At 38.0% G+C, this 59,939-nt stretch overlaps 1 protein-coding gene across 1 annotated transcript; it reads left to right on the top strand.

The window, feature by feature from the left end:
• Nucleotides 1-26,910: 26,910 nt before the first annotated feature.
• LOC140233780 (uncharacterized) lies at nt 26,911-49,205 on the top strand. The gene is made up of 6 exons (XM_072313874.1): nt 26,911-26,944; nt 28,333-28,604; nt 37,117-37,219; nt 42,970-43,065; nt 46,917-47,025; nt 48,403-49,205. Exons 1-6 carry the CDS (start codon nt 26,911-26,913, stop codon nt 48,923-48,925), a joined length of 1,137 nt encoding a protein of 378 aa, XP_072169975.1. The 3' UTR covers nt 48,926-49,205.
• The last annotated feature ends 10,734 nt before the right edge of the window (nt 49,206-59,939 follow it).

The raw sequence follows: 59,939 nt of genomic DNA, 5'->3' as shown, positions 1-59,939 counted from the left end.
TGCCAAAAGTGCACCTCCACCTGCACCTCCCTTGAGATGGTCCGCGATGCATGATGGGAAGGCGAAGTTGCGATGATTAGTGAGTAAGCAAACTAGGAATGTCTCCCTCATCCCCCTCTTTCATTACGGTAACCATGACAACGGGGCAACTGACAGATAATGCATTGGATAATGATGATGAGCTATCAATCACCGCTCTGATCGATAAGATTTTGGCTGCCATAAGATATGTTGATGTCGGCCCTTGGGTATAGGGGACGGGGCCATCGAATAAAATGGCAGATAATGAAAATGATTGGAGGAAGGTATAAACCATCAATCACCGTTCTCGTTCAAGAGATTTTAGCCGCCGTGTTGATGTGAGCATATAGCATGGGAAAGGGGGGGGGGGGGGGAGGAAGGGAGGCAATCTTTGTGCTAACGTGCGTTGATGATTTTCCTTCCCATAACTCTCTGTATGCTGAAGTCAACTGAAATATCAATCTCTGAGAAAATTAATATCATGTAATCAGATATAATTGTTCTTGATACAAAGAAATTACAAGGCAATAGGAGTCTATAATCGTACACAGTTACATTATGCAAGTATATGCAGATAGATAAATGTACTGTTAAATAAAAAAAAAGTTCCTCTCAACCATAGGGGTGATTGAGAATAATATAAACGACTTCCGTAAATAACCTAAATCTATTTCAGTCCTTTAAAGTTACATGAATATAATAGCTATAGTATGATACTCACTGAGATTCTATAAAAACCAATCTTTCGTGTGTGCGCGTATGTGTATGTGTGTGTTGAATTAGAGGAGAAAAGGGGAAAAAATGATTGGATTGTCTTGCTCATTAAAACCTAGCTGGAACGTGTTCAGTTCCCTTGAGATGGTTCCAGTCCTTTAAGGTCTGCACTGAGAGTGTCCCTCCAAGGGCTCTTCCAGTTCCATCTTTTTAGGAGACAGAACACTTACTATTGCTTACCCTAAGATTTTGGTCTTCATTGGTTCGCGCCCCTTATATACCTTCATCCTCCCCCTCCTTCCACCCCCTCCCCACTTCCCTCTTCCCCGTCTTCAGGCGCGTCTTGATTTACACTGGCGGCTTGCTTCCTTCGTGGTAATGACAGACGACATTCCCTATCGAGTCAGCTGGGAGCCGGTAATGTGAGGTTAATCGTTTCGGAGGCATCGTCCCCCGCTGTTGTCTATCTCATGTTTAGTTCATTTTGCTGTCTTTAACCGAGGGGGTACTTGCTTTAACCCCTACGACAGTTTGCCATTTTTGTTACTGTTGACTTCTGAAAACTACCGCCACCATTGCCAATTATAAAAAAATGAAAAGGTAGATGATGAAGTTTTGTTTGCATGTACAAACAATTTTGAGAAAAAAGGGAAGCGCAGAAAAGATAAATACGAACTTTTTCTGACAATTCATATCTGTCATGAAAAATTATACCCTGAGGAATTCTTTGAATTTCAGTATGAAATTCTTCGTTCGTTTTTTTTTTTCATGTTCATATTTTAGCTCTTTAGCACATTTTGATATACAGAAAAATCAAATGGAGTAAATACTTTCAGAATTGATGACCTTTTTGGTCAACAATTGAAACAAAGCTAAGATTCTTTTGAAATAGGTTCGTGACACAAACGAATGGGGCTGCTGAGGAGGTCATTGCACTCACACTTGTTTTATATGAGTAGAGATGATTCATTTTTTCATTTGCTTAATAAGCGATGGATCTGCTTCTATGTTTGGCACTAAAGGGACAATACTGCAATTAGTCGTTTTCAGTAGATGTGTCGAAATGTTATCTAGTAGTATATCCCTCCTGTTAATTTCACACTTCCCGTGACGTCATATCCAAAAAGAAAGGCTTTAAGCTTCATGGATGAAAGTGAATGACAGAAATGCCCATGAAAAACAACAACAATAACAACAACAACAAATGGAAGTGGTTGAAGCGGAAAATGGGTATTTATTTACAGATTACCAAAATCAAAATGCAATGCAACGCTGCAAAATGTTATGAAAGATTGTCAGTCACAATCTCCTCGTTATTAGAAACGATTTGGTATTTATATTGGGAGAATCTTTGACGAATGATGTCAACATTGTGGTTCTGTAGGGAGAGTTTGACATTAGAATGTGAAAGGAGGTTGTGGAACAATGGCATCATCACTGGACTCGCATCTACTTTCTGGGTGTGAACGTCTCGCATCTATACTTTCTGTGTGTGAACGTCCCGCATACTAGGTGTTGGAGTAAACGGCTGGTACATCTATATAAATATTATGTGTGATGTGAAATATACGGAAATACAATAATAGATTATGCTGTTACCTATTCTTGTATTAGTTAGTGGAGATAATTACGCAACTACAGAAAAAAAAAATCTATATTGCTGCTGTAATCAATGAATGAAAAAAAAAAACCCAATTCAAATGAAATACATTACATTATGGCGTTTAGAAACTACTCTTGGTAACAGGGCAACCGTCATTTACTCGTTAGTTATTAATTTATCGAGACCTCAACTTTCTAATTCTGCACCATACTTAAGACCATCCCTTGTAAACATGCCTTGAAGTATTGTTTACACTTGACAGCCATAACAGTAATCATGGTGATAGAATCAGCAAAACCTCTCTGACCCCAAAATGAATAATAATATCACGGGAAAAATGATCATAAACTCGCGGTTAGAAAGTGTCTTTCCGCTTGCAGAATGCACCATGCAACGAGCTACATTATTAACGAGTTTGGAGAAACAATGCTGAAAAGATCGTATCAATGGCATATGGTTAGCTTAAAGGACTGTACAGTTTCGGTTGAGATGAAGCTAAAGGTTTCCAACATTTTTTTTAGTGATTTTTTGAGACAATGAGAAACCTCTTATGAAATGTGAAGAGCATAAAATTCTGAGAGGAACTTAATGTTTTATTGATTAAAAATTGGTTTTGAAATGGCTTAGATGAATTAAGCAAACCCAATAATAGGCAGGACCCTCCTTTTATTAGGATCCCTTTGTTTTACTTTGTGTGTGTGTGTGTGTGTTTTTTTTTTTTTTTTTGATATCTCAGCCATTTCAAAACCGATTTCATCAAATAGAATTTAGGCTCCTCTTAGAATATATGCTTTAAAAATTTTATAAAGTGTTTTCTAAATATCTCGCAACAAAAAGTCAAGAGCTGAATCCTCACCTTAAAGGGAAGGTAAACCCAAAGAGCAATGTGGACTGAGTGAAAGCAGCAATATTAGTAGAGCACATCAGTGAAAGTTCGAGGAAAATCAGATAATCGATACAAAAGTTATGAATTTTTAAAGTTTTGTTGTTGTAACCTCTGGATGAGGAGACTACTAGAGGTTATGACGTATGAGTGGACAACAATACAAAGAAAATATAAAGGAAATTCAACAAAAATTCATTTTTTCTAGCATTATGAAAAGGCACTTGACTAACCGCTTTCAGAAAGCGGGAGAATAATTGCTACCCTTAACATATGTCAGTATCAAGTTGATGGAATTTGTAATTTTCATAAAAACTGCATTTTTGTGGAATTTTCTTTATATTTTCTTTATACTGTTGTCCTCTCATACGTCATAACCGCGAGTAGTCTCCTCATCCAGCGGTTCCAACACCAAAACTTAAAAGATTCATAACTTTTGCATGGATCGTCCGATTTTCGTCAAACTTTCACAGATGTGTTTTAATAATTTTGCTGCTTTCACTCAATCCACATTACTTTTTGGGTTTGCCTTCCCTTTAACCAATGCTATTCTCCCTTTAAGGGGTATACAGGCTAGCCAACTAAATGCAGTCCAATTGTTATCCTAACATGTGCTTACTGGATGGAGACCGCATTCTTATAGGGGTCACTATATATTTCTTTCTGTCCTCTCTTTTTTTTTTTCGAGCATCCTCCTTTTTCGGTCACTTTCTAAAAATAGAAGGAAAATGAGTGAAAGCAGCGAAAATGGTGAATCATTTGTGCGAAATTAGGAAAAAAAAGCATGAATGGTCAGGGACATGCCATCCAAAAGGAAATGATGATAATAATGCTTGCGTAACGCTCATCAGAGGGATTGGTTAAGTCACCGGCTGACCTCCTCCTCCACTTTTTGGCAACATCACTCGGCTATCTATTGTCTTTGTTTACCGGGCATCTCATCTGTCTTTGTTATAACTTCTCGACCTTCTCCTTTGCCCCTCTTTCTTTTTTCCTCAGCATTTCTCCTCAGTTCTCCCCCTTTTTTTTTTGGGGGGGGGGGGGGAGGTGGGGAACAAAGACAATGATGGCACCAATGACAAAATTAAGACGAAGAGATGAAATATTTTGTGCTAGGAAGAGAGAATAAAAGAAAAAGTATACAACTATTGATGAAAAAAAAAAAAACAACAAGAAGAAGAAGAACGAATGAAGAAGTTAGTGTGCATGTGAACAAAGTATAGTACAGCTGATACACAACACATGATATTTTATGATTAATATTCACGAAGCTGTTTATCAGATATGAAATTTGGGATGATTATAAAAGATTTTGATTTGCAGAAAGACATTGACAGAAGGTATACAGCATCAAACTGATATCACGTTCTGCAATTGCCGCATAGGGATTAACTTGATTAAGCGTTGGATAAGCCAGCTAGGTCACCTCAGATTTTCGTTAAGCTCTTCACGCTTTAAAAACTGCTGTATACTACACGGTCCGGTGTAGCTAGTGCTAGCTACCGTTTGCGGGCATTAATCCACGAATAGTTGGATGGCTGCATTTCTCAATCGACACATCGTACAAATCAAATTGTGCAATACACATTTCAAAAAGTTTGTATATGTGCCTGGTACTATACCAGGCACTTCCAGTAGATGCAGAATGCTATTACAATCTGTTTTTGTGCGGTCAATATAAAATTGTAGTTTGGATGGGATTGTTTTTCTTTCTGAAAGCGTCCACACTATATCGCAGTATAATGAGAGTAGATATAGAGATCCTCCGAATAATACACATTCATATAGCAATAGGAATGATTATGATAGGAAAAAATGAAAACAATTTCTGTTGCCCTGATATTGATTGTAGCGAGAATCATGATCATGTTTATTGGTAATAAAATAATGCCCATATTATTGTAGTTTGGTGATGGTATTAATATCGGTATATAATATAATGATGCATAATGCTGATTAGAGAAATGACGATGATTTTGACACAATCACTGATTACATTCATATTCTGTAATGAGGGTAAAAATAATAAAAGCAATATTTCTAATAGCCTATAATGACACTGATAGTAATGTTCATGAATGATTTGTCTTACTTGTTTATATGCCGTTTAAACGGGATCGAAGATGCAGACTCTCTCGAAAAGTGTAATCACAGAATGGGCCAAGCGCCATCTTTTTGCATTTTTAAAGTAAATCCATCATCAGATAGAACAAAATAAAACCTTTTCAGTGATACCTGACCTGTAACATAATAAGAAATATTCTGGAAGTTACGATTTAAAATACCTCGTATTTTTTTTTAAAGCAGAGAGGAGTTCGCTCGTTTTGCGATAAAACTTTTCAGACAAAATAATGCTTAGACCGAACGAATTTTATACTCATTAACATTATTCATCGATGTCCATGTTACTTATTGTTGGGAATAGTCCATAAAAACAAGCGACTACGTATCATGACAATGAAGAATGAAGAATTTATTTTCGATTTCATGGCTATAATAATCACAATCTCATGCTCGTTTGTTATGATAGCGACATCACTCTGAACAGTGCTCTCTTTCGATGATGTTGCACAATAATTGCCATTGTCTATTCTCCGGAGAGTTATTCCCGAACCGTTATACATGACTTCAGACTTCCACAATCCCGAATAAGACAATAATAATTAGTAAAATTAAGACTTAAAATGTCCACAGTCGCAAATACAACGACTAACGAAAGTCAAGGCTGCTTTGTCACTCGTCGACAATATTTTCTGAACGATGATTCAATGAGCTGGTGCTGTGTAGACATAATATTATGCTTCATAATGTATATATTTCATATAGCATTATTGGCACGGAATTTGAAAATTACGCATTCTCGTCTATTTGAGCGATATGGCTCATTGCCCGTATTTTGTGTGAAGGTCAATAGAATCGCGATTAATGGAAAAAGCTGATTTTTATTTATAGTTCTCAGGCTGTAAATGTTAATGTTTAAGTGATCCCTTGTGGCTAAAGTTTGGTCAGCTTTCAATGGCCAGAGCTTGGCATGATGCCGACTGTGATTTCATATTTTAGTCAACCTTCCGAGGATTGTACAGAATCCAGGCCAGTTTGGCAATGTTTTTGTTGTTTTCTGAATTTGGCTCACTCAATAAGAAGAAACTGGACGTGCAACTATGTCAATAGTCAATAAACATTGTTTGTTTCAAATATTAGAATCACTTTGTATTCAATCAAGTTCGTTTTTGATGTTCGTTTTTAATCTGTTGATAAGAAAATTTCAAAATTTTCAGCACGCAAGACGATTGTTTATGAAAGACAATGATAATTATAAAAGGAAAGATCGGTCGTTATTATTCTGTGGTCCTACCGCTGAATGAGAAGAAAGGTGACCACGGTTCTATTTGACGATTATTGTGTATATCATTTTTTTTAATACAAAATATCTAATGTCGGAAAAGTGATAATTACGGTATGGATGGTATTGTATGATCATCGCGCATAACATAAAATGCCTTTATAGATGACGCTCGTGTGTTTGTGTTAATATTCTGTAAATCATTACTTTGTATCTCAATAAGCTACCCCCTTACACACATTGTAAGTGTATCCATGGCAATGTAAAACAACATAATGCCACACACAGCTCAGGGTCGTTATGCTGCACAGGAAAGCACACGTAAATGTTTCCTTTCTAAGACATCTTTAATGCGAAGCATGCCGATGATGAAAGATTATTTCGATGTGTAGTTACTACCTCTTTGGGATGAAACCTTTCAATGTCATTAAAAGGTCACTAGTAGATACTTAAATGTCATTTGTTATTAATCCACTCGGAACCAAATTGACAGATATTACAATCAAATACGAGGATGTTGCCAATGACGAATAGAGAGTTAAGAGATGAAGAGTTAATAAGTTAACTTATGTCAACCTTGTTCTTTTGAATTGAACTATACCTCGTGACGACTGTACATTTATTTCAGGAGATCTCCTTTCCGTTTTCTTTAGTACAGGTTTATTTTAAGCACATAGAGTATCTCTTCATAATTATAGTCATTAGAGGTAAACGCTTACCTGGTACTTTCCTCTTGATATAATAGGTGGCAAGGTTGAAGCGTGAATGTAGGCCTATATCTTACACATGCATGTTTACCTAATTGTGTGTGTGTCATGCGATGGTATGCTGGGAGACTTCACGTGCTAATGTCTATTTCACTGTGTTTTAGTTAAACGTTTACTATTAATACAACAACAACAACAACAACAACAACAACAACAACAACAGCAACAACAACAACGAAAACAATTACAAAAAACCGTAATCGATTAATGACAATTTAGCTATATAACATGACGAAATCAATGACAACTAAACTTAATAATTATGCATAACACACATAGATATAATATAGACATAAAAAAAATTAACACATTGTATCCTGCATTGTATGCCCATGTGAACATTCATTTTTTCAAGGTATAGGCCTACCAGTGGAGACCATCATCAACATAAGCATGATTTTGTGCTTTACCATAATGTTTACTGGGATGACGGCCTCAGAGTAACATTTTTTTTTTTTAATGTATACTTACAAAATGAAAAAAAAAATAGTTGTGTACTGCATGCTTTGTATTTTGTTTTGTTTTTTTTTTCTCTTGGAATGATGGAAAATAAATGCAGTTGAACTGAACTGAACTGAAATAAAATGAAATGAAATGAACTGAACATAGTGTATGTAAAATAGATACACCATTCTGGAACTTAATGAGCAATGACATACAAAAACAACAACATCAACAACAACAACAAACTTCAGCCTCCAGTTATACATGTCAAATAATTTTAACGCACCAAGGTTAATATTAGACTATAACGAGACAAGGTATAGGAGGTACAGATAAGGGGATACTGTATAGTATCTGAAATAGAGAAAAATGAAGAGAGGAAGGCGCATTAACCATTTCAGTGCATGCCGATGTGTCAAATGTGCACAAATTTCACACACAAACAAATGGAAAAGAAATAAACGAAGAAGTAATGTTACGTAGGAATTCTATTTTCAGTCTATAACAACGTGAATGATAAAAACAGGCAACAATCGTTGAGTTGTGATTAAGATGCAAAGTGAATTATTGAGTGGGATTTTTTAAATCAGAATTATCATTATAATTATTTGGAAAACTCGGAGAGGTCTCCTCAAGTAACGACATCTTGCTTTACCCTTCTAGTTGAAAAAAAAAACACACTTTTTTGGCTTGATGTTGTATTTTCGATTATATTACAGCTGTACAATATTTAGCAGTCAGTACTAATAGACATATTGTTGAAATTTCTTGCAAGTGCGCTATTGTTTATTCGCGAACCGTTGTTTGTTTCAGCAGGATTACCTAAAGCCCGTAAATCGTTACCCTGGTAACGCGTTTTCAGGAAATTATAGTTAATAATTTTGCCACACATTTGCATTTTTTTTTTGGGGGGGGGGGGGTGGTGCAGATTTAAATTATATCGTCAGTGCTGTCTAATTGTTTTCCAATAATATATGAAATACGTACCAAATTCAAAGCAGCCAATTTGATGAGAAGAAAAATGATAACGACAACAACCATGCGCCACAATTCATTTCGTAAGATTTAATGGGTAGGGCCTACCATGGTCATTTCAAATAAAGATTCTTGCAAAACAGCTATGATGATGACCTGGTCAGACAAAAAGTATGACCGACATTTTTTTTCTATCCTCGGGCACGGAAGACTTGTGGCTGAGGTATAGGACGAAGATAATTGAAGCTTTGATGTCATTGATGTTCCAATCATAGAGCAAACAGTCTGGGGATGGCCTTATATGTATATATATATATATATATATATATATATATATACATACATCTATATATAAATTCAATCTATTTATGCAACTTTTTTTTTCAAAGACTCATTAATAAACGAAAATACAAAAATAATATAAAGGTTTATGCAGATTAGGTTTTTAAAGAAATTTTAATTTGTCGAACATATTCAATGAATTATCTATATTTTATCATTTCTTCCATAGCATAGTTTGAAATTTGTTGTTCATCTCGTTTGTTCTGCTAGAACAGGATATAATTCTTCTTTGCAAATCCAAATATTTTTCACTGGTCATACAAAGTGGATTAAGACAAGTTCCGGACTAGAATGTCCTTTATTCAACATTGTTCAAATGTTCTCAAGATTGAAGAGTTAACAATATTTAAGTAACTGAAAATATGAGGTGGGTTAGTAAAGAAATCTGTGTTCTAGAATGCCCTTTTTAAAAATTCAACACTGTTTTCAAATCTTCTCAAGACTGAAGAATGTGCAGTACTTGCCACTGAAAATATGAAGTGGGTTAGCACAGAAATTTGTATTCTATGATGTCCTTTTTTATTCCATATTGTTTTCAAATCTTCAAATTGAAGAGTTTACAACATCTTTTTGTCACTGAAAATAAATGTAGTGAGTTAGCACTGAAATTTGTATTCTGGAATGACTTTTATTCAGCAATGTTTTCAAATCTTCTCAAGAATGAAGAGTTTACAACAACCTTTTTGTCACTAAAAATAAATGTAGTGAGTTAGCACTGAAATTTGTATTCTGGAATGTCTTTGATTTAACACTGTTTTCAAATCTTCTCAAGACTTAAGAGCTTACAATATTGTTTTGTCGCTGAAAAAGTGAAGTCTTTAGCACAGGAATAACCGAAGAATTTGAATTAAAAAATATCCCTTGTTCAGCACTGTTTTTAAAATCTTCTCAAGAATAATATCTTTTATTCAGCACTGTTTTTAAATCTTCTCAAGAATAATGGTTCACAACATTCATCACTGAAAATATGAAGTGGGTAAGCACAGATGTTTGTATTTATAGAATGTTCCTTATTTAACACTGTTTTCAAATCTTCTCAAGATTAAAGAGTTAACATTTCTCCGGTTAAGTCTATAAAACACTGCTGACTGGTATGAAACGATGTAGATTAAATTCTTACACGCCGAGAAGGTAGCTGCCGGTTTTTTTTTTTCTTAAAGATAATTACCATTGTACTTTAATTTCCAATTGGTGAGTATAAGACTGAAGCAGAATCAAGGTATCCATGCAGTCAAGGAAAACATGCATCCTTATGTGAAGATGCTACATAATGTCATCATACTTGATTGTTCATTGTGATTTGTTATGAAATTCATAGACATTCTCATTCCTCATCCTAATTACTATAAATTCTGAAACTCTGTACCCAGTATAACCAATCTGATATAGATGTTCAAATGTTTCTTTATCACCATTGCTCAGGAAGTACTATACAGTATGTCCCCAAAAAATTACAATCGGATTTCTGACTTTTAATATAATCAAACTGTCTAAATGCTATCTTAGGGTCTAAAAATATCACATCTTACCTACATTTTGCAGAAAACCCCCTCCAGTTCGGTTCAGTGATCACAGACAAATGTGGATCGTTGTAAAGCATGTCATGGGTCTGTTTCTTCCAAGTTTATAGCACTTGAATGCTATTGGAGGCTCTTGGAACTGCATATCAATGTGTGAACACATTGAACATAACTTAGCAGGAAGGGATTCCCGACATGCTTACAAAGATTTTCTCTTTGACCACTGAAGCAATCGGACGGGATCTTCTGTCATGATATTATGTGGGTAGTGAATTAGTTTCATACCCTGAAATTGTGTTTGGAATGATTCACAATGATTAGATTATCGTTGCAGAGGGTCCCGTTGTATTCTTCTTCTTTTTTTCCCTCTTTTTTTTTTGGGGGGGGGGGGGTGGGGGACATACGGTACATATTTAAAAACCGTTTGGCCGATGGATGTTTGCTATCCTCAATTGCTTCCTTAGTGGTTATATAGCAAGATAAATCCAAACTAAACGTCAAACATGAACCCTGCGTAGAGTGCGCCGCAGGTGATGCTGCGTGCCAATGGCGATACCAATGAATCAGATAACGCCAGACATACTGCGGTATTGAAAACCTCACCGCTGAGACACCATCGATGAGGGGGGGGGGGGGGGGGGGGGAAGAGATGTGTATCTACCTGTAGACCGCAGGCATGCAATGATCAACAGGATGACACAGCTCCGACTTATCCCCCGATCCCAGAACACTCGTGGTAATGACTCTGGACCTATGCGATGTTCGAGGAGATAGTGAATGCTCATTCAAAATACTCTAGATTGTGTGACCCTATATGACACTCTAAGAAAAAAAGATGTTTGTACTTTGCACCCTTTGTCGCACTATAGAAACACCTTTACCAGTTTCACACTACAACTTTGCACCTTTCAGACCAGAAAGGTGCAAAGATGCACCTTTAAAAGATGCTAACTGGTCTGAAAGGTGCAAAGTTTCACCAGTAAAGGTGCTCCCAGCGCAAAGTTGAACCTTTTTTTTCTTAATGGAGCGTACATTCAGCAATCCGGAAGTACGATCAGTGAAATAAAACAAGAACAGAAGTGATAACAAAAACAACAAATCATAAAGATAAAAGCAATCAACCAAGCACACAGACAGACGCAAGTATGTATACATATCCATATTAATTCAAAAACGTAACGTTGTTGGAAGCCAGAACAGTTGATAAATTAAAGGGGAGATGGGTTCCCTTCTCTAATCTCCTACGAACCATTTTAGCTGCGACCACAGCTGAGCATTTTACCCACGGTCAAAGGGTATTTCTCTCATTGTCAGAAATCCAATATCCGGGTTGATGAAGATGATGTTAAGAGACGAAGATGGAGGAGGACCGTATAAATAGGAGTTAGAGGGATTGTAACAGCGAGGAAAATAGCGACATTTATTTTAATTTGAAAATAATTCATCAAGTTAAGGACATACTGTGACCGTAGAACCAATAATGAAGAAATAGATGGACAGCGGGAAATGAAGAAAACAACTTGAGAGTAACATGAAATACATCTCTGCATCCAGTATCCCGCTATAAAACGCGGGATTAAACGAGATTTCCTGTTTAATGAGGTTTCATCTCCATTCTGTTGCTGAAGCATTGTCTTTATGTCATCGTGATTTATACAGTGCGGTTTAATCTTTCAGTCCTGATCTGTAACTTTTCCCTTCTGCCATGCTGAGTTTGTACGTGTCTTCACTTTTGAGAAAATAATCTAAAACATTGGAGTACCTTTTTTTAACAATCCTCAACAACATCTTCATGTCGTATTCACGTTTTCTCAAACGAAAGGTTATCCGCATTGATTATTGTTATTAATCTGTTCCCGAGTCAGAGTGCGATATCATGAAACGCTGTTTCTCTCAAAAAATTATGTCTTGAACTAACTAATGTCTTGATGTCATGCAATGTTTTGCCACCATTTAAATACTTGTTATAGGACAGGTGATTCTATACCAGTAATGCACCTTATTACATACACTGTATGGGCGTGAGTTGCAGTTATCCACAACACCCAATACTAATAGTAAGTTCAACTGTAAATTTTTCATGAGCTCCGTAGGGGAGATACTTTTACTATTCAGTGCCCAATCAAGAAAGGAGCATTATTTGTTGTATAGAATTGGGACAAATTTTGAATTCCGGGCAGTCATCTTGGCAAGATTCGCAGGTCTGCACAAATTCCAAGCTGACTGACGCGCAAATAGTAAGCGATTAGAATGCATTTGCAATACACTTTGCAATGAGCGCAGACGTCATTGTTTAGCTGTGATGTCATTCAATTATTATTATTATTATTATTTTTTTTTTTTTGATAGAGGTTAGGATGGTATCGAAGGTCGTTTCATTAATCCTTTCTCATTCACGGGGGAGAATTAGCGGTCAAATTCTGACATCATCAGATAATATGCAACTCTGTTTCACCATAGAATACTGGTTCTGTGGTGTGTGTGCGTGTGTGTTTGTCTATCTGTTTGTGTGCGTTTGCTATCAACTACATACGAGATCTCACTTTGCCACTGTATGCTCTTGTGTAATACAGGGAGATATACCTCCTAATAAATCCGGCTTGAGCTGAGCTTTAACTGGCCCCATCTATAGTCCTATAGTATTTAGTAATTAAAGTAATCTGGCTTACTCACTTTGGTTAACACTAGTCATGGATGAGTATATGTACAGCTAGAAAATAAGTCACGAACCTGATAGTCTCTCTTCCATCCTGTGTTTACCTTTTTTAACGATAATTAAACTTGATTGTGGTTCTTTTGAGGTTGATATCACCGACCATTTACCTATATTCTTACTTACTAGCATGCCATTATCAAAAAATAAGCAAAACATGACAAAAATTTCACGTGAGATATCAACTGAAAGTGTTAATATCCTTAATTATGAATTGTATAATGTAGATTGGTCTTCTGTTTATACATCCAATGATGCAAATGAGGCTTATAACAATTTTTTAACTTTGTTTATAAGTTTGTTAGATAAGTATATACCAATTAAGAAAATTGACTTCTGTAAGAAAAAGATAAGGAAGCCATGGATTACTCCAAAACTTTTGAAATATATTAAGCGTAAGAATAAATTGTATAAAATGTTTCTTAATGAAAAAACTCTTTTGAGTGAAATGAAATATAAAAGGTATCGGAATAAAGTGAATAATTATTTGCGTCATGCTAAGAAAACATATTATTTGAATAAAATAAATCAAAATAGAAGTAATATTAAAGGTACATGGTCAGTTATAAATGACATTCTTAAAAAATCAAAGAAAAGTATTCCAGAATATTTTGTTTGTGATGAAAAAGAAGAAGGTGATCCACAAACTATTGCTGATGAATTTAATTCTTATTTTGAGAATTGTTGCTCAACTTTATTAGAATCAATGACTCCTGTCAACAACAATCATAATGTAACCATTCAAACTTATCTTTCCGATAGTTGTCAAAAGTCAATTTTTTTAAAGCCCATAACAGAATTTGAAATATTAGAAGTTTGTAAATCATTAAAGAATAGTTATTCATTTGATTTTAATTATATAAATGTGAATATTATGAAGCAAGTTATAAATTTTATAGTTAAACCATTGGTTTTTATTTTTAATAAATCATTAGAAACTGGTAATGTTCCAACCAAATTTAAAGTTGCAAAATTAATTCCTGTTTTGAAGAAAGGGGATTGTCATCTCCTCAAGAATTATCGTCCAATTTCTATTCTCCCATGTTTCTCAAAGCTGATCGAAAAATGTTTATTTAATCGAGTGTATACTTTTTTGTGTAATAATGATATTATTTGTAATAGTCAATATGGTTTCAGAAAACATCATTCCACTGCTCATGCAATTATGGATTTACAGGACAAAATAATCTCATCTATTAATAAGAACAATTTTGGATTAGGAATATTTATGGATTTGCCAAAAGCATTTGATATTGTTGATCATCAGATTTTGTTGCATAAATTGAGTCATTATGGTATTCGAGGAATTACTTTAGAGTGGTTTGTTAGTTATCTAGATAATCGCTCTCAATATACATTTTTTGCTAATTGCCACTCATATTACAGTCAAATCAAGCGTGGTGTACCGCAAGGATCGATTTTGGGACCCCTTTTGTTTTTGTTATATATCAATGATTTAACTAGATGTACTCAAAATTTGGAATTTGTATTATATGCGGATGATACAACTTTATTTTACACTCAGTCAGACACTTTAAGTTTAAAAGAAAATTTAGAATGTGAACTGAATAAAGTTGTGACATGGTTTAAACTGAATAAACTGATTGTTAATTTTGAGAAAACATATTATGTTCCTTTTTATAATAGATCAAATGAAGTGAGTAATATAGTAGAAAATATTACTCTTATTATTGATTCGCACAGTATATGTAAATCTGATAGTGTTAATTTTTTGGGTATGTATATTGATAGGCATTTACAGTGGAATGCACATGTAGAATATATAGATAATAAAGTTTCAAAGAGTATAGGTATTTTATACAGACTTAAATATTATTTACCTTTATCTACCCTTCTTATTTTGTATAATTCTTTGGTATTACCATATCTTACGTATTGTATCCCAGTTTGGGGCATCTGTAATCAGTCAAAGATGAATTCGTTACTAAAATTACAAAAGAAAGGAGTACGTATATGTACAGGTAGTCATTATCTTGCTCACTCTGCACCATTATTTAAAAAACTGTGTATTTTGAAGATTCATGACTTATATATTATTCATACTGCAAAACTTGGGTTTTCTTACTTCCAAAATTTATTACCTGTTAATATATCAGAGATGTTTAGTATGAACAGTAGTATTCATAATTATAACACCCGCATATGTAATGATTTTCATTTGTTCAAAGTTGATTCGGCTTGACACAAAAAGATCTCTTCGCTTTAGCTTTCCCATTGTTTGGAATTCCATACCAAGTGAGATACGTTCATGCTCAAATTTACGATTATTCAAAAAGTCTCTTAAAAAAAATTCTCCTGCTTAAATACTGATTATTTAATGTCTCCACCATTTCCTCCAGTTGTTTGTGATATGATGTGTGTTCTGTATTGTGCATGTGTTAATGTAATTTGTTGATTTTGCCTACATTATGTTGTATAGAGGACTTTTCCCCCACAAGGCCTCTGAGCCTTCTTTCAAGTTCTCTGTTTATTTCACATTTCACTTCAACTTTAATCGATGGCATAATTTCAAATTGTAAGAAAGATTTGATTACAGTAAGTGTATTGTATGCATTGTATTTGTTGTATTTTTATTTGAAATGGAAATGAATAAACGAAACGAAACGAAACGAAATAATTTCTGCTCTTCTGGAAAAAAAAAGCCAACAAACATGAAGGAGCAGTGGTGAGAGGGCAGTCAACATAATGTCTTTCTGTCGAGCAATTTTCCACGAAGTTTTGAGAAAGGGATGGAGCAGGGTTTGTTAATTTTTGTTAGTTGATAGTCTTTGTTCCATAAACTTCAAAACATTCGAAGACACACATCACAATAAATATGCTGGAAAGTGAAATCATGATCGACAGGTGACCGGGTAAAGAATGACAAGGCTTAAAGTTAGAGTTAGAGTTAGTTAGAGTTAGTGATTTATAGAGGACGTTCGGTACACAATATGAATGAAGTTCATTAGTGAATAAGTTTGACAGTATACGCACCTGTGCGATATAACTATATGTTGTTGCAAGAAACAAGTTGTACGAGCAAATGCAGATTGAATCTATATTCAGTGAAGAACACTACGATATCATTTCTCCTATTAGCCATGGTGCCACTATTAAACATCACATAAGTTTGCGTACGTGCTTTCAGGAGTGTGTATTTGTAATTGGTATACTATGGGAGTGTTGCTTAGTTACAAGAAGAATTAAAGGAGAATGAAAAATTAAAAACGTATAGAATGAATAAATGCGGATATTTCTGGAGAGCACATCATTGTTCAGCAAATTTGAGAAGAATTGGATAATGCGTTTCAATTTCTTTAAACTTCAAAATGATATCGCTTTTGCTTACTTGCTGATTTATCGAAATATGAAGATGAAATTACTATGACTGTATGATTATTGAAATTTGTGTGATTTGAAATTCTTTACTCTTGGAAGCGTTATGCGTAGGGCCTACCCTGTATTGCTTTATGTGGAAATAAAATCATTTGACTTGGATTGAATTGAATTGGATTGAATTGAAATTAATGAGTTCTTAAAGGCATAATTTACCATTTGCAGATGAAACAAAAACCCAGCATTAGTACATTAAAATAGTTCCAAAATGTGAATTTGGGACAGAAACAACCACTGTAAAAATTTCAATCCGTATAATCAATGTTAAGTATTGTTAGATACATAAAATGTGAACAACAGTTATAATAAAAAAAGTTGCCAGACTAACAGGACTAAAGCGTCTAAAGTTATGGTTTAATGAGAAAAATACTGGTATCTCCTTATTTTAGGCTTTATTGCAAAAATTTTATATGGTAGGGTGTTTTGTGATACAGCACACCTACACATAACATGCATCAAATAATACCCTATGATATCTTGAACATTTTTTAAATCACTGTTCCCAAACGCAAACAGGACCTTTACATTTTCGGTGCCGCCATCGCTTTATGAGAAGACTTCAACAGTTCATGACGACAATGATATCAAGAAAATATTAAGAAAATTCAACATATTCTCACAATTGTAGCTTACTAAAATAGAACTTGACCTAATATACCTCTTTCAGAAGGTAGGGGAATGATATTCCACATAAAATGTTTTTTTTTTTTTTTTTAAAGAAAAGTATACATTTTATTTTCTAATAGCCTACTCTTGTACCTGACATGCGTGGGCATGTATATTGTTAGAGACAGCGCACGATGGTACTTTTAACTGAATGTCACGTGATAGGTAATCAACCAATTGCCACATTTTGACAGCTGCATTTTTTTTTTTTTTTGGTGTTGTATAAATTCTACTAATATTGCTGCGTTCACTCAATCCAGAAGTATAAACCCACTTTGGTTTCATTCCCCGTTTATAAAGCTTGCACCTTTCACATTGTTCACTCTGTCATAAAACTACGCATGACATCAGTGATTAACAAGCCAACCAAGAAGAGCGAGAACATAGCCTCGGGTTCAAACGCTCTGCCTTTCTAAAAATAATAAATATGATAACATTTTAAGGTATGATTTGGGGACCTCCCGCAGTCATTGAATCTTAGAACCACCTGTTTCTGGTTTGGCAAGTACATGTATATGGTAGCTAGCCTTCAAGCCACCTGCGACGCATCGCGGGGGCATTGACTGAAACCACGAATGCAGAGACACAAGTAGCTCACAGTGCTTATGAAATTTATCTCCATAATACGACAGAAGCAAGAGAAATTGGGTGCTAACGACCTGTTTGCTCTCCCTCGTACTATACCCTTGTCTCTTGCACTATTTCTCCTCATTTCACCCTCGCTATACTTTTCGCTGCTCCTTCTTATACATTGGGTTCTACCTTCACGCATTATTTCTCCTTGCATTTACCTCGCGACATATACCTTCCGTTATTACTCACTACCCTGCATGGGTACTATCACCTCTCTGATGCTAAACACCCTCGTCTCTTGCACTATACTTCTCCTCTTATTACCCTCGGGATACCTTTCGCTGCTACTCACCACACAAGACACTACCGCCTCCATGGTACTCCCCCTGGTACATAAGTGGTATAATACCCTTACCTCTTGTACTATCTCCTCCTCGTATTGCTCTGGAGATGCTTTCGGTGCTGTTCTTCCCACTCTACCGGCTACGACCCTCGTCTCTTGTTCTATGGCATAATATCAGCCTCGCTATAACCCTTGCTGCTACGTGCTACAAGGTACCTCCCTGTGTCTTATATACAGTTTAGGTGTTTCTTCTCGTACCCTCAATACCTATCGCCGCCACCTGTTGTAGGTCCTACATGTACATTACTTTGTACATTTTACTAACTTTTCTCACATTATTTTCTATGTCTCTCTCCTTCTCACTGCCCTATTCAGAAGGAACATTTTTCTCCTGTTTCGTTGTCTTATTGGTATGCTTCACACTGAACTAACCGATAACAATTTTTCTTCTTATAAAGTGTTTTTTTTTTAATGTTGCATTACCAGGAAGTAAGAGAAGTGCACTGACCTATGCGTGACATTCGATTCTTACTGTAAATTAGGTTCGACAGTCTACGTGTGTGTGTGTGTTTGTGTGTGTACGTGTGGGATCATCCAAACGACAAGTGCCTTCTGCACTGACACCTGCGAGGGTTTCAAGTCGCTTGTGTGGGTGTGTACGTGTGTGTTATCCAAATGTGTGTGATGGTGTGTGTGCGTGTGTGATTTAATCTCCAAAGAGTCGCCGGCACGATGATGGGAACCCAGTTGTCTTGAGTGGAGAAGGGTGGAGCGCGGCTGTCCATTCCTTCTATCACCGTGACACATGACACGGGTATGGTGGACTTCATGCGAAGATGAAAAAGCGATGACACATTCCATGACCGACAAACAGAAACAAAAGACAGAGAGAGAGAGAAAAAAAAAGGCCCAAAATTAACGTGAAAATGAGCAGGCAAACGTAGACAACGTAGATCAGACGAAGTTGCTTATATACTAACTTTGGTTAAAGGAATTGTACAGTTTTGGTTGAGATGACGCTTCATGTATCCAACTCTTTTTTTGTGTGAGATAATGACAAACCTTTTATGAAATATGAAAGAGCACACAATTCAAGAGGAAGTGAAAGTTTATTCGATGAAAATTGGTTTTGAAATGTCTGAGATATTCGAAAACAAAGAGGTCCTAATAAAAGGTGGGACCCACCTTTTATTATTGGAACCACTTTGTATTACTCTGTTTTGGCTACCTTGCTTTAATATTTCCAAACCGATTTTCATTAAATACTAAACTTTGAATTCCTCTTTAAATTGTATGCTAATTAATATTTCCTAAGTGATATGGTTTCTAATTATCACACACACACACACACACACACACACACACACACACACACACAATCAAAATCTGAATCCCCATCTCAACCAAAACTATACCATCCCTTTAAAGGACAAGCTTACCTTAAAGGGATCGTATAGTTTTGGTTGAGACCTAATTTCAGGTTTCTAACATTTGTTTACATCAGGATTGAGTGAATACAGGAATATCAGTATAGAACACATCAGTAGTAAACGAAAAACGTAAAAGAAAATTGGACAATCCGTTCAAAAGTTATGAATTCAGTTTGAGGTTTCTGCACAGTCACTACTGGATGAGAAGACTACTACAGCTTATGATGTCACATGCGTAGAACGATATAAGGGAAATAGAAAGAGAATTCCACCAAATTCTATTTAAAAAAAGTACACATTCCCTCGACTTGTTACCGACGTATGTTAAGGGTAATATTATTCTCCCTGCCATTTGAAAGGGGCAATTCAAACGTTCTTTTGTAAGAAAAGTTTTAATAGAATAAACCTGTGTTGAATTTTCATTTTATTTTTTTTTATATCGCTCTAAGCATGTATCACAAGCTAGTAGTCTTCATCCAGCGATGGCTGCAATGAAACTTCAAAAATCAACATTGAACGGATCTGATTTTTCTCAAACTTTCACTGATGTGTTCTACTGCATTCTCTCAATCAATATTAAGGTGAACTTGTCCTTTAGCGATGATGGCAGAAGATGGTGAAAGCAAACCAAATGAATATTCATTTTTGTAGAAAAGTGGAACTCTGTTTTTATGTATGTTTGCATCCTCTTATTCATTTCGCACGTGTATATTATATAATTATCATGCTATAGCTAAATTGTTTACATTTACAACGGCCTGTTGTATATATTATTTTGTTCTAATCATAAAATTATGTAGTTAGGTAAGTGATAAATGTAATTAATATCGCTGTTAGCGACTTCATATCTGTGTCCGTTGTTCTTGTTTACTATCTCTTAGTTTTCATTTCCGAGTCGAAATTCAATCCGTTATCATAATATAATGCTTGCATCATTCAATGGAAAGACACTAGCCAACCGATGAAATCATGAAAAAAAAAATGAAAATGAATGACTATATAATCAAATTTTGAAATGAGTGACTTTATGATGCAGGGATAAGGCATAACGTTGTTGAGGATGAAACAATAATAATAACAAGCTAAATGCTATGCAGTGGTTCACGACTTTTTAGCTCACCTGAGCCAAAGGCTCAAGTGAGCTATTGCGATCGCCCTTCGTCCGGCGTCCGTCGTGCGTCGTGCGTCGTGCGTCGTGCGTAAACTTTTTACATTTTCATTTTCTTCTTGAAAACCCCAAGACCGATTTTCATCAAACTTGGCAGGTAGCATCCCTAGGGGGTTAGAACCAGAAGTGATAGAGCTAAGTTAATACTATGAGTTAGTACATTGATGACGGTAGTTTCAAGTTTGTTCATGGCAGAATCAGGGGTGCCCCCCCTTGGGACCCAGGGGAGGGGGGTGGGGAGGGGTCCTAATGGGGCCTAAATTGTACATTTTCATCTTCTTCTTGAGAACCCCTTGACCCATTTTCACCAAATTTGGCAGGTAGCATTCCTAGGGGGTTAGGATCTCAATTTCTTAAAATGGGCACCATGCCCCACCCAGGGGGCCCTCAGGGGGGCCCAAACCCCCCAGAATGAAGGAATCTTTAAAAATCTTCTCTAGAATCAGAAGTTATAGAGCTAAGATAATACTATGAGTGAGTACATTAATGACTGTAGTTTCAAGTTTGTTCATAGCAGATCCAGGGGTGCCCCTCTTGGGGGCGGGGGGGGGGGGGGTGGGAAGGTCCAAATGGAGGCCTGAATTGTACATTTTCATATTCTTCCTGAAAACCTCATGATGGATCTTCGTCAAACTTGGCAGGTAGCATCCCTAGGGGGTCAGGATCTCAATTTATCAAAATGGGCACCATACCACACCCAGAGGGCCCCAAGGGGCCCCAATCCCCCCAAATTAAGGAATCTTAAAAAAATTTGGCCTTTATTGTACATTTTCATCTTCTACTTGAGAATGCCTGGTCAAATTTTAGTAGAGCTGTGAATAATTTAGATTAGTGACTGCGTGAAAGGTGAACTTGCGATACTCAGGTGAGCGCTAGACCCGCGGGTCTCTTGTTCCATACGCGTTGTGCTGTTGCGAGATATGCAAACCTGTAATTTCGAAATTTTTCTCGGAATCGCTGTTATAACGCCTATATAACTTTGTGGTTTTTTTTTCAGAATAGAGCAATGCTCAACGGAATCGGTACTTACGAACATTTTTCTCCGGCTTTGTGTATGATTGATATATTGATACAATTTCACGAATGTACAAAAACGATAACGTGATGTCACATTTCATTTAATCTGTTAACACAGAATCGAAAGTGGAACGTCTGGAAACAGCAGATAAGACTGGACTAAATCATTGAGTTTTTCTTTGAAAATTGCTTATTACACGCCTCCTAAAATAGCGACCAAATGAAGAATGCAAGTATATGCCAAGAAGCAATTAATGATATTGACATTGTTGTCACCTCACAGATAAATATATCCGTTAACGCTTTTTTATATATTTCTCTTTCGCTCATTTTTCTCTTCTCTTCTCTCTCTATTTTCTCCATCTTTATCTATCTATCTATCTATCTATCTATCTATCTATCTATCTATCTATCCATCTATCTATCTATCTATCTATCTACCTGTCTATCTATCTATCTATCTTCTGTCTTTCTCTCTGTATAGCTCATTATGAATGTAACTTCGGGTCAACGACCGGCATCTGCGATTACCAGCAGGATACCCACGATGATTTTGATTGGACAGGTCAAAGGTTACAACCCAACTCCAGAACTAACAATGATGCACCAGCAGGTTTGTTATATCATTATTAGTATTTTTTCGTTCATATATGATGATGATGGCAAAAATGATGTCGATGGTGATGATGGATACATTGGTTGTGAGGTTTGAAAGTATTATTATCAGTTTTGTCTGATAGATGCTAGACATGATTTTAAAGTCATTACTTAACATAGGTTAAAGAATATCAGGGTAATGTCAAATACAAGCACGTAAGGCCCTCATTTTCTACTTAGAAGTTGGCTGTGACAGAACATTTTGTGACATCCTTTATTGTGTGTGTGTGTGTGTGTGTGTGTGTGTGTGTGTGTGTTCAAAATGGTACAATCTGTATTCCCTTAACTCTTCAGATTTCAGGTTGCAATGAAACTCGATCGTAATACTCCTTGAGCATCGATCACATGCAAGACATTGATGTATTTCTTCTTTTACTGTTAGAAGAAATCAGTCTTCCTCTAATGTACTACAGTCCTTCATAATAATACCATAATATCCCTCGCGCTCTATATGGGTTTTCACAAACAGACTTGCTTCTGGTTAGTTTTGTATCGACAAGCAAGTGTCACAGCCGTACATCCCCTTCCAAGGGAGGGGGGGGGGGGGGGGTGGGAGGGCTCCTCTTCAAACGGACGAGCCAGAGGGTGTGGTCCGTAATATGCCCCGCTGAGAGATGAGACAGATGGACAAACAGACAAAAAAGGATGCGATAAAGGGATGACACCTGAAGCGGGAGAGAAAAAGATAACACAATGATATGAGCATGCTGAAAGAAGGGCAGAAAACAACGACAAAAATCGGAAAATTATACATCAAATTCAGCTGGATGTCGTAGTTGGCATTAGCTTTAGAAGGGACAATTCTCTATGTTGATTATGTCTATGTCTATGCGTCTATGTGTGTATTACGACTTGGGTGTGTGCGACGTGTTTAACACTTGTCACTGTTTTACACGCTTCCTTTCTGTTTTCTTATCAAGAAAGAGCCGTTATTTTGTTTGTTTTGCTTTATCTCTCGGAAGTCAAAACAGACAGATCTAAACTCAAAGTTAACAGAAGAAAAGCAAGTAGGTTATAATGTTGATGAACATCCATTAAAATTTAGTTAAAATAATAAGCCTATTTTTTATTGATAAAGTACTCTTCTTCAGACACAAACTAGAGACTTCTGCATCCTTCGGCTGTGCTTGATTGCTGCCATATTGTATAGTATATCGTGTATAAACGTTTTTTAAACAATGTTTTAAAAGGTTTAGGCCAAAGTATAAGGTAAATGTATCAAGCAAGGTTTCGAGACTGTATAAATAGCGTCGCAGCAGGCTACTCTCAATGAATTCGGTGCATTGTGCACTGATGCTATCGCGCCATGAAATGGCTTTAATTCTTAGATACGTAGTATTACACATTTCATTATCTGAATTTTCGTTCATTTAAAGAATTACCATTTAAGCATTGTATTATTATGATGATTATACAGGTAGAAAATTATTTTGCATCTATAACAACTCTGAGCATATTTTTCTCTTTAACTGTTGGAGGTGAATTCGCTGTATCTTTCTAAACAAACACAGCATACACAGGGAGGGATGAAAGCGTGTTAAAGTGATAAAACAGTAGGCAAAGGACTAGCTGCGGGGCCTAAATACAACAGGATGTCTCCTAATTACAGGCAGACTGGAGATTCTCTCGACCCCCCTGTCGATCGCTGAAAGGTCAACACCGTTGAAAAGTTCTCCTATCTTGGCTCGATTGAGGAACCATTCATTGGTGCGCGGTTAGGGCTTCTTTCCGCTCACGAATGATCAGAAACAGATAATCCGTGTAGGCCTTAAACATAATACATAACTGCGATCGGCGTATGCATCGCGGCGGCGCCCTAACCAACCTCCTCAGCGGTGTCGTTGAATATCAATCGTCATGCGTAGCTGCGAGTGAATTGGCGGAGGAAACGGTGTCTGATATCATTAGAATGAACACGCGAATCATTTCATCACTTTCCTTTACACGTTATTATTATCATCATTTTTAGACCATTCTGTTGCAGTCGTATCAGTTGAAGTCTGCGGTTAGTTCATCTCTTTCCGTTGGCGAACGTTTCACACTTCAAAATCCAAATGCCACATGAACGATGGAAATGATATCACAGCAATGGTATCAATTACCCCTGGCACTGTTAAGTGAAAAACATAGATGTAGTATTCCTCTTTAAGTTCAAGAGAGATAATAGGACAGGATAAGAGTATTCTTTCGGCTAGAGATAGGCAGACAGAGAGAGACAGAATGAAATTGAATAAACATGAATATACATGTTATGCTTACATGCTTATTATGTCAGTGTATGTAGTATAATATAATAAAATTAAATAATGTATATACATACACATGCAAAACAAACGTATATAATGTATAAATATATATATCATGTGAAGAAATATATGTGAAATATATATAAAAATAGAAACTTTACAGTAGAAAGAGGATGAGCGAGTGAAAAATACTTGATGGAATGCATTTTCGTTTAAGTGAGAACTGATTACAAGAGCTGATATTTATAGAGATATAATTAAGAATTGATTATAAGTGATAACAAGACCACTCCAACTTCGGTAATTTGACTAAGGTAAAACTTGACATGATAATCATGTACTCATAAGATATCAATTTTTATATTCGGTGATGCAACCATTCTCCGTAGCTAGACTTCTATTGTCAATGAATGCTCCTGTAAATCTGTCAATAAGTACATGATACATCTCGCTTTCGCTGGACTCGCGTTAAAATCTACAGCTTAGATCTCCATGGGAACCTGAAAAACTTTGAAAAAAAAGGGGGAATTCATCAACCATCAAGCCACTTCCGGATGCCGTTAGTTAGCTGACATTGGCGTTATAGCTTTATAGCGAAAATGTGGTCGCCCGCACATCGCCGAACTTGATCCGATCAACAATATTATGGCGATTTTTTTTTTTTCAACCACAGATCTGGCGCTTCTCCATGTGTTAAGTTGCAATTTTCTCCGCATACGGAGATTAACCCCTTAATTGCCCCCCCCCCTCCAACCCGACTCTTGTTTTTGAATGAGAAGGATAACACAATAATTGCTTTGGGATGGATTTTTTTTTTCCCGAGGAGTGCAGTGATTCACTGGAATGTATGAACTTGCAATTCTCTTTCGTATGAAAAGTGAAAAGGAGATTACATGCTATTTTATACGGGGCAATCCCAACAGAGGCCTCCACATAAAGATAGAACAATAATCATTATGTGATATTCAAATTAGACGGGGTGATCGTTGAGCCATCAACTCACAACTCTAACATTAAACATAATCATCTCATGACTTTGTGCATTTGGTCGATAATTCGAAATTTGCAAGCCTTTCCCATTATGTTTTGAAAGGCATCATGACAAAAACCAACTTTGATAATAACTTCAAGAATTTGACACGAAGGATATAGACGTTAACAATAACTTGGTTAGATAAAGCATTTTTGAAAGCGTTATAAAAAAGCAAAATTAAAATTATTTAAAGAGACTCTCAGTGTAAGGTATAATGATAGGGAGGGAAGAAATGTAGGGCCTAAATACCCGAACACAATATCTCACAATATCATTTAATTCAAACTTGCATCATGCATAGCCGCATTCACGCGTTCAAAATAGCAAAAATATCCCGCTATAGTTGCCGGCGGTCAATAGATTGATAAATCTGTTGTCCTTGCACCTCACAGTGGTATGGTGCTCACACTGTTGTGGTGTGCGCCTTGAATGATGGGATATTAAATATTGAGTTTTATTTGGTCGAGCATTCACACCGTCACCGTGGGCAAATTAGTGCGCTAATTTAGAAATATGATCAAGTCATTTAGTTGGCTCTTTCCAGACCCGGGCTACCCAACCTGGTGCCCCCTTACCACTCCAATGTTCAATTTTCTGATTTCGAAAAATGTATTTGTGATTGAAAGCCGAATAAATAATAATAATAATAATAATAAAAATGTCTTGGGTTTAGCATTGATCGTATTAATTTGTAGGGTTTTTGTGTCCACACGTGCGAAAAACTGGAGCTTGCGATAGCGATGCAAATATCGAGATTTGTAACCCGCTAATTTGTGTACGTGGCAATCATACCTTTTCTTCTTTTTTTTTTCTCATTTTCTTTTTTTATTTTTTAGTGAGGGACAATGGTGATCATAAATTCTTGCAAAGAAGATAATGCTACCGGTGTACGGTAGGATAGGTGATGCTTGTCGTTGTAGTTGTTGGTAATATCGATATCATTTTTTTCAACATCTGCTCAAGACACGTTTAACGATTGTTACATTTTGAGCACATGTTGCAAATCGATACACCTGTCAACAAGAAAACAACCTTGTTTACGCGCAAGTATCAATCATGTCTGGGCAGCGGCTTGCCAAAGCCTTGCGAGGTTCCCAGGTTCCTGACAGTTGATACGCATGAGTCTTAATTCAACTAAACAGATAATCATCTTGTAGAACAGTCATCACGGAATAATAGACAAAAAAAAAAAAACAAATAAGGAAAACGAAGTCAACTAACATAAGTAAAAGCGAAAGAAAAACCCAAAAAGACAAATGACACAGTTCATACGTACAATCCTGGTGAATTAGATAGAAATAGAATATGAAATAAACATGAATACTGCATTACGTTCCTTTTCGAGCGGTGTATACATACTTTCATGGTTTAGACATGGCCTGAGTGCACCGCCGTATATACGCAGGGAAAAGGTCACTTTACAATAGCGTTTTCAAATTCATATTCTTTTCTTCTCAGATGATAACTATTCCGTCTATTTGCACACACCCAATGCAATGCAATGCAATATTCAAAATTCACCGTGTTTATAGGCAAGCGTTGGGCAAAGCTCTCTGTTGTTGAGTCGGAATTAGTCTCTTTCTTTTTTACTGGATAAAGGTATGCATGAAAAATTTTAATGAGTCGGTAAACTAGAGCCTCTACACTAAGGTGACCAAAATTACTTTGGTCGTCACCAACAATAGTGTTCATAAAATACACTGTATCAGGGTATTTACCCACTCCCCCCCCCCCCCAGCTAAATACTGGTTTAGTGATAAGGTTAGAGTAAAGATTAGGGTTAGGATTAGGTTCAGGATTAGGATTAGGGTTAAGATCAGGGGAAGAGTCTGGGGGTAAATGTCCAGGGGGTAATTGCCCTAGAACCATTTCTTTGTATAGAGGATGATTATAACTATGATCATATTACGTAACGTTTCTTCAAATTTTTGTTTCGTTCCTGAAAATGAACAATTTATTATGCTCCTTGGAGTTGCCTACTTTGAAAATTGTTGCTCCCTCCCGGGACCTGACGCACTGCGTTCGGCCTTGCCTGACAGTACTTTATTTGGACATTGGACCTATTTAGTGTTCTTTTCAAACTCATAGCAGGCCAATGTGGTATCATAGCATTGCGAAAACTGAACTCAATCTTTTGTTTCTTGATTCTGCTTAGCTCGTAGAGTATTTGCTCTTTTGCATGTCAACGGACATTTCTTGAGTTTACATCTCACTGATTATGTGTTTCCTGCTGGCTATTACGTATGCACAATTATGTACCTGCATATTGTATCATGTCCATGAATATAACTGTATATACATAATTTATAACGGTTTATGTTATAATTATATCATTGCATCTGCATATGTTTTATGCATAAATGTAAGTGTAATATGATGTAATATCAATGCAGGGTTCGGTTTAAAATTTCTTTATTTACGAAATAACACAAACGATCTGCAACTAAAGTTTATTTTGTCTCCTTTATGGCAAAATAGAAACGTACGTCTGTGCTTGTAGAGACGATCGAGAGCAGTTGACACGGGGTTCGACGGCCCGATTCAAGACGGGCATCTTCCCCGCCAGCGGCGAGTCGGTCGTAACCGTGTCTTTCTGGTACAGCATGCAGCGTCGGGATGGGGGCGAGTTGTCGGTCTTTCTGCAGAACCATGGGTCGACGAAGGATCGGCGACTGGTGTTCAGTCGCGTGGACGAGCCAGAGGAGTGGACCAAAGTCAACTTCAACGAGTCTGTGTCGGAGCCATTCCAGGTGAGCAGATTGCAATGTAAACTACACACTTACGTCATTAGATTGGCGAATGTCAAGTGCGCATGCGCTCTTCATTCGCATATTCCTCTTTGGAAGTAGTAGGCATACGATTTGATTTGATCTGATTTGATAAATGCAATTGAAAGAAATCCGATGAATATCTGTGTGCAGGATCCGATTCAACATGTTGATTTTATTAATCGGTATCCTCATCTAAGTTGGGTCACTTCACACTTGGCGAGGGAATCCGTCCAACGCATAAAGCTTCAAAAATACGTCAGTTGCGGTGTACCGGGTTAACAGGTGACGGATACATCCACTTTTGCCGAGATGTGGCTGTGACGGAGAGGATTCGTTACGTAATTATTAGCGAGCTAGTTTGAAAACCAGTGTCCAGTTTATTTTCTGAAATAATTAATGATCTTTCTTTTTCTTGTTACAACCACAGGGGGATTGATTTAGAAGGATCACTTCGCTTAAGCATGTTAAGTGCCACAAGAATTCAGCAAAAGCTGAAAGATCAGTGCAATATTTGAGGAAAATCGGACGATAAGTTTGAAAGTTTCACAAATGCTCACGTTTTGAATTAATCTTACGTGCTATCTTCACCAGATGGCAACTTCTCGTCAAATTTGTTGTGTCAATTAATAGGCCTCCATTCTAGGATAATGGAAGTGGGAGGGGTCTACCTACCCCCCCCCCCAAAAAAAAACAACAAAAAACAAAAACAAACAAACAAACAAACAAAGAGAAAAAACAACTGAGGGTTATTGTTGTTATCCGTGCACTTCCATATCAAAGCAAAAACTACCAGTGGTGTTTCAGATTTAAGGCAACGTGACAACACTATTCAGTGTGTAAAGAGAGGGGGAGAGAGAGGTGGTGGTGGTGGTGGGGAGGGGGGGGGGGGGCTTGGAGGTTGAGGTAGACTAACTGTGATTCACGATTACTGTTCTGCTCGTCCTCCAACCGCATTTTACGGAGATGCCAAGCACTCAATGTTGACATTCACATAACACACTGAGTGGCTATGGAAAATTAAGGAACATTAGCAACAAGCAAAACATCGTCGGCAGTGACAATGTAAACAAAGTGAAGCTCGTCTCTTCGAAACCGCTGGGGCGGCTCATGGCTTCACACACGTGCAGCTTTTCCCCGCGTTCACATTGTCCCCCGCGCCGCGGGGACAGCCTCAAGAGATCTTATCTTTTTTACGACTGACCGTTCACATTGGTATCTCATCTGTCCCCGAGCTGTGGGGGCAATTAGGGCTTGGGGCGAGCTCTGCCAGGCATAGCGCATGCGCACATTTGATGACCACAGCTGGACGCTATCAATTTCGCCCCAAGGTCACTCTCCCCTCCAAATCTTGTCCCCGTACCCGACTTGATTCGCGGGGACGAGGGGACAAGTCCCAGCGAGCGTTCACATTATGGTTTTGGAGGAGAAAGTCCCACAGCTCGGGACTTTCCCCGCGGCGCGGGGGACAATGTGAACGCAGTGAATGGATCAAGGCGAGTTCGTACTGTGGTAACTGCCTCTGATTCACGCAGGCAAGTTCCCGGATTCGATATACTTGCAGGGACCTACCCGCAGAAACGTTTTTTTTTCTCTAGGAGTCATCTTGTCTGCTTGGTCCTTTATTTCTGCCAAGAGTCAACGCATTATGCATGAATGCTATCTCTCTTAAAAGCATTATTTACCATTTGGAGATGGAACAAAAACCCAGCTTTAGTGCTTCAAAGTAGTTCTAAAATTCGAGTTAGGGATAGGAACAACCGATGTAAATACTTTAATCATCATAGTCAATGTTAAGTATTGTTAAAGGTACAAAATGTTAACAATAGTTATAATAAAATTGTTTCTAGACTAATCGTCTACAGTTATTGTTTAGTGAAAAAAGGGAGTAATTATCTCCTTATATCTTAGGCTTTATTGCAAAATTTTATATGGTAGGGTGTTTTGTGATACAACTGACCTACACAATATGCATCAAGTGTTTTTTTAATCACTAGCAGCTCCCAGTGGTTAACACGGTATGGTCACAGATGGAAGCCCAACTCATTCACGTGATGAGTATTATGAAATTCTGGAGCAATTCTGAAGTTGAGGAGCAGGGTAAAACCTCTCCAAGGATGTTTTACTGGCGAAGCAGGAGCATCCCGGAGAGAGGCGTCTGCAGCCAACCTTCCGAGACGAACTGTGGGAAGGGCGTTGTTCACCTAACGCAGAGCACGTCTCTTTTAATTGGAATGCGCATATTCATGCATGGTATTTGATAGAGGACATCCTCTTTTATCATCAAGTCTTTGTTAGATATCGGCGAAATGCAATGAAAGCTTAGATTTTCCCACCCGGTGATTAGAAACAGGTCACGAGTAGACCCTAATGTATAGGCCTATAGATGTTGGTGCTGAAGAGTGAAGTTATTAACTGCAGAAGATTTAGGGTGCAAAATACGAATATCCTCCCATTGTTGACGGCGCTCTACATAGTGTCTTCCATGGACCTTTTTTTTCTTTAAAAACATTGATTTAAAGTTTGAAAAACTAAAAATCAGAGATATACCTGACTGAATAAATATGCATACTTACACATATTGATATGATAATTATAATGATATACATAAGGTATAAAGATTATGCTTTTGAAGTTGATATACTTGCATTCCCAATCGGAGGACCCGAGTTCGATTCCCGCCCAGTGCTTACGCCTTTAGACAAGATGTTTTTACCCACCATGTCCCTCTCGACCCAGGTGTATAAATGGGTACCTGGTAACGCTAGGGTAATAATAATAGCAGGGCCTTCTGGTAGAGCAGTGGCAGCACTGAAGAGGCTACCCTGGATAAGGAAGACCTTATTATTATTATTATTATTATCATTGTTATTATTATTATTATTATTATTATTATTATTATTATTATTATTGTTATTATTATTATCATTATTACTACCATTATTATTATTATTATCATTATTGTCATTATCATTATTATTATTATTATTATTATTATTATTATTATTATTATTATTATTATCAACATTATCATTATCATTGCATTATAATTTAATCTCCTTAGTTGGAGCGAGAGTGGGAGCAGTAATAGTCCCACGTATAGTGATTACTGCGGTAGTGACGTCAATCATTAATCCGTGAGCACGGAGTAGAGAGTCCCTTTAAAATTTTCTTTACCTATTTACATCTTAACACAAGTATACCACACACACACACACGGGTATTGTAGCTTAAATTAAATCTGCGGAACAACGACGAACAATTGGCTGTATTTCATTTTCTCTTTAAGCAAAGCCTCAATCGTGATTCCAAATGTTTGTTGCCTGCCAGAAAGTGTGAAACGAGATGCCTCTTTACTTTGTTTGCTAGGATTCAAACATATCGTTCTGTTCTAGTTTTTCTGACCTTGAGAGCTATAGTATGCGCTTTTGAGGATAAGAGACTAAATACTAGAGCACTGATGATCATTAAGGTTATTATAAATCAGCTGCTGTATAATAGTCAAGTAGATGAGAAGTCATAGTTACAACTTACGTCATCATGACGCATTGAATGAGTATATAGATAATTTAATTTGCAATTCACAACGATAAATTTCGTGTTGGCAATGTCAACAACGTTTACTCAGTCATGCTTCAACGTTGGTGGTCCTTTTCTATAAAGAACATTTTTAAATCACTTTCTGTGATATTGACCTTCCTCCAGAGTGCGTCCATAGCGAGCTTCAAGGCCGTGTCACACCTTTCCGGGTAAGCTACGCGGGCTTGCTGCGATTAGGGATTTCCAGCACGCAGGAGAATTTCCTGCGGGCGGACAAGAATGTTTGCGAGTTTCGCACTTATGTCTTACCTGCTAGACGCGTGCTACTTACCTTCTACTTGCGTGTATTCCGTGTGACCTGCGTAAGAGCTTTGAAACCGATCCGTTTTCTGTTACGAGCGACTTACGGGTACTGTAAAGTACCTGCGTTGGAGTTGCCTGCGACATGCTTCCGGTAAGGGTCTCCTACTGGTGTTATGCGTGTACCTCTGCTCTGCGGGCAAACCCCCGCGACTCACGAGGAACAAGTTTTTAGCATGCCCAACGCCTTGTCATACGGTATCTTGGGAAGTTTTGCGGCTTGACTTGCGAGGAAACAAATTTGCTACCCGGAACTCTCCGCAGTTGGCCCACACCTGACAGTAGCACGTATCTCACCAGTAGTTGCCCGGAGGTGCGCACTCAAGTCCGATTTCCCCTCAGCAAAGCTTTGAGCATGACCAAAACTTTTTCCGGGTGAGGCGCGGGGATTGCCCCTCAGAGGCCCACGCAGAATACCAATAGGATGACCGTAGCTGCCGCAAGTCACAAGCAGTTGACCCGCTTGAAGTACGTAGCTATGCATCTATGCATGCAAGATAATGGCATTCTGTGGGAGTTCTGCCATATTAAATTCCATCAGAGGGATTCCTTCACCAAATTGTCAGCCCTCGCTCGCCACAAATGCGCCTGACACGCAGGTCACATGGAATGCACGTATAACTTATAGAACGTACGTAGCTCGGATCCAGCATGTAGGACGCATGCGAAAATCGCCCAAATCCTTGTCAGCCCGCAAAAAGCTGTCTTGCGTGCTGGAAAATCCCCATACGAAACAAGCCCGCGCAGCTTGCCCGGAAAGGTGTGACAGGGCCTTTATTTTTTTATTTTGGCTGCGGGTGAATAGGACCTGAAAGCGCAACTACGGAGATACGTGCTAGTTACTGTCATATGCGGCTCATCTGCGGGGAAAATTGTTCTTCGCAAGTCGCACGCAAGGCTTGCTCGGAAAGGTGTGACACGGCCTTTAGATCTACAACGCGAACGCTTTTACGACGCCAGTATCAATTTTAATTGATTAACAATTTTAACAGACGGACTCACAGAAGAACAGCCATTGGCTGAAGTGAGTGACCCGTGGTGAAATAAAATAAACTCAAACTCAAACTCAAACAGCTGCCCCGCAGCGGCGCATGTGCAGGACATCATTTTCAGCCTAATAGCGTCGTCTCTAGCGTTTGCGTCGCAGATCTAAAGCTCGTCGTTTAGATTTTGTAGGCGGACGCTCATTGCCCTAAGTATAGCCAGTAGCTACTAGTTTTCATTCAACCCAGTATGCTATGCTCCTGGCTAAGTATGGTTAATCCTCACGCCATTTTGTCGCTATTTTCACTTTCATTAGAAAACAGCGCAGAACTCTTGTAATTGAATACCTTGATGATTAGCCCACGAGACGACGGATACAAAAGTTTTAGCTGTATACTGGTGTTTGCTCCGGCGGTCAGTGAGTCGTTGTAAAAGATCGCGATGGGCGATACTATAATACGGGGAGCTAGGGATTGTCCACTAATGACTGACCTTGTCCAGTGTCGTCTGTGACTAAAAAATCTATTTCTGCCCTACGAAATTAGTAAGATGCCTTCAGTGGACAATTGTTTGGATTTCTCACTTTATGACACATCGGAATAGAACCGTGGAAACAGGAAATAGCTCGGCTCGAGAGAGAGGGAGGGATGCGATGTTGAAAATGTAGAAGAGTCTGAGGGGGGGGGGGGAAACGATTATTGTATAGGTCCCTCGACACATTTGCTCAACCTCTTTTTGCTCTTGCCTTGCAATGAGATTTCGTGGTTTTTTGTTTTTTTTTTTGTACAATCATGCCTTCATCATTGTATCAAGGGTTCATTATTTATTTAAAAAATATGTTATATATATTAAATATATTAAAAAAAAAGTTTTATACACATGTGAGACCAAAGTCATCATTTTTAATGGGCATTTTCATTTTCTGCAAATTTTATGTCAACGACATCCAAAACATTCAAATTCTAGACTTAACTATTGCAAAAAGGGGAGATGTTTCCGTCATTTCACGCGCTTTATATGCCTAACAAAACATATGAGATTTTCCTGGGCATAATAAAAACAATACCAACTGGACCTTAAATAATTGACTTACAGAGACACTTTCAAGTCACATCTAGGTGATAAACCACCAGGCATTTGTCTGACAGTAAGTCCTTATCGCGGTGTCTTCGTTGCTGTTTTCTTTTCACGATCATGGTGCGCTCATATCCAATCAATTGCCTTCGTAGACATGAAAATATTCGAAAATTTAGATGTTGACAAAGCAGCTCAAACGCTCGAGTGTTACTTTCATGTCTTTTTCCAACTAAGACTGTGATTCAGATCAATACAAGATGAACTGTTAGTATGGATAGTGCGGACGATTGTGAGGATAATTTCCGTCACTCTTTCTTTAAGGCTGATCGGATATCTTAAATTTCAGAAAATGACGAGTAGCACACTGATGGTCAAAAACAGACAAACACTTTGCATCATTACCAGTCGAGTTCATTTCATTCATTTTTTTCATTTCATTTATTTCATTTCCAACAACATTTTGATACACAAAATAACACAATCATCAATGCAATGTAGTAACAAAGAAAAAAGTTCTCTTCTTATATGACACGTATACTGACAGTTCGCAAGATACACAGAGATACAATCTTTAGTATCCCAGTCTGGTGGCCCAGATCTGGTTTGGACTATCTGCTATTTAAAGCGCGCAAAATGTAATAATGATCCACCCGAAGATGTTGTCTTCTGACACTAAATTTGGCTTCGTCATATGAGGAGGGTTTTCTTCTCCCCCCCCCCCCACCCCTCCGCCAAATTGTCCGCCATGTCAGCTCCTGTTCTCTAGCTAGGCTGAGGTATAGATTTAAGACTTTCCTACAGAAATATAGTACATAAAGCCCAAATATGCTGTGCATGATATTTCAATTTATTTTCCTTAGAGTAAGTAACATTTTTTTTTCCCTTTGGAACGAATTGAGAGAGTTATTTTTTTTTTCCGAAAGGATTTTACTTTCGCAATCCTTATTGATCCTTAAAAACCCGATAAGGTGTCTGAAAATTTAATTCCTTCCCCAGATCCCACTGGTGCATTGCGGATTTTGAGAAAAACAAACAAACAAACAAACAAACAAACAAAGAAACAGACAGACAAACAATCGCGATATATCATTTAACATTGGAATACCAAAATGAAAATTGAATGAGGCCTGCTGGAACATTGTTTATATCAGATATGGATATGATAAATTCAGATAAATCGAGAATGGTTAAAGCGTTGTCATGTATGTACGAGATCAATCAAATGAAATTGATTGGATTGATCTTTCAATATATATATTTTTTGGTAATGTGTGAAATGTATCTAATTTCTCAATTTCACCTCGTGATGTGACACAAAGAGACACACGAGCATCAGCGGCGAATCATTCATTGTGCTCAAAGTATGAATTTCCTGTTTTTCTATGTCTGAATCCAATATCTACCGCAAGGAATTCTCTGTCCTTTCGAAAAACAAGTTTCTATGCCTTCCACATTCGGCGTCTCCCCTCCAGTTGGTACAAGATCATGTTCTAGAAAGAGAGGGAGAGAAGGAGAGAGAGGGGGGGGGGGTGGAGTGAGACTATACCTTGAAAAATAGTTATTATTTTAATGCAAACTAGTCACATCAGAAAATCGCCAAAGAAGTCGGTTTTGGCATGTAAATCATGTTGGCCTGCGCTGAGAAGTTCAAAGTCGACACCACCAAGCTGTTGCTCCTTTGTAGAGGTGAAAATTCTCACTTTGTTGGCTTCTTTGCCTCTAAATTCGGCTGTTTAAAGGGGGAGTTCCCCCCCCCTACAAAAAATATGGAATCGACATATGCTGAGAGAGTAGTGACAAACAACACATTTTTTTTTAATTAATGTCTGTTCGAAATTACTACGCTACTTCTTTTTTTTTTTAAGTTAGCATTATTCCATGTTTCGACCTCTCTATATTGAAACGAGAAGCCACGGTAGTGTAAATATATTTAAAAAACATCAAACGAATTGTACAAAAAAACCCCACCAAATTCTCCAAGATACATAAAGAGCGTTTGTCCTAACAGCTCCTCTAGAAAGAAAACCAAAAAGTATTTGATTGAACGTATCTCAGAAAGATGTCGGGAAAGTGGATGTTCATAAGATAAATAATTTTTCACACTGGAAAAGATACATTCAAACTTTGCATAACATCGTAGCACACTTCTTATCAAGAAAAAATGAAGGCTTGCTTGAGATCTCTTGGAAGTTAGGAGAAATGTATTAAATGTATTGTCAGATGAAACATAATGTAGGTAAAAAAAAAAAGAGAAAAGAAATATAAATGAAGAGAAAGGGAAGGAACGGTTGTAATATCGAGTTTATAACAATGATATTGATGGTAAATGGAGAAGGGATTGGGTCCACAATGATAACATAATCATTATAAACCTTTGCATATTTATGGAGAGGAGGTAAGAGCCATAGACCTACGCAAAAGACGAGTTTAAATTAGATGTCGCACCTCAATTATCTAATTACCCGTATGCGACAGGCTCATGTATTTTCCCCCTTTCTCTATTTTTCCCCTCTCTGTTTGATCTCCGTTCCAGTTTATATTCGAAGCCAAACTCGGAGGCGCTCCGCGCAGTGGCGTTGCCCTTAGCAACCTGAGCTTCACGGTGTACAGTCCGAAGAAACTCACAGGTAAGTCACGTGACACGAGATTTTTTTCGTAAATGATTTTTCTCCCTCCGTATAAACAAGCGATAGACAATATTGTCGGATGAATAGGCCCATTACAGGGACAAATCTTGACCTTTACAGAAACCGGCACACGGATACAACTACGCTTTTCATATCAAATAAAACAACTCCGAACAATTACTGCAAGTAAGAGGTACTTTGCTGAAAATATAAAAGAATGAGGTAGAAAATCCAGAATTAGGGTAAAGACCAAAATGATAACTACCTTCATCTCTGCCAACCCCCTCCAAAAAAAAAATATAAAGGAAAACGTGACCCCGCGTTCAAATTTTAATTGACTAAGAACAAAACGATCAAACAAACAAATCAGTAAACGTGTCATTTGAAGTCTGGAAGTAAATTGAGAGAGGTATACAAATTTGGAATTCAATAGATTTTCACGAAGTAGTATTCCTAGGCACAGTCACATTAAAGGACATGTGCAATGCAAATTCATGTTATCTGCTGTTGATTAATAGAACCCTCATCTTCATTTATGTGGCCAAAAGAATATTTTAATTTGTGTCATACATATCTTAAAATAGTTTTCTCTTGTTATATTGTTTCATCATCTGGTATCTTTTTATTCATGATTATGATTAACAAAGATGTAAGAATGCGCACCTCCTGTAAAATGAACACAATTACAGGTTTCCGTACAATGCCTTTTTTTTAATCATGCATAGTAACATGGAAATATGCCAGTTATGCTCAGTCCATGGTAACGTGTATAATTGTCTTTTATTGATCATATTAGTAGATTGACAGATGACGTCATCGGCAGAATCTTGGTCTGGAAATTATATAGTTTGTTGTTTTGTTATGTCTTTTTTTGTGGGCGGATCAAAGTAATCAGAAGGACAATAGCAGAAAATCATTATGAAACAAACATACATATGGCACATATCTAGCTATTCTTTTAGGCATATAATTTAGCTATTCTTTTAAAGTGCTGACCATGATATCATATAACTTAGCATAAGTAAACAACATGCCTTTGTATTGCATACGGGGATGATGTCATCGCCACAAAATAGTGCCATTGATTGACCTGTGCATAAAATCTTACGGTGTTGTTTGTTTCAATTCAAGAACAGTTTGAAGTAAAGGATGTAACATCATGCGCTTGATTCATGTCAGAAGACGCTTGTAAAGATATATGTGCAAGAGACTTATGTAGACCACGACAGTGTACTGTGCATAAACCATGTTCGGGGGGAAAAACGTAAACGTCCATGAACTACTTCTTATTTCTTGCATACCTGGCAACGCCTGGTATCTTGAAGCTGTCTTAGTTCTGTATATTATGATTGATTTTGCTGTATTCAAGTAAGCTAATCTGAACATGAAAATCCAACTTTCTTATTTCTTCGGGCTAATTTTCAAAGATTTTCAACGCCATTCTCTATCATTGATTTAACTGTATTCATTGATATTTTTACTAAAGTGTAAAACATGGGTTCTAGGAATATCTTTAAGACAAGTACAAAGCTGGTTAGATAACACATAGTACAGTACCTGAACATACATGGGTTATTTTTTTTTTCGAGAGCAGAATATGGTTCAGGAGGGTATCTCGTGTTCATCCTCCTTTCGGTTCCGCTCCTCAATATCCGGCCCGTAAATTGGATCTGGGTTGCGTCGCTTCCTCCATCCCATACCGCGTTATTAATTAGCGGTTTCTTTGCCTTTGGCGGTCGTACAACTTATGACTGCCGGCATTCGTGATGTGAGAGAAGTCAGATGTATCAAGTAGTGCCAAGTGTATACAGTAGATGGCGATACAGGCTGGTACATGTCGGTGTATGTGTGTGTGTGCGCGCGCGCGAGCGAGCTCAGTGACTAAGGGCTTGTTTCATGAAGATTGATCGTAAGATTGATCTTACGATTGATGCGCTTTAAAAAAGTTACGCTCGATATGCTGTTAGATATGTGATTTAAATCAAGCGCTCAGTATCTTAATGAAAGCTTACACTCGATTCGCTGAGTTAACAGACTCTTGGTCAGTTTGCGTGTCATTATATTTTTTTTTTCGATTCGGAGACAAACAATTAAAAAAAAAATCATGGATTGAATTTTGAGAGTGTGGAATTTATTCATAATGATTTCGCGACTATTAAACCCACTTGGAAAATGGCATTCAAATCAGGGCAAACAATGGAACAATGAATGATAATATACCTTTTATTGAAAAACAAAACATAATGACACAAAACAAAGAACGAACAAAATAAGCAAAGAACCATTCTCATACATCCTGTATTCACAAAGTTTGGCTCCAGACTTTGCCCGTACTAAAAACAGCTGCAGTCGTCAGCTCACCTCTTCCAACACAACTCTAAGCCAGTAACTCCGGTCGGATTTGTCAGGTATTACCAGCAACGACGTCACCAGACAGAGGAGTAAGGTGTCTGGTAGAATTAAATTTCTGACCTTATTCTTCGCTTCCTCTCCCGCTAGATGCCTGTGCCAAATTTGTAGAATTGAATATCATCGCTTGCTGGTTTTTAGAGTGAGGTATAGCTTCGCAAAGCATTAGAAGCACGATCTCCCGAGGAAAAAAAAAATCTGAATCGTAACAAAAGCAAGCGGATTTGTCACACCACCACGTCACGTATAGTATAGAGAGGGTGAACCTTTTCTCGCTCAAAATTTGAAGTTGTCACCAGGGAATGTTTGACAGCTTTCGGCTTTATGGCGACAGGAAGCCGGGCTGTGATTGAATAGAGTGTGAAGTATATACATACAAAACTGCACAGAACTAAACCTGTTGATATATATGCATATACCCCGGTGCAGGAAAGTTTAGGGGTTCCTGCATGTGGTGTATTATCAATTTAAATGGCGGACAGATTTCAAAGAATTCAAGAAACAAATTGAGAGCAATTTGAGTACACTTGAAGACTGTTTGTAACGTCTAAGCTAAATTTGTGATTATCATTATCATCATTATTTTTTTTAAGTACATGATACCCTGAATTCTACCAAGTATAAATTTCCAATCTCTCTCTCCCTCCCTCTCTCTCTCTCTCTCTCTCTCTCTCTCTCTCTCTCTCTCTCTCTCTTCATTCAAAACTAAGGATCTCTATATTTTCGGGTAACGCTTGCCCATATACCATGTTTATAGTGCATAGTATTATGGCCTCCCGCGATTTTCTACTTCAATACAATTGCAACATTGTAATTGGCCGATTTGGCACATACATACGTAAACATATGTCGCTTATTGAATCCAAAGTTTCAAGCATGAAAGTAGCTGTAAAATGATGAAACAAACACCAATGAACTTCGATTTTCTGACACAATTCCCCATTCCAGCGTGTCTATTCTGCATGGAATGGACACCGTCATAACGAAACAACTTTTGACTTTTGCCGCTTGAATTTTGCGACAGCCTAATATAGTTATACTTAACATTTCCTGTTTGAAGAAAAACGAAAAGACCATTTTTGAGATGCCTACGTGTGATTGTGTATACCAAACGTTCTGTTAATGTTATCGATACCGGGTACAATATTGTTAAAACTCGGCATTTCTGGCTATAGATGGGAGGTTTGCCGTTACTGACGAAGAATAATACTCTATGGCGCGATGTTGAGAGACAAGCGGGCGCGTGTTGAATTTGTAGAACAAGGTTTTGGCGCCATACTCGCTAGTTCATTGTCGTCAACGTTCTCCAACTTCATGATTTGAATAGACTCCATCTGTTGAAAGAAAAGAGAAAACACGTCTCGTGTGCAATGAACAGCAGTAAAAACGAAAACCCATCATTGTCATGATTGTATTCATGGACGCGTGGCGGTCTGGGTTGGATGAAATCCAGGAATCCCGATGTTAATAGAAAGGCGAGATAATCGGGAATGAACCCATCACCACCTGGGGAAATTGGCTGTAGGTGTTATCATCCTACCACCTTTAGATTAGCAACTCTGAAAGTCACTTCATAATCTTATATGGAGAAAGACTATTGCTTGGATTCTATAGATCTGCACACAATCACTAGAAATGTACAAATATTAAATCGGCCAACTTCAGAGAGAAACTGGAAAACAAACATCTATAGTTTGAAGACGTTGCGAAGAAAAGATATTTTTTTCTTCAAAATGTATGAAAGCGAAACAAACATGCTTATAATTATGAATTGTAATAGATTAAAACGGAAGATTTTCTTATCCATATTTTACATTCGAATCAATAACAAAGAATAGTAAAGACATTGGCGAAATATTCGCTGTGAATATGATAATGGCTCCCACACTTTGGTTCTTATGACTACCATGTATAGCTCCCCACTGCAACATTATTCCAATGATGTGCGTTTCGATTATTTTTGTATGTCAACGACAAAATGTTATTGTAACTCAGTTATGGTTGTGTTTTGTTCTCATGACCACAAAGTTGTTTGTTTGTTTGTTTGTTTGTTTGTTTGTTTGTTTATTTTCCATCTGAGAAGATGGCTGGATAGCCCATATTCAGCTACGTTAAAAGGATGATACAGTATTGGTTATTGGTGGAGATGAGAATTGGGCTTTTAACTTTTTGCGAGATAACAAGAAAACACTTACGAAATAGTGCAGAGCATACCATTTTAAGAGGAATTCAAAGTTTATTTGATGAAAATCAGGTTTGGCATTACTGAAACATCCAAAAAACAAAGTAAAACAAAGCGATTGTAAAAAATGTGGGTAACACACTTATTAGAATCGCTCTGTTTTTGATATCTCAGCCATTTCAAAACCAATTTTCATCAAATAAACGTTGAATTCCTCATGGAATTGCATGCTCTTTCATATTTCATAAGAGGTTTCTCTATTATCTCACCAAAAAATTTTAGAAACCTGAGATTAGGTCTCAACCAAACTATACGATCCCTTTAAGCTGGTCTTCCATGGGGTCCAGTTGGATGTGAGGTGGGATCACTTCACCGGGTTAAACACCCTGCTCTTTGCGATGAATGAATGAAGCGGGATCTTTTACGTGCATGAGTTGATACTCTCTCATATACGGGACCTCCTTATGTCCTATCCGAGGGACAGAGTGTTATGCCTCTTGCCAGAGGGGACGGTAAGTTTACACACAACATTGCTCAGTCCAGACTCGGGTTCGAACCGGGGCCCTTAGGATAGTGAAGCAGACGCGCTACCGACTGAGCCAACTCACCGCCCTGAAGTGAAAATTAATTCAGATCAAGCAATTAATGCAGCACGTAACCACAAACACGTGGTTTCTTGGACTTCATTATGTTAAATGGATTGTATAGTTGTTGTTGCTGGTTTTTGGTGTTTTTTCTTGGGGGGGGGGGGGTGAGATGGGGATTCAGGTTTTGATTTTATGCGAGACAATTAGGAAGCACTTCTATGATATAGTAACGAGCATACCATTCCAAGAGGAACTAAAAATTTGTTTGTTTGTTTGTTTGTGGGTGTTTTTTTTTTTTTGGATAAAAATCGCTTTTGAAATGGCTGACATGCTCAAAAACAAAATGGTCCTAATAAGAGATGGAACCCAAGTTTTATAATACCACTTTGTTTTGCTTTGTTTCTAGTAAAGTAGTAGTAGTAGTAGTAGTGTAGTAGTAATAGTAGTATATCGTAATTCTGTTGTCATCATCACTATCGCCAGCAGCTTCATTAGCTGTATTTTCATCATTATCTGAACTTGCTCTAGGAGAGATGAGTTGCTGAGATTTTGGCTAACACATCATTGTTCCCCTTCTTCAGGCGAGGAGATTGACGTGGTGGAGGAGTCGTCTACCCTGGCGGCCGAGGATGGTGGGAACATTCTGGAGGAGGCTACGGAGAACCCCGAGAAGATCTGTGAGTCCTTTGTTTTAATTTTATACCTCATCCTCACTTAGTTTGGGGGTATAAAGGATTCACTCTGAGGTCGAGTCGGGTCTGGTCGATGGGTCGGTCGGTTGGATAGTCGGTCGGTCGGTCGGTCGGTCGGTCGGTCGGTCGGTCGGTCGGTCGGTCGGTCGGTCGGTCGGCTTGTCGGTTGGTCGGTCGGTCACTCCGTCGCAAAATCTTGTGGATCAAACTACTCCCTCATGTTTTTAATGCAACAAAGGCATCAGTCATCGGAACGAAGCAAAATAAAATTTTAATTCATATGCACGGGTTCACTGAAGAGTTGGTGTTGTAGTATACAGACAAAACCATAATTATTACTGTTCTCGCTTTTACCATTATGCCAAGCAGGTGCATAGAAAATTTATTTCCAAATTCATCAAATTACCTATTACCGATTCATTTTTTTTTTAAACCCGTGTAGGTCCACCCCTTCTCGGTAGGGAGACACTTCACGCAATACGCTCGATTGGTGTCCATGAAGGGATGAAAATAGCTCGTCCTTATGTTGACAAAAAAGATCGTGTTAAAATTAGCCCATCGTGTTTGATCTTAATAAGTAATCTCGTTAACCTCTCGAGCGAAAGTGTTACACACGAGAAAGCGAAGAGAAAATAATCGGAGCCCCAAAATGTCCCCACCAACTTTTGCTCAGTTTGCTGAGGAGCAAATTCAGTAATACAATTGGAATATGGACAGTAGCCTAGATGTGTGACAACAGTCTATTAAAAAATCAGTAATCATGAAACTTTGCGTGAAGACATAATTGAAAGGTTATGATGATATGCATGAAAACCTTCATCATTTTCCTTTTCCCGGAGCATCGCAACTTTAAAGATTCGCTTGTCGCTGTGAAATGACATCCAAGAGACACGGACTTGGCATGTGTAAGGAAAGAAGAAACAGAATCTTATCCAATTTACGTGACCTCTGTGCAGCTTCGACACTGTTTGGCTCCATGCAGCAACTTGTGTGCTTGGAAACTTATCATACAACTCACAGATGTAAGAGCCGCACGCACGAAAAGGACTTCGGCGGAAATCTTTATAAAAACTAATTACACGTCTGTGTGCTGATACACGATGACAAGGCGTTGATGAAGATGCTCCTCGTTACACCCCTCTCCCCGCCCCTCTCCCCGCCCCTCTCCCCTTATTTTACCACAAGAAATCAATCTCTCACTTTAAAGGGATGGCATACTCTTGGTTGAGATGGGGAGTCGGGTTTAAACTTTTCGTGAGATAATTAGAAACCACTTATGTGAAATATTATAAGGAGTATACAAATCTAAGAAAAAATAAAAGTTTACATTTGATGAAAAATTGCTTTTGAAATGGTTGAGATATCCATAAACAAACCAAAACAAAGTGGTCCAAATAAAAGGTGGTTCCCTCCTTATAATAGGAAGTCTTTGTTTTTGGATATCTCGGGAATTTTAGAATCATTTTTTTTTTGTAAATCAAATATACTCTTAATTCCTCTTAGAATATTTTGTGCGCTCTTTGATATTTTATATCTAAGTGGTGTCTAATTATCTTCCGAAATGTTTAAACCTGAATCCCCATCTCAACCAAAACGATACACCTTTAATAAAAGAGCACATAATATCATATTCTACCACGTATGCCTCCCACATTGTGTCATTTCCCCCTGTTATTCAGACGACAAGGGGCCCCAATTCTTATGCTGTGATGAGCAAGAGATACTTGTCTTCACGTGATCCGCAATCAGAGATTAATTCACAGGCGAGTGTCTTGAGCTTTACAGCCACCTTTTGCAAAAGCCTTCCCCCCCCCCCCCCACCCCACCACCACCTGTCCGGCGAGCTATCTGCCAGGGGTGTTGCTTACGACACCTGCCACATTCAAGGTCGAACGAAATTCTGAGTACTGCTTTACTATCTGTCCCGGGAACAATACTGCCATTGAGTTGCAGCTGCAGGCGCCGCTGTTGAGGGCGATTGTCGAGAGCGAATGTCGACATCGTACGCGATTGAAGAAAATGCCGGCACGTTAAACAGTTTGATTCTCTCTGGCATATGTCTGGGCATGCTGGGAGCTGCAGGAAAAAATACTGCAATACCTTTTTTTCCCGTTTTCTTGCGAGTCATTGCGATGTTGAGAAAGCAGTTTATTCCTTTGACTTTTTTCTTTCTTTTTTGATAGACACTGACATTCTCTATTCAATCGTTTTCTACGAATTCAGCATAAGAATTCAGAAAAAAAAATCGATATATGATTTTTATATTGAGGTCTGTGACTTCATGATATCGCAACATTTAAAATGAACTATATAGGTGAAAGGAAAATGATTGACAGATCGACCCAATAATCGACCAAATAAGATCAGTGTTTCTATCATAAAAACGGGGTGTTTGTCTGCCTACGTTTAGGTTTTGTTATGGTCGAGGCTCATTACGACCTATACCACGTTGAACAACGACAACACCTCAAGCTGTACAAATTCCAGACTTTGACTATGCACATTTCATGTGGAACAAGCACCAAAACCCGAAAAGGGAAACTTGACAAATTCCCATTACGGTCGCAGTTTTAGTAAGAACTGATGACTTGATCGTTCTCTAGAAAGCACTTACAGGTTTAAGTATTATGGTACCCATAATCGCAGCACTTTTTTTTTTTCGTCAATCACTCCTTTGCAACAACGCATCTCGCGTTAGTGCCGAGGTAAATCCCTAGACCTGTACAAAACTTTACTAATTTGGGTTAAAATGCACAGTTTTCATCCCGAGGCACACTTTTGTTAATACATTCAGCACTCTCCAGTAAGCTACAGTAATTCCTGCAGCGATCCTCCTGCCCTATGGTTGTGTGCCTCCCTTCTTGGGTAGGGGTGTTTTCGATGGACTATTCGATATCAGGCTAATCCGAGCCGAAAATGCGACGTAGGGATCAGGGCGATTTAGCGCCGCCACCGGTGATCTAGGGTTTATTGCTTCTCATTAATGTTGCAAAAATGGTAACACGCGGCTCCCAATCCGTAGGCTGCCTGAAACTCTCCGGCATTACACAACTGCAACGAAAGGTTCTTAAAGCTTTCTTGTGATTTTGAGATTCGCAAGAAAACGTGAGCACGGTGCTATTTCATTCCAAATCTGCTGAGTCAAAATACAATCGTTCACTTATTTCATTTTTCTACGCCTTTTTTAAACGATGAGTTGCTATTTAAGGGTAACTAGTGGCAAAATAGTTAAGGCAGGAAATATGCATTGTAAGATAAGGTAAAAGATGGGAATATCACTGAAAAAGACTTCATGCGATTACACGTTCCGTTACCATTTAAACATTGATCTTTGTCGATATATGCCCCCTATTCAGCCAACGTCAATTTCGTGGCGCAGGAGGGCACTGTGTTGTCATGAGAAACAAATATGTAAACCTTTATACAGAGTATAAGATCTTTTAAGATTTCTGTATTTTCCACTCGCAAAAAATGTTGCTTTGAGCAGAATTGTATGCATTTTCTTTTAGCACACTATACGTACATTTACAGTAAATCCATTCTCATTGTCTCCAGGAAAGAACAGTTTTAGCAGCACCCTTAATTTGCTGTTCTTCTATAACTTTGTTTTCGCTTCATCAGGCATTGTATAATCAAACTTTCATGAAGGTATGATACATCATGCAAAGTCCGTGACTTTTTGACGTGTACATTTCGCCATCTTGTCAGACTACCACCAACATGATTTGCGTGAAGCAATAATGACGTTCAATCAATCAATCAATCAATGATGATTGCTACAAATTCTTGTCTCGTATCCTCCTGGGCCTTTCACCCTCCCCCCCCCCCCTCGGCAGATTCCCGCCCCACCCTGACGTTCCTGGTTGCCGTGGTCGCCAGCAGTCTACTGGTCGTGCTCATGCTCCTCTTCGCAGTGGTCGTCATCTGCCTCGTCCGAAAAATCAGGTGATGACAACGATTTTCATGTGACCTTAATGACCATCCAAGCTTTAAAGAAATACATGTAATCAACAACGAACAACGGATTTGAAATATGTCCGTAAAAGCCTTGCAAAATCCGTCTTCTTACTTTATGTATTATGAACGTCAACCTTGTAATCACCGTGGTATAAGACCAAGTTTGAGTGACAGCTGTGGAGCCATTCTATAGTGACTGCAGTTTTTAGAGAAGTTACCATACGGAGGGATATATCTCAATTTGACACAAGGAAGCAGAAGACACGACTTTTGTTCTCGTCATTTCCTCTTAAATCATTCTGCGACGTATGATATGAAATTTTTGTTAAGTAAACACAATGGAAATACACTCTAATCAATTAATGAATCAGTCATAAGCACATTGCTCCCTTCTGAGTTGATTGCATAATAATTATCTTTAATCTGCAAAGAAAAAAAAAATAGACGTACAACCTCTCCAAACTCGAGCCCCCAACACCCACATCTCTCTCTTTCTGTCTTTCTCTTGCTCTCTTCTTCATCCTAATACTTTGGATAGTAAGTGTATGGAATAGATGCAAAGGTTGGCAGCTTTTCGATTTCTGTCTTGTCTGATATTTTGTCTGATATCATACATGAATAATTAGACGGTCATCGAGATTATGACATCGACATTTTAACTTCACTATATCTAAATTTGTCCAAGCGACTCCGGTGTGAGATCTGTTTGCTGGAGAAGCCGATGATCTTCACGATTTCTTCTTGTTGTTGTTTTTTAATCACATTCCTTCAATAATCGCCTCGGAGTCAAAGAAGTCAACCTAGTCTGACTAGCGGTAATCTATAGATGGCGCTCTTCAGCTAACTCGCCAGGGTATAACATAGCTAGGACATGGGTCACAGTCAACATAATGAGAAACAGCGAGCAAGAGCAATGCAGGTTGAGCGCAAGAAGAATGTTCCCGCACCTGCGAAATCCACATCATGAAACATTTACTTGACATTGTACATCCACATTTTATGTGCCTTAGTATCATAGAATGTATTTTGCTAAGCTGCGCTTTGTTTTCCTAATATTTCAGAGATATGACAAGATATATTCCACAAATTACATGCGTTTCAAATTCGGTTTTCGTAAAAGCAGTGGGCTTAACGTTAACTGTGGAACATTCAGACAAAACTGTTTCGATGGAGCTATTAACTTACACACAACGTGCTATACTTATCATTCGAGATAATGTTGAAGTTTCACAATGTTGTACCATGATAATAGTGACCTAGCAGCGACCATTGTTTGTCTGGTTTTTTCTCTTATCTTTCACTGTTCTCACTCTAACATGCATTCCACTGTCTAACCGCTACCACCATTCTGTCTTCAACTTGCAGGGTACTAAGCTCCACTGCACATCCGTATGAGGAGATCTCGTCGACGAAGTCAGAGCGCGGCACGATGGAAGCCCCTCATCAGAAAGACGTCATGATCAATGACAATGGGTCGACGCTGCCTCGCTGGAAGCACGTTTCCTACTTGTCGGCACACGACAGCAACCGCTCCAGCATCTACGCCGAAATCACCGAAGCCGAGGAGCGGTCCCGCTTCCACCGCTCGGGCACGGCAACCACCGGCGACTCGTTCGTCACCGCCTACTCGCTCCAGCACATCATCGACCGGGCGGCGAACACCACCCCGACCAAGGCGCCGACGTCGAAGTCGACGGAAACCTCTCGTCGGCAGAGCGAGAGCGGGTGGGTGGACAATGTCATTTACGAGAGTGGGTTGGACATGCGCGAACTCACTTCGGAGAAAAGTGGACCGACCTACAGGAGGTTCACCGGTCCCGGCGCCGGGCTCGGCGGCATCTCCTTTGGAGGCTGGATGGAGGACTTGTCACGGTCGAGAACACTTTAACGTAGAAATCAGAGTCACAACATGAGAATGAACTGCGGCTGTGTCGGTGATGACTTGGACGCCATTTAACCTTTTTGTGCCTTGTGTGCCAATTGGCATAGAAAACCCCATAGATTTGTACACACTGTTCGGAGCCGCCGGCACTGAAATGGTTAAAGACGTTACTTACAGCACTGATTTCTCTTGGTGTCTCGTGAAGGACTGTTGACGGAGATGAGCTGCGTGTTACATCGGCTATCTCAATCACCGTGTGCAGATAGGAGGACACGACTATATTTATCCGAGCGTCGCTGTTTCGAAGAATTTATAAGACAACTTCGGGAAAGATTTAGCAACATGGAGGAAGAAAGGAAATTTATATAGAGTGAGGGAGAGAAAGAGAGAGAGAGAGAAAGAGAGAAAGAGAGAGAGCTACCAAGGAGGAGAGAGATGAACAGAGGGAGGGAGAGGATCCATAATATTCTTTTTCATCGTAATAAAACTATAGTGTTTATTTTAGCGGTATTGGATATAAAGTTAGTATCTACACCCTCTTCATCAAGCTCTTTATTTCAAAATGCGTGGCATATGAAAGTAGTAGTGAATTAGGAAAATTTCGAAAGAAAAGGAAGAAGAAAATGATCAGAAATGTTAAGGCCGACAAAAACAAAACAAAATAAAACAAAACAAAACAAAACAAAATATTGATGTTGTTGCTCTATGCATCGGTATACTTTAATTCTTCGTTTTGAATCCTGTCAACGTCGATGCTGGCATTTTGTTTGCCCAGTAATCTTATGGAACTAATGTGGCGATCATAGACGTTAAATGTTGTGTTGAATATAATCAAATTTGGGGTTTTTTTTCTCTCTCTCAAATGGATAATTTCACTATCAGGCGTCACTCCAGCAATATTTTCGTGAAATCAAATCAGTCGGCCTTTCTATGTCATAGAATGCCATGCGTCTGAATTGAAAATATACCTCCAGGCCTTCGCTGTGAAAAATGATCTCATGTATTTTATTAATGACTCTATTGTTGTATCCTTTGAGCAGCTACTCAGGGCATTTGTCTAGTCACCGTGAGAGGGAAGAGCAAACAAAGAAAAACAACAACAACAACAACAAACAAGCAAGCGTTGATTTATTAAACGGATAATAACTTTTTTTTTTTTTAGGACGGGCTGTACGATATTGTGATTACATATGACATTATTTGCCAAAGAATTGATGAATTCTTCTCAACAGAATAATATATCGACCCAATACAATGTTTGAAGAGAAAATGATATACTCCCTTTGATCCTCTCTTTCATGTCTTGTAGCTTGAACTTTGAACAAAAGACATAGTCCGTGCAAATATGCGCCTTAAACATGAAACAGTATTTTTATATTTTGGTTAAGCAATGAATAATATATCCACCCCGGAATTTTAGTGGCAATCTGCCAAGCCTTGTTGAAAAGAAAAAAAAAATGGAATATAGAAACTACTGCGTAGTTCACACGGAAGACCATACTATCTAGGTATGTCCTTGGTACGTTCACATACAAAGGAACAAATTGCGTTAGTGGTATAGGTTTAGTGTGGTACGTAATATAATGTATCACTTCGATCAATGGCATTTTGTATACATAGATACATTTGTACCCAGTATTAGAACACTCCTTTTTAACTTCGTCTGCTTGTGCAATTTTGAAACGAGAAAGGATTTTTTTTTTCTCAAAAATCTGAGAGCTATGTATCACAGGTTGAAAGGTGATCTACAAGGGAAAATCTTCAGTCGACTTCTGTTCCACTTTTCTTTCTTTCTTTTTTGGTGCTTATTATCAGGCGAGCGTGACGACTATACCGTCGCAAAGTCAATTTAAAGTGTAAATTCTGATTCCTGTACGAAAGAGGAACTGCTTATTTCGTGTGAAGAATGATATTTCAGGCTTCAGTGTTGGATAAGGCATTCAACGAAATAAAGGAGGAGGAGGAGGAGAGAGAGAGAGACAAAGATTGATGAACAAGAAGGAAGAAAGTAATAGAATTAAATCAAATTGCTGTCTTATCTATGAAATTATATACAGAACCATATTTTCTTATTCTGCTTAACAAATGACAAAACCATTATTGCCGCTATAATGCCACAATCTCAATCAATTGTGAAATCATCGTCGGTTATTGTGATCTCGATTATGAAGTAATGAAAAAAAAACAAACTTATATACCTTGACTAAAAAGACCATGCCACTAGAAACGTTACATAAAATTAGTCGTCCTTTGTTTAGAGGTAGAATAATTATATATAAATATATATGATATATAAATATCAAATTTTGTAGTATTCATGTCCATTTCACACTGAGTATTTCAAGCGAGTGGCTAGCATCATGTCTTTATAAATGAGAGGATATAACGATAACCCATCGATGGTAACGATATTTGTGTTCTCATGTATTCGCCAGAAATTGTTTTCTATAACTTATTTTCATACTACAATCATGTCGACTTTGAAGGTTTTGAAGAAGACAAAATACAAACATTGAAATGAATGTAAATTAGAGTTCCACGGTGACAACTGCAAAAGTTAACAGAAAGGAATTTACAAAGGAGTTCTTTACTACGTAATGCTAAACATCAATAACGATTCTCTTTTGTAAATAATTTACCGTCAGCACACTAAGAAATACGGGTTCAAATTTGAACCCCAAAATTGTCCCTATACAATCACCCTAATGGGTGCAACTTTGCACCGCAATAAGCAATTTGCACCCTTAGAGGTGCAGTATGCTGAATTTTGAACCTGCAGGGGTGCGCATTTGCACCCTCAGTTTGTACTAATGAAGGGTGCAAACATGCACCATAAACATTAATACATTGTCAATTAATTGGACCGCAAGTACCAAGGTTTTACTAGTAAGATCAAACTTACACTCTAATGGATATGTCCGCATCTTTGTAGGTACGAATATAAATATCAAGAGATTTAATTTTCTACTTGCATAATAAAAGGTACAAATGTGCACCCCAGGGTGCTGGTATGATTATGGACAAATATGGTGCAAATTTGGACCTTTATTTTTTAGTGTGAGCATACTGTCAAGATATTGAGTGTATATTTTGTATCATTGACTTTTGCAAAGCAGAGAGTATTTTGGCATTATATGATTGTATTGAATGCAAAATTGAGTGATGGTGATTGTAATAATTAGATGATGGCTATCCCAAAAATGAAGAGGCATTTACTGTCACTTTTTTAGTGAGATTTTTTTTTTCAAACATGTCATGATTTCAATCTATCTATGAGACCATCAATTGTAGATATTCTTTTGTATTAAAAAATAAGAAATAGAATGTATAATATTCAAATGTTGCACTGATTCTGCATTCATCGTGTAAATGAAAAGTGAATCTTTAAAGATTGTCTGGTACAAAAAAAGGGTTTCACCAAAGTTTCCCAAACAGACAGACAAACAAACAAACAAACAAACAAATAATGTAAGAGTTGTGAAATTTGTCAAAATCGTGCATGCAAATCAAATGAGGCAATTTTTATTACTCCGTAAGTCTCGCAGTCAATACATGTCGCAGCTCGCAGGAAAGCTTGCACACAAATTTTCGCATATAGTTTCGCATAATATCTAAAAGGAGAAAAAGGATAACCATGAATTGCTTCAAATTTATTAACATATCAATTCAAACTTACATTGATAGGTTTCGTTTTTGTTGGATTGCAGGTAACCACTTCAAGATATTTGTCTTCGTTATACCGTAAAGACAGTTACATCTTACTGGAGGGGAACATGAAATTTGTGCCACAGCAGAAAACAGATCATATAGGTCGTGAAAGTAAGCAAGCAAGCAAGCAAACAAACAAACAGACAGACAAACAAACAAACAAGCAAAACAAGTAAGCAAACAAACAAGCAAGCAAACAAACCCAAATGAAAACAAAACAAATCAATAATCTGCAATGCATTTTTGACTATAAATGTGTTTGCCTATAATTTTATGATCACCCCCAAATTTCCCACTGTAACTGCACCCCCTCATGGTTCTCAATCCTCCTGTCACATCTTTTATCATCGCTTGCTTCAAACCTTGAGCTATTGTGGACCTAGACCAGATACTGGCCGTTTTTTATCGTATTATATCCCTCCGATCGTGCGCCAGCGTAAATCACATAGCTACCACACTGATAGCGTGATCCCCACCGATCGCGTATCCCCTCTGATTTGTCCGCCCGGTGTGTCCGTGCGTGCGTGCCGTACGGTTAGTGCTTTATAGTATTGTGTCAATCTATCTGTGTGGACGCGTGTGAGCCGAGAAGTGCGCACGGGTAGCTCGTAGAGAACAGTCCAGGCAGTGGACTATTGTGGACCCTGCAACACGAGCAAGCAAGGCAGGAGGTGAGACAGGGCTCCAGCTTTACTCTGTTTTCAATTCCCCATTTCATTTGCATTCCAATCCAGCCTTTTGTCCCCGTCCGGCCTGCTAAATTATCTTTCCCACATAAGTTCCGGACCCCGTGAGAGAATGTATGAATATACATTAGACCGTATGACGTAATCATTAACAAGACGCTCTAAGAATGAAAAAAGAACATCTGCTTGCAACGATATCTCGTGTGGCAAATGGTGTACGTTCAGACTCATACACTCGAGGTCCCAGGTTCGAATATCACTTTTTGCTTCAAATCCCACTTTTTGCTTCTTTTTTTTTTCTTTTTCTTTTTTTTGGGGGGGGGGGGTACTACATTTCTTAATTAAATTACTGAACTTTTACCATTTTCAACACACCGAAAGTATTGCATGTAATACAAATAGTATCTCACATTATATTGCCGTTTATTCCGTCAATAAATTGAAGTTTTGAGACTTGGGGTCCGGAACTTATGCGGGAAAAATAATTTCGCGTCCGGCCTTCCCGCTGTACAGATTCCGGAGGTAGTGGAGCGAACCGGAGTCACGCTCCTATAGCACTGCAATAGTAGTCTGACCAGGGGCCCGTTTCATGAAACTTGTCATCACTGACAAGTTGTCATAGATGTGACAAACTACTGAAATCCTTGCATCTGATTGGCTGAGAGCAAATTTGTCATAGAAATGTGGCAGTTGTCACTGATAAAACGTTTTATGAAACAGGCCCCAGGTGCATGCTTTGACCACACCCTCCCTGCTTTGACGAAAGAAAGCATTCAGTAGTTCCGTTTCATAAAACTTGTTATCACTGAGAACTGCCACATTTCTGTGATAAATTTGCTCTTAGCCAATCAGATGCAAGGATTTCAGTAGCTTCTAACAACTATGATAATTTGTCACTGATAACAAGTTTTATGAAACGGGACCCGCCGGTCTAGAGTTCTCACAACAGGAAAGACTGATCCTTGCTGCAGTTCGCTTTTTCTTTTAATGTGCTGGTGGTGCTGGCAGCAATCAAAATTATTTATGCTTTAATTTGGAGCGGTGAATCAAAATGCATGATGAAAAATACACTTTTAACAGCAAAATTTAGAAAAACACGCTGGAACACGCTTCTTAATAGTGCACTACTTTATTTGGAGGATCAAAAGAAAGAGAAAAACCGAGGGAAATGGCCCTTGAAAAAAAAAATGTGTTTGCTGTCTTATTTTGCCAAAGTAGACATCCCCCCCCCTAAAATTTCATCTTTCTAACACCGCTTTTTCACCCTCAAGTGCATTTTAGTGCATATTATCATGTTGGAAGGGTAGTGTGTAATAGCTCTTTGGATGGACCAAACGAGGGTTATTTGCTACACAGGAGCTTTGTGTCTCATATAAATGGAACGTGCAATGTGCATGTATACAACTTTGTGTCCGTTTAGAGGAGGGGGGGGGGGGATTGTAGGAAAGGGGTTTATGAAGTAGGGGTTTCCCCTAATTGTTACCAGGGAAATAAGAAAGTGATCTCGCTGCTGTTATAGTTAGGACCTAATCCAAGGAGGTACATTGTACTAGTCTCGCCTAGCACCTCCTCGGTTCACCTATGACAATCGATACTGTTGGACCTACATCAGGGACGTAGAGCTGGTCTATACCGTGCCTACTGCTGCATTGATACTTGATCGCAGTCGCCGCAAAATAAGATACCGTGAAGGAAATTATGAAATAAGGAATGGTTGGATGCTTGTATCTGTAACGACATCGACAACGGGCGCAACGAATTTTCAGAATGGTATTGACCAAAACAATGAGAACATAGTTACGATTATGATGAAGGCAATCATAGCGGTGATTAAAGAACAGCTGTGAAAATAATCGTGATGATTGCCATTCATGCCATTTGTCAGAAATTACACAACGTTAAAATGGCCAAGGTAAGTGGCAGCAAACTTTAAGAGTATATCTCATGATACTGAAACTGCAGTCTAGAATCATCATTGTTTTTGAGTGGGCATTTTATCATCATTGTCCTTATTGATATATTGCAACAACCAATATCATCTGCGCTATCACCGCTGCTATCTTGCACGTAGCACTCATGTTCTTTCTCACCAAACACATCTTTGATCTAGGCAAATATTTTAAAACTTCCACATTTCCACAAATAAAAAGAAAGAAAGGAGGACGCTTCAAAATGCACAGTGAACTGTCATGTTACTGAGCAATTATTACAGGGTCTACATTGATTGTATTTTTTTTTTTCGAGCAAGCACAACATTTTTTGAATGCTCGTAGATTACCATCATTTCGTGCAATAAATATTGTGTCATTATTTAAACTACACTCTAATGATATTTCTGCATGAATGAAAACGATCTTCGCAGCTATAACTTTTATCTGCGGTTATTACACCTGGGCTCCGTTTTATCAAAAGATATACTAGTAATCGGCTGTAAATTCAATTACCACACAGGCTGTCATAGACGTACAATAGAAATCATTAATTCTTCATAAAACAGGGCCCTGTTTAATCAATATCTATGGTACAGTAAAGTTGCTAATGATAAAGACAAACGGTAATGTGTTTGTCAAAAGTGACAAACAGACACACTATAAATCGCGCCATCAAACACACATTGCATGAGACTCACACATTGAACCTCTGTGATTATACACAATGAAGGGTACTAAAAATATAGTGCTCTTGCTCACCAAACCGTAAAGGAATGTTATCGCAAATTTCAACGGTCAAGTAGACACACACACACACACGCCCACGCACACACACACGCGCACACACATTCACACAGTAGAATTTTAACGCAGATACACACAAGTCTACTAAACACAAAAACATGAATGCACACACATGCAGTCACACACAAACGCACATACGCATCGAGATAACAGTACATACGCACACACCTCAGAACGTAATGGAATTTTTGAAGTCGGACTCCCGTGATGACGAGGAACGGGGGAAGTCCCTTTTTACAGATTACCAGCCTAGTTCTCATTCTTCCTCGATACCTGTACTATTTGGCTTTTCAAATCAGTGCGCTATCGGATGCCGGAGAGGGTTTCGAGTCGTTATTGTTGTTTCGGTTTTGAGAGTTCTCGTTTTGCTTTCCCCGCCTTGTAAACATGCGTTGTGAAATGATACACAGTTAGAATGTCACACTATACCTAATTAATATACTGACTACTTCAAACTTCCTCAGGCACCACACTGATATTCATTCTTTCTGTCAGAGATCAGCCTACATTGGGGTAAAAAAGGGGAGATGTATATGTACAGGCACCTATACGAATATAGTGATTAAGTGTTCTCCAAAAAGGTTACTGTAAATCACACCAAAATACCGCAGAGCATTATGACACATCATGAATGAATGCATCAAGGAGATACAAATAAAGTGACTAAATAAAGTGATGATAACGTGGACAGGTTTGTGGGTAAAATACACTGCAGGCCTGTATATTACCACTTTGTTCGAAGCTCCGGCTGGACTGTAGCTTTATCATAGGTTGGTAACTTGAATCCTACAGAGGGCAAATGAATTAAAATAGGCGAATAGCTATTGAGATGCATACATTATCTCGGGCGTCGTATACTTTGACCAATATTTTAGTTCATCTTCTCCACGACGTAGGCACTCATAAAGTACCTCTGAAATCCTACTTCATGTGAATAGAATTACTCTGTTCATACTCCATAAAAGCAAATGACTCTACTGAACATTTCCTCCTCCAGGGTTAAGGCAATGGACGCCTTTCCAGAGGTACGCACGTGGATCGATGATATCAAAATATGGACAAAAATATGATAAAAACATGACAAAATGTACAGAAGCTCACAAAAGACATGTGATTTTCATGACTGGGGTGAGTGGTTATGAATCCTGAGGCAGAGTATGGCACTTGCGAATGATGACAAAGCATCATTGCAAAATATTTCATACTTGGTAATATCAATTCTCGGAGAAGATTTCCTCCAATAAATTATATATGATTCTTAATATCAAAACATGTGTTAATGCCGCTGCCATATGCACGATGGCTCAGTGTGAGTATGGGAACATAATTACTTCAAGGATCCCAACTTTTCCTGTAAGTTTTCTTTAATCGAAAGAATGTTAGGCTCTATTTGGTTTTTTATTGAGTTTTTGACCTATGCATAATATATATCGGCCTTTCATCGGTGTGTGTGTGTAGCACACATGCACACACTATAGCTTCTGACCACACGAGCAAAGAGAATTAAGGGTTTGGGACGAACACCGATCTAGGGCTTTCAATAGCTCAGTCGGTAGAGCACCGGTCTAGTAATCCGGAGGCCGGGTCTCGGGTTCGAATCCAGATGAAAACCCATTTTCTTTGCTCAATGTTTTCGCTATATATATATATATATATATATATATATATATATATATATATAATGGTATTATTATCCGCGTGTTGGAATAAGAGCATGAAGACGATGAAGACAAACAAGTTGACATAATGCATTAGAATCCAACTTCATTTATTTGTAAACCAAATTTTCAACCCTTGCACGGATCTTCCTCAGGGTAACAGTGATCACTGTTACCCTGAGGAAGATCCGTGCAAGGGTCGAAAATTTGGTTTACAAATAAATGAAGTTGGATTCTAATGCATTATGTCAACTTGTTTGTCTTCATCGTCTATATATATATATATATATATATATATGAAGAGTTTGTTTGCAAAAACCGATAAGTCCATATTTGTCAAATGGAGATATTTGCCATTAAAGGTCAAGAAAAATAAAGAGAATAATAAGAAAATTTTTGCTTCTTTTGACCATAACTTCAAAAACGTACCTTTATGTGTAGTGACCAATATATCATTTAAAAGGTATTATTTTGTATTTTATGACAGATGCCGTACTTCAAAATCTTCAAAAATGGACTTATCGGTTTTTGCAAACAAACTCTTCATATGGAAATTTGGAAAATACATATTTCATATAACATCTCACACAGAGAGATAGAGAAAGAGGAAGAGGAAAGCAGGAAATAGCTCCACCTGAAGCTAAATTTAATGCACATTTTGAAACTACCAGCAGACTCGTCTGTATACAAGCAAAAAAGTATCCCTCACAGCTTCTTAAAAATCGAAGTTGTGAAACTAATTGTTGAATATTCAAGCCAATGACTTACTAGTATACTCTTCACTCAGGTTACTTTGAAGTATAATAGATTATCTAAAACTTGAGAAATTATTCTAGAAATTATGTTCACATTTCACCATGTTTTGTATGAATTGTGATATGACACAAACTTAAAGGACAAGTTCACCTTCATTAACATAAGGATTGGGAGAATGCAGCAATATTAGTAGAACACATTAGTGAAAGTTTGAGGAAAATTGGACAATCGATGCAAAAGTTATGAATTTTTAAAACTTTTGTGTTGGAACCGCTGGATGAGGAGACAACTAAGGCTTGTGATGTCATATGAGTTCAACAGTATAAAGAAAATGTAAAGAAAATTCAACATATTTTCACTTTTTTTGCATAATAAAAGAGCACATGACTTGCCTCTTTCTAAAGGCAATGGGAATAATATTACCCATAAATATGTCAGTAACGAGTCAAGGGAATGTGTACTTTTTTTCAAAAGATGAAATCTTGTGAAATTCTCTTTATATTCTCCTTATATTGTTGTAGGCATGTGAAATCATCAACTGCAGTAGTCTTCTTATCCAGTGGTTACTGCACAAAAACTTCAAAAATTCATAACTTTTAAACGGATTGTCCGATTTTCCTCAAACTTTCAATGATGTGTTCTACTAATATTGCTACATTCTCTCAATCCTTATGTTAATGAAGGTGAACTTGTCCTTTAACACATCATGCTAGGTTGGAACATAACAGGCAATTGAACGAAACATGACAATATACAAAAGACGGAGAGAGAAAGAGAGGTAAAAGGGAGAAAGAGGAACACGTTAAAAATGAGAGACAATGGAAGACAGAGAGACAGAAAGGAAGAGAATGAGAGAGAGAGAGAGAGAGAGAGAAAGAAAGAGAGAGAGAGAAAGACAGAAGAAGCTGAAAAGAGACTCGGAGACGGGAATAATGTTTCCGTATAAACCACGAAGTACTTTGTATCACAGATTTATTGGTTTGTTTTTTCTTTTCTTTTCTTTTCGTAGTAGATAAAGCATCAGATCATGACGTTGTGAGTCGGTTGTATTTATTTTTTCCTTTCCTGCCAGTTGAGGCATTACGGAATTTGTAAGACTGAACCCCATTTCAAGTGATTTTTCCCAACTCGCTTCCGGAAACACTCAGCACGAGGAAGGGCTGTCAGGAATATAAACTTGGCAAACACTCGCGAGTTCGCTTTGGCCAGGGTATGCAGTCATTACGCGGAAATCCTGAGCATGAAAGCAGACGACAGATGATCGACCTGCACTTAAGCTCTCGGTATCACCTATCGGTAAGTAGAATGATGTCATGACAACTGCACTTTTTTATTTCTTTGTACATCACTGCTTACGATAACGGTCACCCGATTGCGTAACAATCAGCCGTTTTGCTCTTGCGTCCCTATTTGTGTGTACTATTTCTGAGGTAGACTCTGAAGACCGTTGTGCGGTCTTTTGATTACCTATTTCAGT

This window comes from Diadema setosum, chromosome 10 (assembly GCF_964275005.1).
Source record: "Diadema setosum chromosome 10, eeDiaSeto1, whole genome shotgun sequence".
Classification (NCBI taxonomy): domain Eukaryota; kingdom Metazoa; phylum Echinodermata; class Echinoidea; order Diadematoida; family Diadematidae; genus Diadema; species Diadema setosum.
Note: the sequence above shows the minus strand (reverse complement) of the source record. Positions and strands in the feature narration are given on the sequence as shown.

What these genes read in the sequence shown, in the direction of transcription:
- LOC140233780 (XM_072313874.1), top strand. Translation starts at nt 26,911, where the DNA reads ATGTCTGGGCAGCGGCTTGCCAAAGCCTTGCGAG. An exon ending in GAAACTCACAGGTAAGTCAC is followed by an intron (nt 37,220 to 42,969) that starts GTGACACGAGAT and finishes CCCCTTCTTCAG; the next exon opens with GCGAGGAGATTGACGTGGTG. An exon ending in GGAGAACCCCGAGAAGATCT is followed by an intron (nt 43,066 to 46,916) that starts GTGAGTCCTTTG and finishes CCCCCTCGGCAG; the next exon opens with ATTCCCGCCCCACCCTGACG.